General features: G+C 37.2%; 1 protein-coding gene across 1 annotated transcript; it reads right to left on the bottom strand.

Annotated features, from left to right (window-relative positions):
- Nucleotides 1-10524: 10524 nt before the first annotated feature.
- On the bottom strand, nucleotides 10525-58823 carry LOC112045253 (runt-related transcription factor 3). Its single transcript, XM_024081365.2, has 5 exons — nucleotides 57856-58823; nucleotides 24823-24936; nucleotides 15768-15884; nucleotides 13874-14056; nucleotides 10525-11270 (listed from the first exon to the last, which is right to left on the bottom strand). The coding sequence occupies exons 1-5, from the start codon at nucleotides 58271-58273 to the stop codon at nucleotides 10651-10653; spliced, it is 1452 nt and encodes a 483-aa protein (XP_023937133.2). The 5' UTR covers nucleotides 58274-58823; the 3' UTR covers nucleotides 10525-10650.
- Between the last annotated feature and the right edge of the window lie 2125 nt (nucleotides 58824-60948).

Below are 60948 nucleotides of genomic sequence, written 5' to 3'. Positions count from 1 at the left end.
TGACGAACTATTAGTATTATAAATCCTACTAATATAAAGAAAGTTTGTATGAATGTATGTTTGTTTGAATATTTGTTACTCTTTAACGCCGCTACTACTGAAGCGATTTGGCTGGATTTGGAATGGAAATAGATTTTACACTTACGCTACTTTTCATCCCGGAAAAGTCCATGGTTCCCAAGGGACTTATGACAAACTGAATTCCACGCGGATGAAGTCGCGGGCGTCCGTTTTCTATAATTAATTGATGAATAAACACTTACAAAGTCGCGGGCCTCTGCTACTTTCTATATTTCAGTGATAATAATTTTTCATTCATAATTGATAATTTAATATAAAATAATTTTTACGTTTATCTCATTATTTGAGCTAAATATTGAAACGTCTATTTGGACGTTAATAACGAGATTTAAAATTGCAAAGTAATTAATGAGGATTAGCGCGGTGCCGGCACTGATGGATGCAGGTACGCCGTGTTCAACATATTAATGCACTCCATTAAATAAACTAGTCAATATATTTAAATTTCAGCCGATATCGCGGGATGAGGTAAAATTTAAAGTAACTACTTTCCTACGCACTAATATTTATAGGTAGGTATATCTATTTTGAGTGGAGGGAAATTATAGTCATTGTAGCGCAGGGAACATATTAATTTATTCATTTCCATACAAACTTGAAAGCGAAGAGATCCCTGACATCCCAGTAAGAGAGCCGTGATAGCCCAGTGGATATGATGACCCCGTGGTGTCTTCTTCTTTCGGGCCCGTTAGGGCCCGTGTGGAGTCGCGACCAAGGCATAGCCTTCTGCGCGAGAGGTCGTTCGCCAGCCATGAAAATGGCTGCGTCTTTGGGTTGGCTCCGTTTTAGAGTAGAGCCGATAGGCTCTTGGAAAGAGGGGTCTTTCGACACCCCTGCCTTCGATTCGGAGGATTGTGCATTTTTAAGAAATTAAATATCACGTGTCACAAATGGTAAAGGAAAATCATCGTGAATAAAACTGCATTGTTTTTTGCTGTATGCTGTATTTTCTTAATTTTTTATGTGTGTGAAGTCTGCTTTTCGCATTGGGCCAGCATGGTGGATTATTAGCCTAACCCCTCTCAGTCTGAGAGAAGACTCGTGCTCAACACTGAGCCGAATATGGGTGTTGTTAATGGTAACGATGATTAATGTAATCGGAGAAAATTTGTTCGGTTATATAACAAGGCTTAGTTATATATAAGAACGGGTGTCTAGGGTTCTAGTGAAGAAAAAGTAGTAAAGAAGAATATTTGACGTGTTTGAGTATTTGACGTAGGACGTACCAAACGTCTTGGTCAGTGCCTTCTTCTGAATGCTTGACTGCTAATACGTACCTTACTTCATCATATCTCTATTTAATATAGTGAAGGTATACATGAAAGAACTAACATTGTATAGATAATTTTCGAGAATTCACTGCGTTTATCTAATAACCTAATTTTTCCACATCTCTAATGATTTTATAACAAAAACCATTCACAAACCATGCAATTAAACAGATACAAACAATCACCCATATGAATTACAATACACATAACGTAAAATTAGTCCGAAATTCAATGTAATTATACAAATAAGTCAACTGCACGCACGCTGTACAGTTTGATAGCTTGATCCAGAGTCCTGCAGTTAAATAGTTGAGCCGTTATGAGCCGCAACTTCAATAGGTATATCAGGCTTAATGAGCTCATTACTGAGCTCCGCCGTCGGGCGTAACATTTGCATATCACCTGACGTCACACACACGCACACACACAGACACACAAATCGAGGTGAATTGATATTTTGTCGAGCAAACGAAACCCTGGAATAAATATCCCACCCTCATTAATTTGCGCCAATGCGAAACGATGGACAGACGGACGCCTACACGAGGTTGACCACGCTGCAATCGCATATAACGAGATATTTGTCTAATCTATCACTTTTACCTGTGTTTGGTTGATGACCTCTTAGGCGCAGTTGGTAATGTTCTCTTTTGAGAGGTATTGGTCGTTCCCAGCTTAGGATTTTATATTTTCTTATTTGGTTCAGATGGTCTGTTCAGATGTTAGGCATCGTCTGTGGCTAGATTACAAGCAATTTAGCGGTATTCCGGTATGACGTCACTTAAAAACCATCAAAGGTATCGGTATAATAAACTTGTACCTCTTACAAGTACCATCTCATCGCTAGTATCTTATTATACGTTAGTCAATACAACAAGAACTAACTTGTAGTTGAATAAAAAAAGTCAATCTATACGGGAGCCCTAGGACTACAAGGACTCGATTGAATAAAAAAAAATAAACTATAAGCGAGCTAACCGTCACCGAGGAGTTTAAGCAAGAGCAAGTCCAAGGGTTTAAGATATGGGAACGATATTACGACACACTTTTCTAAAAACATCGCTTTGTTACTGCGTCCTGGTGGTGCGAGTATATTGAATCCACACTAATATCTTCGAAACAACATAATGCGAAAGTAAGTCTGCATGTCTGACTGTCACTTTACTGCTAAACAGCTGAATCAATTTGTATGAATTTTGTACAGATAAATTGTACTTTGAAGCAGAACAAGGGACATTTTTTACCGAAAAATTTATGGTTCCCGCGGGATTTATAAAAAAAACAAAGTTTTAAGCCTTATGAGTTGCACGTGTCCTGTAGTAAACACTAAAAGAGATGGTCACAAGAGCGTGTCACCTGATTACCTACGATAATATATGCGAGCCCACCCAGCATCTGTACTGCGCGAAAAATCGATGGCAGCCCGATTTGGACAATAATGAGATTTAAAATTGCAAAGTAGGCAGTTAATGAGGATTAGCGCATTTCTGACACTGATGGAGGGTGCGAGTTGCATTCAATATTTTGTATGCATCTAGTAGGTACCTACCTAGATGTAAGTATACGAGTACTAAGTAGTAATGGGAGTCTTTGTGATAGAGTTTGTTCGGAGACTATTATCGCGAAGCAGCAATGTGTTTTGATCTGAAAGGTCAGAAAACATATTTTTATTTCTACCGCCCAAACAGCATTATTGTGATAATCAAGGATGTGGTTAACTATGAAATTTATCATTATCACTACCACCACCCGTTCCCGAGGATTATATAGCTTCCCAACAGTGATTGAGTTTTCAAATCGGGTTAACGTCGCAACTCCAGCCTGCTACCATTAATTTTCTTTCTATGTCGACTCTTTTTTTTTTTAAGGGAAATCTTTTCTTATAACGAACAACAGGACTAACCAGTTATGTTTTGTGAAAGACCATGTCTTTATAATTCGTGTCAGCTACTACGCCTTTTAAGTATATCTACCTACTGCTTGGTTTCACAAGAATAAGCCTGAGAGCAAAGGTAGGTGAAGAAGGAAAAAATTCTTTAGATATACAGTCATCATCATCATTTACAGCGACGGACGTCCACTTCTGGACATAGACCTCTTGCATGGACTTCCAAACAACACGGTGCCGAGCTGCCAGCATCCAGCGGCTTCCTGCAACCCGCTTGATGTCCTCAATCCATCTAGTGGGGGTCAACCAACACTGCACTTTTCGGTGCGGGCCGCCATTCCAACACCTTGGGACCCAAACGTCAATCGGCTCTTCAAACTATGATCCCTATCCATTGCTCCTTCAGCTTCCGACTCGCTCGCTATGTCAGTCACTTTGGTTCTTCTGCGGATTTCCTCATCTCTGATTCACACAGAGAAACTCCAAGCATAGGTCGCTCCATCGTCCGCTGAGAGCCTTTATAAGATAATGAGGTATATTTCAAGCCTATGTACCGGTAATTTCAGTGTCTTGTCATCCGAGTGGTTAGCCTACGTAGGTTCACATCTCGAGTCCTGGGTTGAGCAATAAAAAATCGAGTTTTTTTGTCTTACCAGCAAGAACAAGTTGGTGGTGTCAGGCCCATATTTGCGGAGAGTTCTCTTATCCGTCGGTCCCAACATTATCATCAACATCAATTAATAGTGATCGATACAAGTGTCAAACATAAATACCACTAAATCATACAGGTATATTGGAGTATATGGTAAGCTTACTCAACCTCACGTAAACCTTCATAAAAGGAGGTTCTTAAAATAGGCTGATATTATAAAGAGGAAAGATTTAATTGTTTTTTTTTGCATTGAATAGTCTCCGAAACTATTAAGTAGGCTGATGACGATGATGCTTAACATATTATGTACCTACCTGATTTACGGGTTTGGTCAGTGATTGACCAATAAGAAAAAAAAGGTACCTTTAAGATTATGTTATTGTACTACTGTTGGCTCGATCCCGCGTTGTGTTGGTGAACCCCTCTTAAATTGGAGAAAATCAAAGGGGTTGCAAGAAGGTGCTGGATAACGTCAACTCTTGACATTTCGAAGTCTTTTGGTTCCTTACTTGTTGATGACTGCAACCCTCATAGCTTTAGCATAAAAAAATTATGATCGATTCAAACTAATCTTTTTTCGGAATAGAGTGAAAATTGCTTTGACTTTTTAATTTAGCGAATGGCTACTAAAAGACATACGAGTATGAGAAAAAATCCTTTTGAAAGATTAGCTACGAGTATAAATATCATCATTATCGACCCATAATCGACTTACTGCTCGAGCTCGAGTCTCCTCTCAGAATGAGAGGAGTTAGGCCAATAGTCCACCACGCTGGCCCAATGCGGATTGGCAGACTTTACACACGCAGAGAATTAAGCAAATTCTCTGATATTCAGGTTTCCTCACGATGTTTTCCTTCGCCGTTTGAGACACGTGATATTTAATTTCTTAAAATGCACACAAATGAAAAGTTGGAGGTGCATGCCCCGGACCGGATTCAAACCCACACCCTCCAGAATCAGAGACAGAGTTCATATCCATTGGGCTATCACGGCTCTTCTATAGTAAAGGAATATGAAACGATAATATAATCAAACAAATATGTTTACGTTCATTTGTAATTTATTTATACAAAGTGAATTCCGCTACGTACAGTCAACAAAACGTATAAGCTTTTCACAAATAAATTGCTACGCAAGTTTCACAATACAAAAACCATATTAATAAAAATCGTTATAAATATAATAATTTTAATAAAATTATAATAAAGTCCTAAAATTTAATAATTAAAACAATCTTATGTAAATTATACATTTTAATAGTTAAAAATAACTTTGGCATTTTATATTTTAGACAGATTTTTATTAATTTATAAGGTTTCACAACCATTTATTTATCTAATTTTGAAGTAAAATAATGCACCCGTGGTTGAACTGCCATACGGAGTCATTTCAAATTATATTGTAAATTAGGATAATTTTATTTTAAGTTGGTAATTTTTCATAAATACCAATATTTTTCTAATTTGGCACCGAATACAAGAAAGTATCTCCAGAAAAATAAATGCCAACCTTTATTTAGATGATTTGTAAAAAATAACAAAATTATACGAAAAAATATTATAACGAAGAAAATTCCAATGTTCAAATCCATAAATGTGTACAATAAAAACGCTTGTGCACTGTATCCGATCCGTTCGAGATTGCAATACGTAAATCGCAAATAGTAAAATATCAGGATTATGTCCATGTGGTATGTTTAGGAACATATTCCTCTTGTTTATGCAACTGACAATCAAATTGAAACTAAACCATTTTAAAACTGATATTTATAATCAATAATGACACTAATTTGGATATGGTAATTGTTTATTCAAAAACTGTGAACACAGAAATGTATGAACAATGTTTGGTTTCCTTTAAGACTCTTAATGAGTTCTCTTTTGTTGTCGACGTCCACCAGTCAACCCACTCGAAACGTTTTGCGTCGTCGAAATTCTTCGGACGCGTACTAAGCGATTTAGTTCCTCTTTCCTTATACGCACTGCAAAGATGTGGAATGCTCTCCCAGCTTCAGTTTTCCCCACCACCTACAATATGGGTATCTTCAAGTCAAGTGTGAATAGACATCTTCTAGGCAAGCGCGTTCCACCATAGGCTGTATCATCACTTACCATCAGGCGTGATTGCAACTAAGCGCTTGCTTATACAAAAAAAAACCTTCCTAATAAGAACTGCTAAAAAATATGAAATGCTCTTTCAGCGTCTGTGTAAACCCTGTACACGTACAATTTGTGTACCTTCAAGGCAAGTGTGAATAGGCATCTTCTAGGCAAGCGCGCTTCACCTTAAACCTCATCATTGCTTTCCATCAGGCTTGATTGTGGTCAAGCATAAAAAAAAACGCTTATCTGTAAAGTCAGTTTACTGACGATAGTTGGACGTGATAACGTCATAAAAAATACTGATGATATAGTTGCATTTTTTTAAAAAAAAGTTTAGTTTTTCTAAAATACTGTTTAATAAGTTTCATAGACCAGAATATACTTTATTTCTTGTAAAAAAAATTGGCAACACTAGATCGAGGGAACGACGCATGACGTCATCTTTTTTCGAGATTGCATCTGGTTTCATCGAATTATAAGACGTTGTCGCATCAAAAAAAAAACTTTCAAATTATCAAAATTAGATATGTTTTTCATGTCGATTTAAAAAATCTGCATCTCAACTAACCATTTTGACGGCCTCCGTGGCGCAGTGGTATGCACGGTGGATTTACTAGATGGAGGTACTGGGTCGGTCCCCGGCTGGGGCGATTGAGGTTTTCTTAATTGGTGCAGGTCTAGCTGGTGGGAGGCTTCAGTCGTGGCTAGTTACCACCCTAACGACAAAGAAGTAACGCCAAGCGATTTAGCGTTCCGGTACAATGTCGTGTAGAAACCGAAAGGGGTGTGGATTTTTATTCTCCTCCTAACAAGTTAGCCCGCTTCCATCTTAGATTGCATTATCACTGGTGAGATTGTAGTCAAGGGGCTAACTTGTAGAGAATAAAAAAAAACCAATCTCACTGACCAACGAAGCCAGTAACATTTTTTCGCTATATTTACTTAAATAGGTACACATATAAGTATTCATACTTAGTACATTAATAGAGTATTTTGTCGGATTCAGATCGAATGCAGTGCACTAGCAGTATCGGATCCTATTTTCCGAATACAATAAAAACTAGAAAGCGCTTTCACTCAAACTGTATGAACTGTATTGCAGGTATTGTGAAAAATAGAAATAAAGTCATAGATATTTATTCTATTTTTGATTGGTTTTGGTTGTAGTAGTATGTGTATTTGCATTCGTGTGTGAAACATAAGGTGAGCATTTTTAATTTGATTTACAGTGGTTGCTAAGCAACGGTTTTTAATAAAACCGGTTCCATCACCTGATAAGTGTAGTATATTCTAAAAGTGATATGTGTCACGTTCTTACTTTATAAAAAATTAGCGGACGCCCGCGACTTCGTCCGTGTGGAAGTCAGTTTTTCACAAATCCCACGGGAACCATGGATTTTTCCGGGATAAAAAGAAGCCTGTGTGTTAATCCAGAGTGAAATCTATTTCCATTCTAAATTTCAGCCAAATCGCTTCAGTAGTCGCAGCGTAAAGGAGGAACAAACACACACACACTTAGACACAAACTTTCGCCTTAATATTAGTGTGATACCTGTATGCGAATATATAGAAGAATAGAATAGAAGTATGCGAAGCCGAGGTCGCTATGTTTTTATATACAACGTTCACAGTTTTTCTGTAGTGTATTTAGTATCAGCATTGCACCCGTGCGAAGCCGGGGCGGGTCGCTAGTTATATATATAAACCATCTTCTTCAATCATTCTATCTATTAAAACCGTTTCGTAGTTTTAAAGATTTAAGCATACATAGGGATATTGGGACAGAAAAAGCGACTTTGTTTTAGACTATGTAGTGATGAAAAAGTCAAAACTTGTGAATAACGACGGCCTCCGTGGCGCAGTGGTATGCGCGGTGGATTTACAAGACGGAGGTCCTGGGTTCGATCCCCGGCTGGGCCGATTGAGGTTTTCTTAATTGGTCCAGGTCTGGCTTGTGGGAGGCTTCGGCCGTGGCTAGTTACTACCCTACCGACAAAGACGTACCGCCAAGCGATTTAGCGTTCCGGTACGATGTCGTGTTGAAACCGAAAGGGGTGTGGATTTTCATCCTCCTCCTAACAAGTTAGCCCGCTTCCATCTTAGACTGCATCATCACTTACTATCAGGTGTGACTGTAGTCAAGGGCTAACTTGTAAAGAATAAAAAAAAAGCTCTCCGACACTTCTCAGGTGGTGAAACCGGCTAGTAATACTATAACAATGCGTTTTTGGAGTTACCTTACTACTACATCCAAACATAAGCGTCTTCCTGAAATAGAATACTTCACGTACATGTTATTAAAAAGCAATATAAAAAATCTATAAAAACCCAACACAAATAAATAATGTTATTTTAAACGGAACCCTAAAAATCTATTATCTACTATGGACAGATTCACATAATCAACAAATAATTGTATCTTATACCTAACTTTTCTTTGTATACATCTACTCAACTTTATAATTGCACAACTATTGCACTTTACAAGATGCATTTACAACAAATTATTCACATTTTTATTTACAATTTGTTTTTCTAAAATACTTACTACAAATTATGATGATATTTTTAAACAAAAAGGGATTTTTTGTGGGGACAAAAGTATTAAGTAGGTACTAAACATAACGATTTTAATAACGCACTCAGCGTCAGTTCTTGTTTTGAAATCATAAACCAAGATTGCTTCCTCCTCTTTGTATACTCAGAGGCACAATTATCCGCCCACCTTAATGTACTCGCGTCAAAATAGAGGGCGGATAATTGTAACTAAAAAGGAGTTGTTACGACCTTCGAATCGTAGGTATGTTTTGTTTTTTAATAGTTTAAAAAAATCTGAATTATTTCAAACAAAACAATCATGTCTTACCGAAGTGCATTATTAAATTCTAAAATAATACGTTTTAAGATCAATTTAAAAATATTGAAAGACATAAATATTACATACGATTAAACTTTAACGAATCAGATTTCAATTTAGTGTCTCTTATGTTTTATAATATTAAATAAAAAAAATCAGTACATCAGAGACAAGTAAAAGACATATCTAAACATTAAAAAATTAAAAGATCAGTTATTAAAAAAAAACACAAGATTGTCATCTAACATTTTTGATACATATACAGGCTTGGGCTATGTTCACACGGCAATGTCCTGTATGTTTTTGCGGCATTCTTTCAAGCATTTAAACAGTGTTTATTTAAACAGTTTTTTGCAGTATATTTCTGTGCACAATGTATATGCGACTATTTATTTGTTAAGACCAGTAGCGTGCATAAGGTTTTTAACTAGGCTATGCACCATTAGTAAAAATTGGAAAATTCCTTGTCCAACTATGTAATCTGTGGTCCAACATCGGTTTGTATTGAGTCCTTAAGGCAGGCGTTGCTTTATTGCATTTATGAAGTGCACGTCACTGGTTAAGACGTAAACTAAAAATAAAACAACAAGACAATGCTGTGTGAATCTAGCTTTACGATTTCAATAAATACACAAAAGTGTATGGAGACACAAATTAAAACAATTGTTGTTGCTACAACATTGGTTCGTAAACGACTCGTATAATAAAGGACGGGAGCGATTTTATATCAATGATTCAATGTCAAATCTTTCGTAGATCCAACAATACTTTGAATAATTACGATATCTATTTCGTTGCAACAGACGAAATCGTATAGTTTGTCTAGTTAGTCTGTTTGGCTTTGTACGCAGTATGTACACAATCGTTTGATAGTATTGTACGATTAATTATTAATTCCAGTCAGTAAAATGACATTTCAGTGACAGTTGCTCTTGTCATTTTACTGACTAGAATTAATAATTGTACAATAGCCAGTTGAGAGCTCAGACAAATTACCATAGGACCTGCCTCGCTAGACGTTACCCCTCTGTCAAAAGTATATGATCACGATCTAACGTATTTATAGAAACTGTGTCTATATCGATAACATAATCGATGTTTCATTGTATTAAAATTACACGTGTGTGTATTACGATACAGAATATATTTATTTTTGTTAAATATTTTCGATGTGTGCGTTTACTTCGTCCCCCTTAAAAAAGCGACAGACAATTTTGTTGGTGAATTTGAGTGCGCTACAAGTCCAAAGGTAATTGGTCTGAGGTTTAGCGACATCGGTGTGTAAACTGAAGGCATAGACAGAGAAAAATGGAAAGGCGTTCTTTAACGAATCAATCTTTCAGATTATGAATATAAACGCGGTTGTTCTGTCATAAGCGTTAGCTTAAGACCTCATTTTCACGAGAGTTTTTATAATGGACGCTAAAAAGCGTGCAAATATGGTATAAAGTTAAATTAAGGTAAATTTCCAACGCCCAAAATTGAACACTGCTCGAAAAAAACGTCATATTTTAAAAACGCTGTTGTGTGTACATATACTTGGGAATGCATTTGTTGTATTGAACGCTTTTTAACGTCCGTTCTAAAAAAGCTTTCGTGCGAATGAGGGCTAAGCGTTTTCTATATGTTCAGAGGTAATTTCAACACGTCATGTAGTGTTGCCACAAAGCCTAACGGACTTCGGAATAGATTGACTATAGTAACAATAATTCGCAATTCGTAATGATCAAATCGTTACTCTTCCTTTTGTTTATGTAAGAGGTTTAGATATGTGGGAAGTTCCACGCAATACGTATTCAATACGGCCTCCATACAGTGTTACTGTCAGGTTGGGGGTTACCTCGTTGACCAAGACTATTTACTCTACCGTCTTCCCCTCTAGCAGCTGCAGCAGCACAAGAGTTGCCACCGCCTAGCAACAAATCTCCCTGCCCGTGACTCCCATGCTGTCTATGATTACTAGTCGTCGAAGATATCTGATCCATCATCGTTTGCAACTCGTTATGATGGTTCTGCGTCGAATGGATCGAATTTGAATGTAATGGATGGAAATTGTGCGTCTGATTCGCCGCCGTATACAGCTGGCTGTACAGCAAACTAGCCGGCAATACAGGATAAAGGGAATTGTTGCAATTACTGCTACCATAAGACGTGTTCTGTGAGCCCATTAGTGAAGGAAAGTTCGAGTTCGAATGGTTGTGGCCGATGTTTGTTGTTGTGTTCGAAGTCAGCAAGTCGTCTTGCACTGGTGACTCGGGTTGAGAACTGTTGTCGCTGAGTGACCTGGGCCCTGTTGATAGGCTGTAGTCCGTATTGTTGTTGTACCGGGGCAGGAGACTGCTGTGGTGGGATGGCGACGAGCCGACCAGCCCCGACAGCTGTTGATCCAGATCGACGCCTGTTGTATCCGGGAGAACTGTACAAACAAAAATAGATGTCAATCACTTGATAATAGTATTTATATCGTGATCAAGACGTCGTTAAATCTATTCATGTTTAAATAGAATGTAGTGATGTAAAGCATCTGTAGGAAACATTTTTACAATAAAATAAATCAATTTTATCTGCACTTATTTGATTGATTTGTTAAACGACGTTGTTACCTACCTAATTACTAAACGAATCAATTGCGTACAACACGTTTTAGCCTACCTAATTAATTAATTAAAAAGAGTAAAGTCTGTGTGTGATATCACATCACATCACACTTACAATTTGGTTTAAATTTGGAATGAAAATAGATTTTACTCTGGATTAACTTTTCATCCCGGAAAACATCATGGTTCTCGTGGGATTTACAGTCGGATGAAGTCGCGGGCATCCGTTAGTTTCTCATAATTTGATATTGGTTCTACTTCGTTCGTTATCAAACCATATTCGGTTTACTGCTAAGCTCGAGTCTCCTTTCAGAAGAAATGGGTTAGGCCTTAGTCCACCACGCTCGCCCAATACGCATTTGAAGACTTTACACAAGCAGATAATTAAGAAAATTTTTGTATGGTATGCAGGTTTCCTAACGATGTCCTTCACCGTCTGAGACAAGTGATATTTAATTCCTTAAAATGTACACAACTGAAAAGTTGGAGGTGCATGCCCCGGACCGAATTCGAACCCACGCCTTCCGGACTCATTGCATATTAATTGGTTAAAATAGAGCTTCACTTCTTTAATCGTGAAGCATGAGTTGCACATACAATAGCGATTTCTTGCGTAAGTTTCAGCTTTACATTATTATTATTAATTGGTCTCGCTTATCGGCGCTTATTGTTACTGATAATCGAGGATAGCTATCTATCCGTAATCTTGGGTAGGTTATTGAAAACGGCCGTTAGTCAACACGGCGATGACAGCGACATAAGACTAATCTAGTGCTCAAAATAGAGTGTATCTAAATCTATATGGCGACTATTTATTGGAGAGAATGTTTACATTGTTTTAATATGGCTATATTTTTCGTGCGGCTCGGGCACGCATCGGCAATAAATTCATCGCATGTATCGGACGTGTCCGTACCGCTGTAAATTATAATGAGAGCCGTTTTAATGTGCACCCATAGAACAGCACGTCGGAGAGAAGACATGGCGTCCTCACTCGATGGCTACAGTCTTCAGTTAGTTATATGGCGCTCTCGCTTGATAGCTAGGTATCTCTCAATAAAAACTGTGTCTATGGACTAATTGAACGTTGAGTTATAGAACAATATTACATAAGAACGAACAACCTGCCACCTACTTGCAGTTTTGACCACGATATTACTGAATTTCTTAAACTATGTATAAACTGTACTGTTGTACACCTATATGACCTGAGCAATTTTCATATCCTATATTGAAACCATTTCGCATCATTTTCTTGCTTAGTGGATAAATAACCTGATTACCGAACTGTAAATACTCAAACTTAACGCTTTAAAAGTATTTGTAAACTAAGCCTTTTACAACTAGGTATATAAAGAATTTGATTAGATTTACATTAAAAAAAAATATTTGCGAAAACAATCAAGAACCGATCAAAATCTCTCACAACAACTCAAAATAGATCTATGGTTGGTATGGCCAGACTCAAACCGAGTCTCAGGTCAGATTAACTCATCTGTTAATCGATTTACACCCATTAGAATTTTGTTGTACCTACTTGTAGCACAAGCTATTTGCTTATTTAGAGGTAAAACAAAAATTTTGGTCTCGTTTAAGGAAAGGATCGTGCCTGAGACTGGGCTAAGCTTATAATTCATTATACACAGTGAATTTTAACTAAGTAGCGCCCGTTTCTATTCATCAGGCCACTGAATCGTTTCCCCGTTGTGTGAAGCTCATGGTTCTCTGCGCCGGCGGGCAGTAGCGTCCACAGTACGGTTTTAAGGAGGATGTCAGTCGTAAACCATGTTGGTACATTTAATTTCACCATGCTGGTTTCATAGTTTATAACCTATCATACGACAAACATTGTTTCCATTCTTTCTATAGTAAATATTGATAAATAAATTTTCGTTAGAAATCAATAAAGATGTTTTCTAAATTAGAAAGTTAATTATATTTCTAACAATCAAATTATTTAATGATTTATATTAGTTATAATTTATTTACAAAAAAAACAATACTCAGATGTATACAAAAATACATGAGACTCAGTTAAAAATAATGAAACTGCTGTTACAATAATATGGCATAAAATATATAAATGAGAATGTCAGTGACAATATTGTAGTTCAGTCCCAACTGACTCATGTCTAGAATGACTAATAATGATGAACACCTACCTGTGTTATTGATAAAGTCCTGCTTGGAAGTGTTATCAGGTACGGTCCCGGTGAAGCCCAGTGAACTTGAACTAACTCGCTGCGGGCTCCGCTTAGCCCGAACCGACTCATGTCTAGAAAGGCTAATAATGGTGAACATCCACCTGTGTTATTGGTAAAGTCCTGCGTGGATGTGTTATCAGGCACGGTCCCCGCAAAGCCCAGTGCGGGTGGGTTGAACAGGCTCATGTCTAGAATGACTAATAATGATGACCACCCACCTGTGTTATTGGTAAAGTCCTGCGTGGATGTGTTATCAGGCACGGTCCCCGCAAAGCCCAGTGCGGGTGGGTTGAACTGGCTCGCTGCGGGCGCTGCACAGGAGGGTAGGTAGGCGGGGTATGCGCCTGCGCCGCCATAGCCCCAGTGAGAGTTGCTCGAGCTCAGCCCGAACTGACTCATATCTGGAAACGGAGCTATGTTAAAATTGCCTTTCTTAGCCTTACATTTATACATATAATTATAAATTAATTTTGTCCGTGTACTTCTCCGCGCAAACCTCTGGACCAGCTGAATTTTATGAGGCTTTCACCGGAAGATAGAGGTGGCTAAAGACTACTATCCTATAAAAAATCATAGTTCCTACGGCCTTAAAATATAGTTTTTAAATTTATTCGCAGTAATAGTTTTATTATTACGAATAAATTTATTAAACTACGAAATGATTTCTTTTCGCTTTTTTTTTTTTTTTTGTTTTGTTAAAGACCGCAAATTGTTACTAAATATCTTTCCTCTAACAGTAGTCATTAACAACATCGCATTACTACTTATAATTTAGCCAACAAAATCTCAAACGCTGAAGACAGGAAGCGATATTGTTAACTTAATGCTCGATATACACATCCGAGACTGACAAAACAAACAGTAGAATAAACCAAAAACGCAATAAACTGTCAAATGCTTTAAAAATGTATCTTAAAACGGCAAATCTCGATATTTATTCCATCGGGGCATTGGATAACACAAGAGCGGGCACTTATAAAGATATCGCGTCGGGAGGACACGTATACGCGCACGCTGCGTCCACTTTATTTTTTCCGGAGTATTACGGGCTTTTATTTTTCGGTATCACGGTTCCGTTTTTGGCCGGCGATCGGCGGACTCGGTTTTTATACGATACGCGCTCGCCGCGTCGATTTGTGAATGTTTTTTTCCCGTTTGAGCCCGGAGTTGTTTTGGGGCCGGTGGATTTCAGCGCTCGACGCACGCTTGTTCGATTGGGTTCGCAGTCAGCTTTCATCTGGAGCTTTTTTTTTTTGTCGGCGACTGATTGAATCCGCGCTTTAGTGAACGTAGTTTAGCGTACCGCCGCGGTTTTAGTGACTCATTCACTTTTGAGCTATCAAACGCGTTATGAGGTTTGTGCGGTTTCCAATTTAGATTGTCCGATCGCGTTGTCATTTGTTGGATTGTTGAGAACCAATTTATCTATCACTATTTATGCTATTCTCTGTATATGTTTTATGTATTCTGTTGTGAGAATGCACTGACTATGAATAGAATTAATCTTTAAATTAAGTAAAATGATGGGGTTTTTTTGACAAGATGTGATTATAAGACTAAAATACATATTATAAGATACTTTGACTAAAAGTGGTAATTGAAAGAGAGTGCATTGCCTTTGTCTAGATATAATCATAATATAATGAATTCACTTTTTACTTATCAGAACATGAGTAATATATACTTTGAATATAAGTGGCAATTTTAAGACAATGTCTACATTTTTATATATTTTGATTGAAATGTTGCATTTTTGGGATTAGCGTGCATTTGACATGTTTGACAAACCATAATAGGTATAACTGTGTTACAAAAAAAAATAATAAAAATATTAAAATATTTTTTGTTGCAAATAAAATGCACTGATATGTAAAAAAAATATTTAAAAATACTTAACACTGTCATACAATAATGATTGTATGACAGTGTTAAACTGCTACTTTTATTTAAAAACTATAATGAACATAATGAATGTTTATTCACTGTATTAGAAGTGATATATGTAACATAGTACTCACTTTGACAAGAAGTGATGGGCGGCATCCTGAATCCATATTATACTCACTTTGACAAGAAGTGATGGGCGGCATCCTGAACACATATAATACTCACTTTGACAAGAAGTGATGGACGGCATCCTGAACCCCCCGAGCGGGTCGGGCGGGAAGGGGAAGGGGCGCTGGCCGAACGCGAAGTGGAACTGCTGCTGCTGCCCTAGCAAAGACAACACTACATCAGTACGATACTAGCTGCTCTTCTCACCAAGCATTACTTCATTTATTCATACTTTAATATTATATATGCTTCTCACAAAAATTAAGGGAGCAGAAAAAAAATCCAAATTTTTGGAGGATTTTCAACAGGCTGTAACTTATACAAAAATGGTCGTACAGCAAAAAAAAAAGCAAATTGTAGCTCTAAGTGTTTAGTTTTTGGATCTGAGTTTAAAATTTTTTTTTCAAAATTCAATTGCCAATCCTTGTAGAGAATTTATTCAAGTTTTTAAAACCAACCTCAAAATTTCTGTGCGATCATTGGTTGCTGAGATATTGGTAATCAAAGACAAAATGATCTTTTTCCATTTAAACATCGATATCTCAGCGAGAAATGCTCGTATCGAGATTTAAAAAAAACGAAATTAAATCTGAATAAACAAGCTATCCGGTCCATATGGTCCATATTTTTTTCCACGTCCGTAGATTAAAAAAAAAACCAAAAAAATTTTTAAAAATTTTTTTTCGGTGGTTTTCTTATTATAAAGTATTAAAAGTATTTTCAAAAAAAAATTTTCAAACTCAGATCCAAAAACTAAACACTTAGAGCTACAATTTGATTTTTTTTTTTGCTGTACGACCATTTTTGTATAAGTCACAGCCCCAAAAATTTGGATTTTTTTTCTGCTCCCTTCATTTTTGTGAGAAGTTTATGTGAAAGTGTTTGTCTGTCTGTCCGGCAAAACGGAGCGACGAATTGATGTGATTTTTTAAATGGAGATAGTTGAAATGATGAAGAGTGACATAGGCTACTTTTGTTTCTTTCTCCCCACTTCCTTACAATGGGGGATGGTAATTTGTATGGAGCATCAGGCAATTTCCAAGTTAGAAAAGCTTTAAGTAAGCACCGGATGACATATTTACATAGATTCTTAATTTCGTACATAATATGTCAACTAGCATACGTCGCAGATAGTGAATATGCCTGCTGATGGCCCTAATAGCAAGAAATTATAGCCTATAAACAGAATAACACTTTGTAGGCCACGCAAGGTGCCACTATATAGTGCCACCCTGTGTCCATACATAAAATTTAAATGAATAAATAATACTTAGTCGAATTACGATCATTAATAAACCGAACCAATAGTATTTCTGTACAAAACAAACTAATTTTTTGTATTACTCTTAATCCTAGTAAGAGCTGGTCGATTATACCGTAAACAAGGAATTAATCGGCATCGATATGTGTACGACATTCCGTTCCCGCTTTTGATTCAACATTTCCGAATTACGTTGCAAACTAATCGACAATCCTAATCGAGGTCATACGTGTTGACAAACACGTTACGAGTATATACGTGATAGATACGTATACGATTGCTTCTACGGACATATATTTAGCTAGATCCCGTCAGTGACGTATAGTTCATAAGTTAAAAAATGCAATGCTTAACCGGTGCCTCTTTTTTTATTATTTACAAGTTACGACGTACTTTGACTACAATCTCACCTGATGGTAAATAATGAGAAGCCTAAGATGTACCGGAACGCTAAATCGCTTGGCGGTACGCCTCCCACCAGCCAGATCTGGACCAATTAAGAAAATCTCAATCTGCCCAGTCGGGCATCGAACACAGGACCTCCGTTTTGTAAATCCACCGCGCATACCACTGCGCCACGGAGGCCTTCAAAACTATTCATTCATTAATTATTTATCACCCGGCAGACGTTCACTTCTGGGTATAGACCTTTTGTGTGAACTTCCACACACTACGGAGTCGTACCGCTTGCATCCAATGGGTCCCAGTGTGGGTCCTTGATGTCGTCAATCCACTTAGTTGACCAACATTGTGCTCTCTGATGCGGGGTCGCCATTCAAGCACCTTAGAACTCTCTCGACTCTAACGCCCGTCGGGTCTTCGAACTGTGAGACTCGTAGAGATAGCTCTACGAGTCACATAGTTATCATAGGAGATTCGTAGAAAAACTAGTTATTAGCTATGATTTTGAACGTTCCGACACCCGCTAAGTGGCTCTGAGCGTTCTTACGAGGCCAAAGCTTCATTGGCCAAGGAATTTTCCATTTGGTACTATTTGTACGTATGTATAGTGCCTGACAATCCAAACGTATGCGAAATATATGCATTACCATTCATCTATTTATCTATTTTCTCTCTCATTCTGAATGGATACTCGTGCTCAAAAGCCGAATATGGGTTGTAAATGATGATGATTTATCTATTTGCCGCGTTCGAAGAAGCGATATAAGAGATTCGGACTTTATCAAAGAGATTGCATCCTATACAATGCTTATCTGTGAAGTTACCAGCACTTTTACTTCGAAGCACCTGTGTTCCGAATTGAAATCTAAAGGGTACCGTTGCCGGAAAAATTAGGCATTTAAAGCTTATGAGAGTTGAGGCTTTGCGGGCTTAAGACGTTCTAAGTTAGTGACGGTTTTCTGTTTTACATCAAGTGCTGCTGTATCTTAATTTTCTAGTAATAAAACTTTAAATTTAACATTTATATAATTTACTACAAACTATAAAAACTTTTCAATGTTTTTCCAAATATGAGTGAATAAATTAAGTTGTATAAGCTTTTTAATTATCTTTATAATTATAAGTACGGTTAGAGTGTGCTCAATTATTTTCAGGATTCTGTAGGCTCATCGTTAGGTGTCTATAGATGTGTCGTATCGAAGCTACCTTTACATTGTACAGTATCACCCATGTGTCGAGAGATCGGAATGCGAAAGGGTGACACCTAGGAGGTATCGACGCAATCATGTAGAATTTGTTTCCTAATAAAGGCGTACTGTAATATACCTACTACATAACACAGGGTTTTCGTAATCTCACTAATGTCAGCGTATATATAATAGAGCGATAGAGATACGTGAGCCAGTAGTAGCCAGAACTACGTAATTTTATATAAAAGTTTGTGATCTAATGCTTATTACTAATCCTACCATGTTTTCAAAAAAATAATTAAAATACATCTTTTAGAGCAACAAAAAATTTTAACTCATATTTTGCAATAAATTCAATAAATTTTCTTTATTAGTATTACCCCCCCCCCCCTCTCCATAATTTTATTATTTAATGATTATTTTTAGCGACGACGGAAACGTATTTCCGATTGGTCCGTGAGCTCACCCTGGTCATGCCTGAAAATCAGCACTACAGCTCTTAACTGTAGTATCGAGCAGAGGCAGCGAAACTTTGTAATTTAAGTAGGTGTAAACTCTGTTAATATTAGTTTGTAATTTCGCCTTGATTTTTAATTTGTTTTTTTTAACTGAATAAAAGATATGATTATTATTATTACCACTATATGTACGAGTCATACCATATCCCTTAACCAGACACATGCCTTCATGTTTTTCAAGACATCTAACACTACAAGATTCAACAAACAAAATATACGACTCTACTGAGCTACCACGACGTAATTAACACGCCGAACAAAAGTATTTACATATGTGATGACACAAAATTGACGGACGCACACATCGAAAACCAATTGAAAACCGATGCCCACACACACAGCCACATATGCACACACGTTCAGTTTTCCGCGTAAAATATTCAATGTATAAATCAACGGCGCAACAATTACACACTTTCATGGCAAGTTGGAATTAGAAACTGTCATTTGCACCGTTCGAGGGGTCCTGTGGGTGGGTAAGGGGGTATGTTATAGATGGGGGGGTAAAAATAGGGTGCCGGCAAGGGCTACTGTGGAACTGATTAAAGGATTACACAGGGGTGGCGTCCGGTCTAGTTAGATTTATTATTCCAAGTATTTTCAACTATACTAATAGCATTAACAACTGAGTCTTAGGGCCATAAATCATTTCTCTATATCTATCTCGCTTGCACTTATGGGTCTTATGGAGCCGTCTAGTGAAGGGTGTAACAATGAAAGACATATTATCGATAAGTAAAGTTTATTATCGTATCTTGTTCACAAAATTAAAAAAATTAACAATATTTGATTTAATATAATACATATTTCATATTATATAATTATTAACTAAATAAAATTAATCTTCATCTGAGTCTTCATCATCAGAATCTTCGTCTTCTGCCAAATTTATTATATATTAGTATCCATAGTGCGCAACGAGTAACACATGAATGTATTTATTTAATTGCAGTAAACACATTTATAGCAAAAAAAATACGCAATGCAATTACATTAGAAACCGACCAATCAGAATCGTCCAAATCATTATTGACTCATCATTAGCACGTGCGCAGGTAGCCGTTTATCGATAATTAGGGTGCGCAGGTAGGCGCGCTGCACATTCCTATCTTTTTTGACTTTTATGACCGGACGACTCAGATGATAATGCGCATACTATAGTTAGTCTTGCTTTAGAATAAGTTCACTCACTTGTCCAGTCTACTGGATTTAATAAGATTAGTTGCATACGTTAGAATCGCTTTTTTGTGACGCGGCAAATTGCAAAGAGGTGAGGGTCGAATCCGAATGGCTATCATAATTTTACTGCTACATATTCCATATAAGGAGATTCGTTCGTTACTGAAGAGGTGATATAGAGCTCAGACTCACCACTGTCCACTGTCACTATTAGAGAGAGAGAGGGCTATACTCAATTTTATTTTCATTTTCATATCGGGTTTAAGGTACGGTTTTATAATATTGTCGTGAAAAATGAACCATTAAAGATTTCTTTCTAAAATACTTTTATTCGTCGTCATCAACCCATATTCGGCTCACTGCTGAGCTCGAGTTTCCTCTCAGAATGAGAGGGGTGAGGCCAATAGTCCACCACGCTGGCCCAATGCGGATTGGCAGACTTCACACACGCAGAGAATAAAGATAATTCTCTGGTATGCAGGTTTCCTCACGATGTTTTCCTTCACCGATTGAGACATGTGACATATAATTTCATAAAATGCACACAACTGCATGCCCCGGACCGGATTGGAACTCACCCTCCGGAATCGGAGGCAGAGGTCATATCCACTGGGCTATCACGGCTCTAAAATACGGAGAATACTTTTATTACTTATACTAATTTACACTTTAATGAAAATACATGTATAAAAGAAGTAGGAATCAAAAAGTGGCCTAATCGCTTAACCCGGGGAAGAAATACCACAAATGTAAGAAAAACACTTATAGTAGGAGAGCCGAAGAGGGGATTTTTGCACTAACTCGATTACTCTATATCCCCTAGCATTGGGCAATTAAAATAGGCTGATAATGATGAAAACAATAGCAACATTACACCTCACATTATAACACACACACGTGTGAGGTAAACAGTAGTTAGCATAAACCGTGAGCGCGGGTGGTCCAGCGCGGGCGCGTCCAAAATAGCTGCCTTAAGAAAAACAACAGTTAATAGTCCGCCCGATTATTAAATTGTAGGCGGCTACTGGGCTGTAAACCGAGCCACCCACGGCTCGGTAAAAATAGGGAAGGGATGTGCATTGTCGTGCGTTTACTGTTTCGGATCTGGTTTTCTATGTGACGATGCAGTCCGTTTATTGTCTGGATAATGGATTTACAAAGAAGTATATTAAATATACGAAGAATACATAGAAAACGTAACACAGAGATAAGAAAAACAACAAAGATTATTGATGCTTTGGAACATTCTCAAAAACAAAAATGGAAATGGGTCATATAGCACGTATGGACAATGAGAAATGGGTAATGAGAGTGACTACATGGCAAGGACCAACATTCAAAAGAAAAAGAGGTAGTCCAAGGGGAAATGGGTCGATGAAGTTATAAAAATTGGTGAAAATTGGATCACCAAAGCGAAAGACAGACAGATATGGGGGAAATGGAGGAGGACTTCACCCGTAGAGGGGTCCATAATGATTAAGAAAGAAAGAAAGAAATGATTAAGATAGAAAAAAAAGAAAGAAAATTGTACTTTTGGTAATTCATTTATTATTTTATGCATGCACATCATCTGTTACATACTTTATGGAAATAAAAAGACTATTATTATTATTATCTCTATAAATTTTACTCTCACGCCCGGTACAAAATAAATATATATAAGGCCAAAAGGAAAATACATAAATTTATTATTATTATTATTATTATAATGCATTTACGCATATATTTCGTAAATACGGCGTAAGTGGATAAATAGAGGATATTTTGGAAATAATATCTGGAACTGACTAATTGTGCCGGGATACCTAATTAAATCAAGAAGATACTACTAAGTCATCTGGATGTCACAAGATCGTTTGGACATATCACTGTAACATCACGATTACGCGCCTATCTAGTCAATCTATCCACTAGTTTACGGCACATATAGATGCCTTCTATACCTCTCATTCCTCTAATTGAAGGGAGTATCAGGATTTCCTTTCATGGCTCTTTTTAGCTTCTTTAAGACCGTCTAAAACCTTCACCGTCACCACGAGCATACTCGTACTGCTCGCTTTACTGAGGACCGGAGAATTAACTATGAAGGGAACAGTACCGGCATTGTACTAAATCAGTAGATAAATTTGTTTTTGAATATAAGCTAGCCGCGGTGTATGTATTTCATTGTTACGAGAAGGAAATCTTCTGTAGAGATACTTAGGTACTTCTCAGAGAGAAGTCGGGTTATGTATTTCTACACTTACCCTTTGGCAGTACCAATTTGGCACCCATTTTCAGTTTATTTTGTTAAAGTTCCCGGGATGTCGCCCCTCCAGTGCCTAGTTAACGCGGTTTACGAATATAACTTAGAAAGTATATTGTTAAAATCGTTTATGAAGACGACAAACCAATATTACCTACACAAATAAGACAATACCTGTACTGTATATACAAACAGAACACCCAAAACAGAGCCTCCTTCACGGACCATTTGAAGGAATCTTTCGAGTCATTAATATCCCCACACGTTCGCATAGATGTGAGCCTTCGGAACTTAGAATTAAATAATTTATCGCGCGGAGGCTGGCATAATAAATCAATATGCAGGGCATGCATACACGAGCGTAGGGGGAGAGGGGGGTTAACCCGAGCCCTTTCTTGACTAATTAATTAAACAACCGATTCATTACAGCCTTCCTTTGTGCCCTCACATTCGTCTGAAAGGGTACAAGATCCTTTATATTTTTCATCGACGGAATAGTTCGGATGGTAGACAGGCTTGATTTAGATAGGATTAACTTTGGACTAATTCGACGAGCATTTAACTATTAGGGTTAGCGCCTTTTACAAGTAAGTACAAGTTAATACTAAACGAATCTGTACAAATCGAATTTCAGGCTTATTTTTATCATTATTTCATTATCTTCATTATCTCATTATCTATTGCAGTAAAGACGATCTGTATATATTATTTCTCTTCAATATAATGTATTTATATTATATATTTTGATATGTATTTTATTCATTATTGTAAGTATTTGTGTAATATTGATTATGTATTAGGATGTAAATTATTTTCAATACATATACGTATTACTAATACTATGGTTATTTTTGTTTTACGCCACCTGCTGATGTCCTTAAGTTTTCCTAAACCGAAGGTTGTCTGGAAGAAATCGCTACTTAGCGATAAGGTTGCCTTTTGTATGCTGATCTCTTCCTTATTTGTTTTTATTTCACTTGTTTTTGTCTTTGTGGTGTGAAAATAAAGTATATCTATCTATTTTTACCCTATTGTCGAATGAGGCTTTTGTTATTCCAGTGTGGTAGACAGGTAGGTAGTATTAGTTGGACTAATTCGACGAGAAGTTGACTATTTGGTAGAGTTAGCGCCTTTTACAAGCACGAGTTACATGAGTAAATCTGTCAAATTCCTTAAAAAGAACTGCAGAAGGACTTCAGAAGGTACAATTAATAGTAAACACCTCAGCTGAAGCTGAGTGAAGCAATCTAAATAGTTGGTAGCTTGGTGACGGGAACAAATGAGCGGCAAGGGACGCCGCTAAGCCTGCCCGATCAATGGCATTAAAATGATTATCGTGCTCGTTCAGGGAGCAACCTTTTGCACACACTTGCACAGTGAAAAAGATCTAATAGTATTTTCAAATTCATATAGGCTCTTACACAAGCACTTTTAAAAAGTCGAATCTTCTAGAAAGAGAAATCTGTAGCTATAACTAATAGCATTTTCAAATTCAAATAAGTTTTTACGCAAACACTTTTAATTCTTTAACAAAGTGTTCAAGCTTGTCAGATTAAGATGTCTATCTGATGTCTTTTACCGTCGGCAATTATTAGATATCTACCAAAAATGGAGAGTGATGACTAAAAGTTATTTTAACTTTTATGCTTCTCTTGCCATACTGCATTTTGTCTGGTAATAAGCATCGGCCGTGGCTAGTTACAACCCTACCTACAAAGACGTACCGCCACGCGATTTAGCGTTCCGGTACGATGCCGCATATAAATAGTCAGAGGTATCGGTAGAATAATCTTGTACCTCGTCCAAGTTTCATCTTATACTGCGTCGTCACCTAACATCAAGTGAGATCGCAGTGAAGGGCTAACTTGTCATTGAATAAAAAACCCAACTTTCACTAGGTACTAAATACTTCCGTACTGTACCATACCGTAATTTACTCGGCCGTAAGTGTTGGCACTATTAATTAATGTTCAAGCATTTTAACCAATAACAGGAGAACATAATTTTTTTTTTAGCTTAAATTAACTTACATTACTTACTTCGCCTCAATGCATTAGTTTAGTCGTAATTTAAACTGATGTAGATTACTTATTATGTAATGCTAGTTTAGTTTTAAATGCATTGAGTGAGTTTACATTTTTAATCAGTGTCGGTATTTTATTATAAAATTTAGCTCCTTCATAAGTAGGTCTTTTGACCATAAGTTTTCTGGTTACAGGTAAACTGGCTCGAAGGGTTTTATTGTTCCTTTTGGTAAAAATTATATTAGTGTGAATCGTCTTGTTTATGTGTAAATTAAAAAAGATAATATACTAACTGGTTTTGGAGCGAGGTTCCCGCGGCCCATCCACGGTGACTTTGATCGCTTTGTTGTACGTCGTCACTTGTGGCGGAGACGTCGACACTGTTATCGTCAGCGTGAAGGACTTGCCTGCAACAATACGAGACAATACATTAAATCTATATACAAACCCTAACTGTGGGTCCATTGGCATAGCTATGCGGGGGCAAGGGGGGCAAGTGCCCCGGGTGGCATACGAAAGGGGTCGGAAAATTTCGTTACAAAAATCCAAATGTGCACACCTCTTTAGACACTAAACTATGCCTCTTTGAATCCTACAGTATCGCTGGGCTCGGTCGGTTGGCTATTTCTTCTCAAAGATGTGTAATTCTTTCGGAGCAGAACGACCAGGTACCGACTCCCCAATCGACTTAAAACCTTATTTTGAATGTTACAGACACTACTTTAGCATGAACTAGTTTATTGAGTTACAATCTTTGTTAAGGATTTCCAGAGGATTTGAATGAAGAACACGGTCAATCTTGTTCATTATTTTAGTTCAATTACGTCATTCGTATAATAGTGATTTATCGCAGTGTCAGTATTTGTGTAACGTCTTTTTTGCAAACTGTGGTAATTGAGTGGTTAATTTTCAAAAAGCTGTGCGATATAAAATACAATTGGAAATCATTAGATAGAAGTTTAGGACGGTTTCTACGCGGCATTATACCGTAAAAAGGCTAAATCGCTGGGCGTCTTTGTTGGTAGGGTAGCGGTACGCCCGATGTCTTTCACTAGACCTGTCTAAAGGCTAGTAAGAAAAAAAATTCGAACCCAGTTCTCCATTGAAAATCACTGCATTTCCAAGTTTACTAGAGCTTGACAAACCAGGCAGTTAGGAGTTATTATAGATTAAATGTTGTGATACTATGAGAGGAAGAAACAAAGGAAAACTTACCTACACTCTTTTTTTAATAACTACCACCAAAATGATTTCCCATTGAGATGTACTGTAATTGAACTATGAATTCCATCAAGGGATAAAATATTTGCACAAACTTTTCACTCGCAATGAGCGGACGCAATAAATTCAATCTGCGGTCACTACTCTTTTCGCCAGCGTCCACTTTTTGTAGTTCGATTTTGATCACTTGTTCGGAAAAGTTAAAAATTTATTGCGGGTTTGTTTTCAATTATTTTCGCGAGCGGAATAAAAAATCGAGTCGCGTTAGCTCCTCTATACGACAAACATCAGACAGAGTAATAAATTAAATTATGGTAATGGCTATCAGCACTGCAATAACTGAACTATCAAAATACCGGACAAATAAGCACTTGACGCGAAATGACGCGTCAAAGTGGAGAGCATAAAAGAGCAACTCATCCCCAACATATCAGAGCGCGTCACAAACAACAGGCCGACCACTTCATCACAGCATAACGCCGGCAATAAAAAAAACATTTCCATCTGCGGAAAAACCACAGTTAATATTAAATGACCGTCCGTCAAAGCTGTATTGTAGAGCGCTTTGGCCGCTCGCGGCGGGATGCAGCCAATACCGATTTTCTGATTTTTCCGCCCCGTGCGGCGGGGTGGGGCACGGGGGGAGAGTGACATGTAAGCTTTAATGGGGCCTGAAGCGGCACGCCGCTGGCTACACGCGAAAAAACTGAAAAAAGCCTCATTCATACGTCATTTCATGTGTAGGCTACTTTCTGCGGGGACGGTGTGTGCTCGTTAAAAATGGAGGTCGTACACGAGCCGGCTTGTTGCGGCCTATCGGAGTTTATTAACGCTTGAGAGGCGCCGTTCACACTTGCGCGGACTCATGTTCTGTGCGGGGTTTTTGTGTGCGGGTATCTACGGGTTGTGATGATGAGCTTTGATGATACATAAAGATGGAGGTCATACACAAACCGGCTTGTTGCGGCCTATCGGAGTTTATTAACGCTTCAGAGGCGCCGTTCAAACTTGCGCGGACTCAAGTTCTGTGCGGGGTATTTGTGTGCGGGTATCTACGAGTTGTGATGATGAACCTTAATGAAATATAAAGATGGAGGTCGAACACGAGCCGGTGGTTGCGGCCCATCGCAGTTTATTAACGCTTGAGAGGCGCCGTTCATACTTGCGGGGACTCGTGTTCTGTGCGGGGTATTTGTGTGCGGGTATCTATGGGTTGTGATGATATGAGCATTGATACGAGTAACTCGTTGCCTTGCTTGTTCAGCAGTTTATAGTCTACACCGGGGATTAGTTCCCCGAAAAAAGTTTCTGGGAACCTTAGTTTATTATAGCTATTTATATGAATACAGAAACATACCATATTATTTTCATTTTCATATTAGGCTAACCTAATTTAAAGCTTCATATTATTGTAAACTTTATTTCACTAATATTGAGCTTTGGGATTTTTATCACAAAAACGCGAATTAGACACGTGCAACGTTCCTTGCAAGGATTCCGTACAAACTTGTAATTTATTATTGCGATGTACGTTTTAGGATTTTACCTTCTGAAAAACTTCTTCATATGGGTCCCGACACTTAAAATACACACCTTACAACCCTTGTAAAACAGACATGCTGTTCCTTGTGAGTTACGGAACCCTAAAAAACCACGCTAATAAACAGTCGTCCGCAAAACTATGCCAATTCTTTTCCTTCTAAGTTACCGAACCCTAAAAAACACGACAAACGCTCGTCCGCAATTAAGTACACATCGCTTATTAAACCATCGAATGAAACGAGTCACAAAGCGAGGCGCCTGTAGTAGGCAGTACCAGTCGCGGCGCGCCACTGTAGCTTGCGCCTAAATAAATAACCCCACATAATGTACTAACTCACGGCACGGTACTCGGTTTATGACATAGACATCCTTATAACATGGGAATAGAAATGGCATTATACTACAATCTAAAATAACAATCAAAATTTGGCTAGTGTTATTCACAATTGCGATGACTTCATCTTTCAGGATATCACAGTTGATGAAGTTAAAAAAGCAATCCGCAACATCTCCACAAAAGCCGTTGGGTGTGATGGCATAAGCCGAGACATGCTTAGCCTCATCAGTGAGGCTATAGCACCAATTATCAGCCATGTGCTAAATTTTTCCCTGACCTCTAAATGTTTTCCTACCGCGTGGAAGCTAGCCCATGTTATCCCTTTACCTAAAATATCTAACCCTTCCTCTTTCTCGGACTATCGACCTATTTCTATATTGCCCATTATCTCAAAAATCTTAGAAAATGCCGTTTTTAGACAACTCTCCTTCTTCCTTTGTCACAATAATCTTTTGAGTTCATACCAGTCTGGTTTTCGTCCAATGCACAGCACCACCACCGCACTTCTCAAGGTCACCGAGGACATTCGCATTGCTATGGACAACAAGAATCTGACTGTACTCATACTTCTTGATTTTAGCAATGCGTTTAACTCGGTGGATTTTGATGTTCTCCTCGGCATTCTCCACTCTTTAAACCTTTCACCGCCTGTAATTGAATGGTTCAGGTCGTATCTTTTTGGCCGACGGCAGAGAGTCAGCTTTGATGAAACTCTTTCTGAGTGGGCAGACATCTCGGCTGGCGTACCCCAAGGTGGAGTCCTGTCTCCTCTCTTATTCTCCATTTTTATAAATCAAATCACCAAAGTAATATCCTCTCACTATCACCTCTATGCAGACGACTTGCAACTATATAGGCATGCTTCTGTCACGGATCTTGTTTCGGCAGTGGATATTGTTAATGTGGATTTGGAAAATGTCAAGAAATGGGCTGATGCACATGGCCTACTTGTAAATCCTGGAAAGTCGCAGGCCATGATTGTAGGAGGTCGACAATTACGGAGTCGTATTCATTTTAAAAATTTATCTCCTATAGTATATGACGGCACACCAATACCCTTGTCAAATACAGCAAAAAATCTTGGGCTGAAAATTGACTGTAACTTATCGTGGTCTGGCCACATAAATGAGGTTAGTAGGCGGATCCATTTTTCGCTTCATTCCCTTAAGCGTTTCCAAAATTTTCTTCCTTTACGTACTAAAATCTTACTTGCCCAATCCCTTCTCCTTCCTATTCTTGACTACGCTGACGTTTGTTATTTAGATGCGACAGAGGAGCTACTCGACAAACTCGATCGACTTCAGAATTTGTGCATCCGATTTATATACGGATTGCGCAAATTCGACCGTATTTCTTATTTTCGTAATAAACTGAAGTGGCTCCCTATTCGTCATCGCCGGAATATCCATATACTCACGACGCTGTTCAAAATCTTAAATACCTCTTCTCCTTCCTACTTGCGGGAGCTCTTCCACGAATCCCCACGCCGTCTCAGACCGGTGCGTTCGTGTGTAAAATTAAAATCTCTATCTGTGCCTCCCTATAACACTGTTTTTTGTGCTAAATCTTTTTCAGTTATCGCAGCGCGTCTGTGGAACTCACTACCAGATACCATTTTCAAAAAAAACCCATCTGTTGATACCTTCAAACATCGACTTCGTGAACACTATCTTTCTTTATCATCATAGATATATTATATGTATGTATGTATATATGTATTTATTTAGTTATTATTTTTATATAGTATTGATATGTACTGTTATAATTTATATATTTATTTCAATTTATTTATTAGTGTTATTTTTAATGTATTTAATATTATTTACTTTTATTATTTATGTATTAAGTATAATATGTTTTCTCACTTTTTTTCTGTTGTACCTATCCATTTATTTTGTTTAAAATCTCTCCCACTGCCAAGGGTCACTGGCAGAGATCTCTTATAGAGATAAGTGTTTCCTTGTTCACTGTTTTTCTTTTTTACTTTTGTGTGTTACTATTATTGGTACAAAATAAATAAAAAAAAAAAAAATAAAATAAAATAAAATAATAGAGAGCGAGAGCGATTTCACCAATTTCAATATCGTAATGTATCTCATTACGCACATGTGCCGTAATGTAAAGTAAAATGCACATGTGTCGTTATATAAAACCTTTATCATCAGTCTTAAAACGTACGGTACTGTTTTAAATTTTTGCAAAGAGTTTTAATTTCAGAAAAGTGTTCAACATTTTATGAATAAAATTCACTTTCTGAGATAAAATAAATAAAAAAACGTTTAATTCTTTAATTTTAATCATTTTGACAATAATTGTCAACCTTTCATCTGTCTTAGAAACACAAAAATATTAATTTACTTTATTAGTAATACTGGCTGTTTTTGGTGCATTTACCTAAAAAAAATGCAAAAATGAAATGAGCGTAAAAATGTAAGGAAACAGGCAAAGATTTTCAGATAGTGTGTTCAAAGTGTGTTTCCTCGCAAATTTTCCTGCTTCCTTACTATGACTTTCGCCTTTGGCTCGAGCTGCAATATCGCCTCGGCTGTAATTTTCTACTTACCGCACTTATATGATGTATATTATATTCATGATGAACTTCCGCAAAGTAACGCCTGCTTCTATCCAATATTTAAGAGAGCGTAAGCACTACAGACATGCATTACTTTTATACACACACAATCCAGATGTTATTAAAAGCAAGATGTATGAGTAAATTTTCGTTCCTGGACTGGGCAGTAAAAATATTAAGATTTTCTTTCTCTGAAAAACTTAGTAGGAAAGGAAATATTAGAAGGGAGTGTACTATGTGTGAGTGGGAGGCTGGTCATTATCAATGACATTTAAAGTAAGAATGAAATATTGACCAGCCCGTCAATCCGCATCCGCATTCACTATCGACAGTACCACTTGATCACTTGTCGTTAGTTTTCGAAGCGTTAGCGTTTGTAGAAAGAGAATCGACGTGCCACATGGTCACAGGCCCACATGTTATCGATCAATATTGTAATTTTCATTTACATTGATTTATAATGTTAATGAAAATTACAATATTTACAATGACAACAGTTTTTTTGAATTTCGAAGGTATGTACATGTAATCTGCACTGCTACAAATACAAGCCATTTCTATAGCATTGTTATTAAGAGATCTATGGTTCACAACTTCCATGCCCTGTCTTATGACACTCGCATGTTCAGTGAGGGACGTTTACGTTTTTTCACGATTGATTTATGGGCTGTTTGATTCAGGTCGTTTATTGCGTAGGTCCTGGTGTGAAATGATAAATAAGTTACTAGGACACATTTTTGTGGAATTGGTTTGGTGTTGCTGCGAGAGACTGCGATGACCAGACCTTTGCAATTTTATAAAACTTGAAAAATCAGCTCTTATGTTCCGTGATACTGAATATGACCTCTGTCTTAGATTCGGAGGGCGTAGGTTCAAATCCGGTTCGGGGCTAACCTGAAACTTTTCAGTTACGTACATTTTAAGAAATGAAATATCACTTGTCTTAAACGTGGAAAACAAGGAAAAACATCGTGAGAACACCTGCACACCTACCTGAAAATTTTCTTAATTCTCTACGTGTGTGAAGCCTGCTAATCTGCATTGGGCCAGCGTGGACTAAAGCCTAAACCCTCTTATACTGAGAAGAGACTCGTGCTCTACAGTGAGCCGAAAATGGGTTGCTAATGATGACTGAAAATTTGTTAGTACTCATAGTAAAGGTAAAAAAGGCATCATGGAGTTTGGAATAATGTAGTTTTAGTAGTAACCAACGTATACATAAAATACTTCACTCTTCAATATACTTTATTAATGTCAATTACGTTAAGTAGATAAGTTTTGTTCAAATCCGCGCGACCGAACTATAGTCAAGTTAGGTACGGACTGCTATAGGCGACGGTTCAGAAAATGCTGATCCCGCCTTCTGTATATTATGTTGTATTACGCATGTGTGTGTCCCTACAAGTGAAGGTAATTTCTAATACCGATCTTAAATTATAATCAAAACACGCCTATTGAAAGAGTTTCAACAGTCGCTTCAAAAATGACAGTACATACAGTGGCGTTGACTATACACACACCCTTAATAAATGTTGCTCTATACGGCACAGTTTATGGCCTTTATTATTTATAATTTTTAAGTAGGTCGATAGTTTTTTTGCGGAAAGAAGATACAAATTGCTTTTGGGAAAATAATTTTCAGAATTTTTGGAACCCGCATTAATAAGATAAAAAAAATTTTCGTTTCGCTCCCTTGTCTACAAATTAAACATAGATAATACAGTAAATATAGTCGAGTTGGGTTAGGTTGATATAGGAGAAGTTCTGAAAATGCTGATCCCGCATACTGTATATTATGTGCATGCATGTGTGTGTCCCTACAGGTGAAGATCATTTCTAATGCGGATCTTAGATTATAATCAAAACACGCCTATTGAAAGAGTTGCAACAGTCGCTTCAAAAATGACAGTACAGTGGCGCTGCCTAAACACACACCCTCAAAAAATATTGCTTTATACGGCACAGTTTATGACCTTACTTTCGCCACTTTCACCACTCACCCCCGTCTTGTACAATCGTGCGCTAAATTATGGAAGCCTTGTTTAATATTGTTTTACGAGTGTGTATTCTATTTTTATTAAAAAACTGGCCAAGTGCGTGCTGGGCCACGCGCATTGTAAAGTTCTGTAGATTAAACTAGCACTTTAATTCTTTATGTAATGCACAAAATAATCGATATCCCACACTATGAAATAAACGAGTAAAAAAATCTTTCCCACTTATATGTAGAGGAGGTACTCTAAAAAAAAATTATTTTCAAGATTATATTTATAGCTAAATTACAACTTTCTAGTAGTAGAAGTTTCTGTGCTAAGCCGCGTACAGATAAACGGACGGACGGATAGACAGACATACGGACATGGCGAAACTAGCCATTCAACTCTTGAGCTTTAATGTATTCGAAGTTCTATAATCTATAGAGCTTGGCACCTACTTGGATATCATTTCTATTGTCGGCAAAATCGATAACGACATACACTTGTAATATTGAATTTAAAGCCATTTTCACATTCTTATTTTGATAGAATTGCTATTTTTTACATGATATACAATTTTGAAATCCAAAACATGAGCTCTTTAATTTGATACTCATATTGTAGTATTCGAAAATATTTTTTTTTATCTCGAGTCTATAGCGTCTCACAGTCGTCGTGATGTTTTTTTTTTATCCTCACCTATCTAAGAATTGGGATATGAAAACAAAGCTAACGACATATTAAGTAAATCCGTTTTGGAAGATATGAGGTAATAAAAAATATTACATATTTTAGAATTTAAACTATCGTGAGGACAATAATATGCCAAAGAAATAACAATACGACCATTGAAAGAGTTACAATAGTCGTGTCAAAAGTGAGGATACGCGGACGATCCCGTACCAGTCGCGGTGCCTAAACACACACCCTCGCTAAATGTTCGCGCGCACGGCACGTTCCCCACTCACCCCGTCTTGTGACACTTGCACGCTAATGACGTATATTAATTTAGAGATTGAATAACACTACTTACTTTACGATCTTATTATGATAATACTTAGCAAAATCGCTTCAATTAATATTCTAAAGTTAAAAAAGCGAAAGGTCTTGTCACGTCACGAAATCTTGATAACCGCTTAACGTACAAAGATGAAATTTAGCAGGGAGTTAATTCATAGTTAGTAGACGTCCGTTAGGAACGGATTTCACGAGAGGGGCAGATTATGGAGGTCTAAGGGTGGACGAAGTCGCGGGCGTCCGATAGTAAACTAATAAAGGCGAGGCTATGATTATAATTTAAAAACATATTTCATAAATCACATTACCTATTTCTGTAAGTCTATCATAGTTACAACTGTAATAAGAATACTATTTATTAAAGAAAGGACAATAATATGCCAAAGAAATAATAACACGACCATTGAAAGAGTTACAATAGTCGTGTCAAAAGTGAGGATACGCGGACGATCCCGTACTAGTCGCGGTGCCTAAACACACACCCTCGCTAAATGCGCACGGCACGGTTTACGAGTTCACAATTTCCCCACTCACACGCTAATGACCTATGTTAAATTTGAGATTGATAAACAAGTATTTATTTTACGATCTTATAATAATATTTAGCAAAATTGCAACCTGCAAGTTACCTTATAAAGGCGACGCTATGTTTATAAATTAAATTAATAAAATAAGAATCACATTACTTTTTTCTATCTAATCAATCAAAAATTCATTTATTTCAAGTCTGTGTCTATCATCGTCACAACTGTAATAAGAATACTATTTATTAAAGAGAGGACAATAATATGCCAAAGAAATAATAACACGATCATTGAAAGAGTTACAATAGTCGTGTCAAAAGTGAGGATACGCGGACGATCCCGTACCAGTCGCGGTGCCTAAACACACACCCTCGCTAAATGTTCCCGCGCACGGCACGGTTTACGAGCTCACAATTTCCCCACTCACCCCGTCTTGTGACACTTACATGCTAATGACGTATATTAATTTAGAGATTGAATAACAATACTTACTTTACGATCTTGTTATGATAATACTTAGCGAAATCGCTTAAATTAATATTCTAAAGTTAAAAAAGCAAAGGTCTTGTCATTTCACGAAATCTTAATAACCGCTTAACGTACAAAAATGAAATTTTGCGGGGAGTTAATTCATAGTTAGTAGACATTAAGGAACGGATTTCACGAGAGGGGCAGATTATGGAGGTCTAAGAGTGGACAAAGTCGCGGGCGTCCGTTAGTAAACTACTAAAGGCGAGGCTATGGTTATAATTTAAAAACATATTTCATAAATCACATTACTTTTCTGTATGTCTATCATAGCCACAACTGTAATAAGAATACTATTTATTAAAGAGAGGATAATAATATGCCAAAGAAATAACAACACGACCATTGAAAGAGTTACAATAGTCGTGTCAAAAGTGAGGATACGCGGACGATCCCGTACCAGTCGCGGTGCCTAAACACACACCCTCGCTAAATACGCACGGCACGGTTTACGAGTTCACAATTTCCCCACTCACACGCTAATGGCCTATGTTAAATTTGAGATTGATTAACAAGTATTTATTCTATCTTATAATTATATTTAGCGAAATTGCAACCTGCAAGTTACCTTATAAAGGCGACGCTTTGTTTATTTAAATTAATAAAATAAGAATTACATTACCTTTTTCTATCTGTGTCTATCATCGCCATAAATGTATTATGAAGACTTTTTATAGAAGAGAGGACAATAATATGCCAAAGAAATAATAACACGACCATTGAAAGAGTTACAATAGTCGTGTCAAAAGTGAGGATACGCGAACGATCCCGTACCAGTCGCGGTGCCTAAACACACACCCTCGCTAAATGTTCCCGCGCACGGCACGGTTTACGAGCTCACAATTTCCCCACTCACCCTGTCTTGTGACACTTGCACGCTAAATGACGGACGTTTTGTTTGAGATTGATTTATGTACGACATGATTTTATTACGCGTTTCGGGCGCCTACGGTAACTTTCGGGGACACCTGTTTAGCGATTTATGGGGTTGTATATATTTATTTTAGGGGCTATACCTACTGTAAAAAAAAATCTTACTGTATTTTATTATTTATTACTAGCGGACGCCCGCTAATCCGGCTGCGTGGAATTCAGTTTTTCACAAATCCCGCGGCAACCATGGATTTTTCCGGGATGAAAAGTAGCCTATGTGGTAATAAGTAAAATTTATTTCCATTCTAAATTTCAGTCAAATCGCTTCAGTAGCTGCAGCGTAAAAGATAAACAAACATACTTACACACTTACACACAACTTTCGCCTTTATAATATTAGTGTAATTTATTTAGTAAATTATTATTAAGTGATGATGTTTTCCAGTGATAATTGAAACTGCAAGCACTTGAGGATTAAAATGTACGTCTCAGATAGAAGAATGTATTCCGTTTCTATAAAATATATTTCGTAAACAATACAATAAATATTTCTCTATAGATTAGATATAAGAAAATCTACAAATACTCATGGATTTTTTTAATATTTGCGCATGCTTCCTTCAACTGCATTTCCAGCTAATGGCGCAATCAATTTAGATTGTCCAACTCCCCATACATATATATGTATTTAACCATTTACCCAGAACACAACTGGCCGTTCCGTTTTTATTTGATCTTTTGATCTATCAATTATTTTGGGAGAAAGTGAAGACTTGTGATCAAATAATTGTCATAAACTTAATTATCAAATCCAATATTATAATTGTTTATGCTTTTTATCTATAAAAGCTTAACATATTTTAGTTTAAGTTATTTTTTAATCAATAAAATTCTCTTTGTCAATAAATAATTAATTTAGGTAGTTTATTCTCTACATCCATGCAACGTTGTCGCCTAAAAGCGTTTAGGTAGTAACCAGCACATAATACGACGCAATTAGTAACTAAAGTGTACGAACAGCGCTTAACGCCACTTGTTACCTACTAGCAATTTACTCGCATCGACATCGTTAGCAGGATACGCGACTGAATACAAACTAAGTATAAGAATATATTCTTGTAAATAATAAATATATTTTCAAAACAATCCAGTATTTTCATCATTAACAACCCATATTCGGCTCACTGTTGAGCACAAGCCCTCTCACCGTGGAGGATTAGTAGACCACGCAAATATGGATTGGCAGACTTCACACACGTAATTATGAAAATTCTCAGATATGCAGGTTTCCACACAGTGTTTTTCCTTTACAGTTTGAGACACGTGACATTTAATTTCTTGATATGCACTCGGTGGTACTCGGTAACAAAGTTTCCACAAGTTTGCTGAAGAAGTTTTGTTTAATGTCTTTCAGTAAAGACGAGAGATGTAGAAAACTCCCCACGCAACTGAATGTAACTGAAACAATTACACTTTTATAGTGATACACGCGAAAGCCCACGACTTCATTTGCGATAAATTCTGCTTTTCACAAATCCGTGGAACAATGTTGATCCAGGGTATTTTTTTATTCAGAATAGACTTGCGCTTGACTACAAGCATGTCTGGTGGAAAGCAATGCCTAAAAGATGCCTATTCACTCTTGCCTTTAAAGTGCACATATTGTAAGTGTTAGAGAACACAGAAGCTGAAAGGGCAGTCTACACAGAACAGAAAACGCTAAAAACTAACGCTATAGGTTATTATTATAATCGTCGATGCAAAACGTTTTTTTTTTCAATCTGTCTCCATTCTGAGTTTCAGTAGTTTAAGAGGAGTAACATACACACACAAAATTTTGATCTGTTAGATATATGCTCAGGAACTCAGAGCCTACTAAAGATACCTAGATACAAAGACAAGGATTTAATGAGAATGTTTAGTATATTCTTTGGTGTTAATGCCAGGTCATTGTTTAACTATTTAATTGTTTTTATGAATTAGTTGGTGATATTTAATGTGATCACGTTTTGTATAGGTATTTATTTATTATAATACCACTTCTGTATTGTAATATCAGAAGTGGGATAATATGCGTTCGTCCTAATATTAGTGTAATTTTAGAAGTCTACAAAATTGTATAGGATCGTATCCACACGAATCTAACGCTCTTCAGCGACGCAGACGACATTTCCTAATAGCTGGATGCAATCCAATTTGACAGCTGTCAAATACACGCCTTAGCGTGTCAGTCGCGCCGATTACGACATCCGATGTAACGATGTGCTAATGCTTGCGTATACGCTAATTGACTGAATTAATATGCCGCTGTCGCTTAGAGAATAAGGTGACATCGCAAGGCATTGTTAATAATACAATGACATATTCAACAACACTTAACATCGAAGAGTAGGAGGTATAAAGCTATTCAAACATTTTTAACCCTCGACGCAAAAAGAGGGGTGTTATAAGTTTGACGTGTCTATCTGTTAGCCTGTTTGTGGAACCTCCCGAACGGATGAAGCGATTACAATTTAGTTTATTTTGTATTAAAGGTGACCTAAGCGCGAGTGGTGTGTTGTGTTGAGCCGTTTAAATGTTATACCGGGTGAAAGTTGGGAAGAATAACCGAATGTCTGCAAATATACTCGAGTGGGGTCTCAAATGAAAGCGTACTGAATGATACTTGATCGAGAGTGTAATTAGTAGTTTCGTGACATTCAGGGGTTTTTGAAAATTTCCAATTTTATGTTCTATGGCACTGCCAAAAATTGCGTATATTGTGTGAGGTTACACATAACATTCACACAGTTACCCATCACCTCAAATTTTTAAAATCTTACAGAATTTAAATTTTTTACATTATAAATTTAAATATTTCCGCGTGACTGAAATATTTAATTTTTTTACAAAAAGTTTCGAGGGTTCTACAAATTATGTATTTTAAGCAATATAGTAAGAATTCTTACTTGTCTGGACTTCTATTCTTTTATAATCTGAGATGTCAGGACTCTCGAAATAACAGTAATAATGAGTCCCGAAAGTAGATACGGCACTTTTATGACAGGCTCTAAATCTAAATCAGATGTATTGCAGATGGAAATTAAGATAATGAACTCAATTACTCATTTTCGAAGTATAAATAAATTAATACAATCAGTATCTTTCTTAAGCCGACGCTTCTGACTTTAGCTTCCAACTGGAAGCTAAAGTCAGAAGTCAGCTATCTACCTACCCCCCTGTCAGATACCTAACCCCCCCGATCATTTCTCCTCGTTCCAATGCTGTGATTATAGCCAGTGGCCGGTGGACGCAATTAATTTGCCGATGTCAAGCAAGTTGCTGCGCTGATCTGTAAACTCATTTACGGCTTAGCTCGTGACGATATTAATCGCTTGTTGTATGTTACGTCGCATATCATGATATCAACTCGCATTACATATAGCTCATTGTCTGTTCTAGTCTATAACTAAGCAGCACCTTAGGCTTTCTTTAATTATTGTGGTTTTCTTTAATTTTCAAATTCGTTATGTTCTTTTTCAAGACCAATAATATTTATAAAATACTACTTATTAAAATTTATGTATTGGTTGTCTTTTTTAGAAAAATGAACCAAATAAAAATATATTTTTGAAAAAACTATACTGATTTTTGCGACAGAATTGTTTGTAGTCAGTAGAAAGTAGCGTGACCGAACTTACTTATGGTATAAAAACATTGACTAACTTACTATCGACCTTTCACCTTCCTAAGATGAGGTATGTTTTAAATTCTTATACTGTAGTATAAAATCTTAGGGTATGTCGGACTATCGCAGTTTCTCTGTTTCGGTGATATGTCTTATTCTTTCTACAATCAAAAGTTTCTACAATCTCTCTACATCCATCCATTTATAACAGGACATTGGCCCCAACTCTTTGAGAGCTTAGGTAAGATTTTGCAAATAAAAGTAATAAAAGTAAATATATTACTTTTTTTTAAAGTAATAAAAGTAAATATATTACTTTTATTACTTTAAGTTAATATATTACTTTGTTATACATCTGTTGCGTCTGGGATCTTTATCATTGTTTCTTTCAATACAATTCACATTTATTTTTATAATAGTACAATACAAAGTATACAAGCGGCTAGTTCAGGCATGACTCTATGGTATAACTCCTATATGCATTGCTCTACCAATGTAAAAGAATCCTATATATTTACATTTAATTATAGAAAGTTATTTTATATTTATATATTATCACATACTTATAATAATCCAGCGGTCCGACAGAAACGCTATAAATATATATTTTATTCTGCTGGGTACTTCATTAGAAGGAAAGATGGTTAATACAAAATACTTCAAAGTTGGGCTTTTTAATGCCGGCTCACTAGGAACGCGGCAAGAAGAGTTTATTGCGGCAATGAGTGACATGTCTGTAGATATCATGGCAATAAATGAAACTTGGATCCGCGAAGGAGAAGATAACATTGCACCTATAGTACCGGGATTCAGGCTGCGGCACAAACCTCGTCCAGTCAATGTGAAAGACGGCCGCGGTGGAGGGGTAGGTTTTTACATCAGAAAAGGACTAAGAATTAAAATTTGCGATCATCCTGATCTTAACACGGTAGAGCAAATGTGGTTAGAAATCAAGATAAGTGGTAAGCGTCTTATTATTGGTGTTGCATACAGACCTCCTTGGCAGGACGTAAATGTGTTCTTAGATGCTCTCACTCAGTCAGTCACAGCTTTCTCAGGCTATGATCATACAGTGCTTCTAGGAGACTTCAATATAAATCTTCTCAATATTGCAGACTCTAAAACTATCCTATTTAAGGATTTTATATGTAGCGTAAACCTAACTCAACTAATTGCAGAGCCTACGCATTTTACTGAACACAGCGAGACTCTTATTGACCTTGTTTCTACTGACGCTAAAATCCGCGGGACCTCTGTTAGTCATATTCCAGACCTTGGAAACCATGCCATTGTATCTGTTACTCTCGATTTAAAAAAAGAAAAAATTCCCCCTCGTTGGATAGTGAGCAGGCCCTTAAATGACATCAACATAACCAATTTCAATCAGGATCTAAGTAATATAGACTGGAAAAGTATAACCGTTTTAAATGATTTAAATTGTATGGTATCAGATTTTACTTCTGCTATATTAAAAAAAATTAACATCCACGCCCCGACTAAGAAAACTTTAATTAAAGATGGATATTGCCCGTGGATAACATTTACGATAAAATGTATGATTAAATTAAGAAACGAAAGTCATAAAAGATGTAAAGTGACTAAAAAAGATTCACATAAAACTTATTACAAGGATTTTAAAAAACTTGTCATTGAAGCTATGGAGGCTGAAAAACGTGCATACTATAAATATTTTATAAATCGCCACATTAAAGTTCCAAAGCTGATGTGGAAGAATTTTAAGAAACTTTTAGTAATTAATAAGAAAAAGGACGACGAAATTCCACCCGCATTATGTGATCCGGAAATCATAAACAGACATTTTCTTGACATCCCTTTTAAAAGTTCTGCCACAATTTCCACCTATACTTATTTTGAATTCAATAGATTTGGACAAAACACGTTTAATCTGAGAACGGCCACTGAGACAGAAATTATGAAAATTATTCAAGGATTAAAGTCAAACGCGCTAGGGTCTGACCACATCTCGTTAGATATGTTAAAGTTAACACTTCCGCAGAGCCTAAGGTCTATAACAGAAATTATAAACGCATCAATTACATCCTCAACCTTTCCCGACTCTTGGAAAACCGCAATCGTCAGGCCTCTACCTAAAGTTAATACGCCTACTTCCTTGAAAGACCTAAGGCCCATTAGCATACTCCCCTGCCTATCCAAAATCTTGGAAAAAGTGGTGTGTAAGCAAGTAACTGAATACTTGGAGAAAAACAATATCTTACCGGCGATGCAGTCTGGCTTTCGTAAAAATCACAGCACGACTACAGCTATTATAGATGTAATTAATAACATTCTTACAGCTCAAGATCAAGGCATGGCTACAATACTGGTGCTGCTTGATTTTTCGAGAGCTTTCGACTCTATTAATACATCGCTACTCCTATCTAAGTTGTCGTATTATGGGTTTTCTTATAATACCGTGAAATGGTTCGATAGCTATTTTGCAAGTCGGAGTCAACTAGTCCAAATTAATCACACTGATGGGAGACATTTAATCTCTACAACTCTACCCGTTCTCAGGGGCGTTCCACAAGGCTCAATACTCAGTCCAATCCTTTTTGCTCTATTTTCAGCAGATATGGTCAAAAGCATTGAGAACTGCAAGTACCATTGTTACGCTGATGACGTCCAGCTCTACTACTCTTTCCGGCCTCAAGATACACCCGGGGCAGTAGCCAACGTATATCATGATCTAGAGAATATAGCCAAGTGGTCAGACATAAACTCACTTAATCTTAACCCTAAAAAATCTAAATTTATGGTATTAGGCACTAAGCACAAAATAAGGCAAGCTGAAGTCTTTAAACCCAGTTTACATATTAGAGGTGACGCCGTAGAAAGAGTGTATGAGGCACGGAATCTCGGCGTAATATTCGATGATCATTTACATTTCGAAAGCCATGTCAGAAATATAGTAAAACATTGTTTTTATAGGCTAAAACTGCTCTATAAAATGCGCCCCTACCTGAGTGTTGAAGTGCGTATACATTTATGTGAGACATTAGTGTTGTCTAACCTAAACTATGCAGATGCCGCGTATGGACCATGTTTGCTTGCTAGATCAGCCAAGCTTATTCAAAGGGTCCAAAACGCTTGTGCTAGATTCTGCTTTCCAGTGCCTCCCCGTTCCCATGTTAGCCCGTTTTTAAACAACGCTAACATACTGAAGATGGAGGCGCGGAGAAAACTACATTTAGCCACTCTACTATTTGAAGTCATCTCCACTGGTAAACCATTATATCTGTGTTCACAAATAAAATGGGCCGGAGCGGGTAATATGTGTAGGACAAGAGGAGCACCCCGTATTTCATGTCCATTTCATAGGTCTGCCTCGTTTAAGGGGACTTTTAATTATGCAGCCTGCAAAATTTGGAATGATTTACCACCGCCAGTTCGATTATCCAAAACGCTATATGTTTTCAAAAAATTAATTAAAGTATATCTTTTAGAGCTACAAAAAAATTAAACCAATATTCTGCAATACATTTTTTTTTTTCTTTATTAGTAATTTTTAAAATTAATAATTTTATTATTTTATAATTATTGTTAGCGACGCCGCAAAAGTATGTCCGATCGGTCCGTGAGCTCACCCTGGGGTCATGCCTGAAAATCAGCACTACAGCTCTCAACTGTAGTATCGAGCTGAGGCAGCGCCCCTTTCAGCTGAATTTCTTTATTATATTATTATACTAAGTACAGACAGAGGAACTTTGTAATTTAAGTAGGTATCTTTAAGTAGTTTGTAAGCTCTGTTAGTATTAGTTTGTAATTTCTTCTTTTTTAATTTGTGTTTTTTAGCTGAATAAAGGATTTTATTATTATTATTATTATTATTATTAAATATTAATGACAAGCGTCCACAGATCCGCGTGTACGTATCGGACGCATCGCATTATGAAAAGATTTTTACTATAAATAAAATACGTTCGATGCGATCCGTACGATGAAGATCAGTGGACGCACTTGTATAACTTTCTATGCAAAGAATACTAAAATCCGTTCGATGCGACGCGTCCGATAAGTACGACGCGGATCTACGTACGCGTGCCATAAAACAAGCTCATCCATTTCTCACCTGCCTGCAGACATTCCAAACAACCTACCTGAATATTTATGTTACCTATTATAAGTAATGGAGGATCCGAACAAAAAAAAAGAAGATAAAACGAGCCAATCCAGAAACCGCAAGGCAACTTCCGCGCGGTGTTTTAATCCGGCAATATTTCAGAGTTGTGCAAATGAAAAGTTGGTCTCGAAGAAGAAGACAAGGCCCGCCTTCCTCCCGCCGTCCAATAGAAAATGTCGGAAAAGCAGCGTCTTCCGTGGAGGCGGAGCTACACTGCGGTCGCAGAGCCATTTGAATAAAATTTTTCCTTTGAAGAAATTCTTTATACGAATATATTGTGGCTTCGACCTCGCTTTCATTACTATTGCATCCCAGTTTTATGACTACGTATGTTACATATAACGTTAACCAACGGATCGTCTCGTACGCCATTTTTAATAACGTTCTTCTACAAAGTAATGTGGAAAATATTTTTACGTAGCACTTACATACGTAGTAAATACATTCACATACTGAGCTTGTGTGAAACGAACTTAAAAGTGACTTAAAACGTTGTCTTGCATTCATTCATATACAATATCATTATTTAATGGTCAACTAGATTAAAAGCCTTCCTCCATATAGCACGGGAAATGTAGAGTTCACTTCTCACTTTACTCCAATGTACACATCATCTCTTTCATACTCCACTCGGGGATAATTACAAATATTCAATTATTGGACGACTCCTCCACGTTCACCCTCCATATCTATTAAACAGCTGAAAAAACCTACTTTTAAATAATAAAAATCGCATCCAAACTCTTCACCCGTTTCAGTACTACGGTACCATAGACAGATACAACCATAGAACAGACATCGCTAAAAGCTGACGCTTTACTGCTGTGGATATACCAGATACAAATAGCGATCAAACTTACAACACCAGTTAGCAGGAATTACAAAAAAATCGTAACACGCGGCTTTCAAAAGTGAAGAGTAAAGTTCGGGCACGACGTACATGCAAACATCGTGTAGGCGGCACGCACGCGGTCGCCTCTGTAACAGGCCCTTGTCAACCATAACGCGGCCACAGCCGGCCACAGTGGGCCGGGTTAACCCGGTACCCGCGCCCGGTTAACCCGGTACCCGGCCGGTTAGCCGCGGAAAACTACCATTTCATTTATGGTTGCCTCTCGGTTTTGGGGTAGTTGTGCTAACTAAGCGCGGCCCGCAAGTTACGTAACTATGCATTGTGGTGTCGCGTCGGCTCGCACTCGCCATTATGATTTAGATACGCCGGTTTAATAGTTACGGTTACAAATCATTTGTGTGTGTATTTTTTGTTTTGTTGTACCATGTATTTCCGAGCCGTGATAGCCCAGTGGATATGACCTCTGCCTCCGATTCCGGAGGGTGTGGGTTCGAATTCGGTCCGGGGCATGCTCCTCCACCTTTTCAGTTGTGTGCATTTTAAGAAATTAAATATCACGTGTCTCAATCGGTGAAGGAAAACATCGTGAGGAAACCTGCATACCAGAGAATTATCTTAATTCTCTACGTGTGTGAAGTCTGCCAATCCGCATTGGGCCAGCGTGGTGGACTATTGGCCTTATCCCTCTCATTCTAAGAGGAGACTCGAGCTCAGCAGTGAGTCGTATATGGGTTGATGACAACGACGACCATATATTTCATTGAACTCAACTCTCTAAGATTTTTTTTTATTTTTGTAATTTACGACTAGCCTGCCAGAGTCTGTAACAGTTCGATTCTTTATCTACAAACGCTTTGAAAATAAAAAAATGTATGAAAATGACATTCGCTATCGACAGTTCACGTGATAAAGTTGTCGTTCGGATCTGTCATTCCAATACGTTGTTAGTTTTCTCTTAAAAATTAATGAACTATAAACATAAATGCACAAATAACAAAGATATTAGTAATTTTGTTTGAACGCCCATACAAACCTAACGATCAGCGAGCCAACGACATCACTAAATCGTGCCATTTTGTATGGAGCGTTTTTCAGGGATCCGCGGCAGCGCCGCAAATCTGACCCTTTAAATCCATGTAGCTCCGAAAGTAATGATCGCAGATACCCTGTTACTTTTACAAAATTGCTTTGCTATTAGTATACTCTTAATTTATATACAATTTAAAAAACTGTCATCATCCCTATTCAGTAAGCTAATTCACCAATTTTGACATAATATGTCAGTTAGAATGTACGAAATTGATTTTCTATGTAGCAAATGGCATTCGGTCCCTAATAACAACCCTTCGTTTATATCATACAGTAGGTAGATGACATTTTTCAATTGAGTTGATGTTTAAGACCAAATTAGTGAATATGCCTGCAGCAGGCTAACTCACTAACTTTGACGTTTGTTAGTTGGCATATAAGAAATTTATATTCTATGTAACAAATGTCATCCGGTCCCTAATGACAAACCTTCTTGGATATCATACAGTAGGTAGGTACACATTTCTCAATTGATTTGATGTTTATTTTAATAGATTTTTATTAATAGAGACCAAATTAGTGAATATTCCAGCTGGTACTATTTGAAATAAACGAATTTCTCATTTTTTGCGCAACCAGCCTGGCTGTCCAACGCGGAAATGGAGACAGTATTCTTGCCACCATTCCACGTGGGTATGATTTGTATAGTTATTAGGATAATTAAGGAAAATGTACATAAAAAATCTTGGTCGAGAATTTGAAGTTAAGCTTATTTATGCTCATATCCAAAATTCAGCTTTCTCGGTTAATTGACATTCCACAACTGGACTAATACAAAATCTAGGCAACAACATAGTTGGGCCATCTTGAGAGTAAACAGAATTGAAAACGCATAGATTGCCCTATTCGTTTTCAGTTCTGTTTCTTTTACTTAATGAACGATTTTTTAAATAACATCTGAGGGAAGTTGACCAAAAATTTTCAGTTACAAATTTAATATTTTTTTATTGTTTGGCCACAATTTAACTAAGCAACCTATGTGCAATGAGTCAAGTTGAATATTGTCTATGTGTCTAATCACAATTAAATAACAGATGAGGGTTTATATTTCTAATAACGGATCTCGTACCAAAGGGTTTGGTTTTTGACTTACAACATACGGAACGCTAACTAACACCTACAAAGTGACTGTCAAATGATATATAGTTAACAGATGAGAGTGAATATTCTATCCGATTTAACACAGTTATGTGGGCAGGTAATATCTGCACAGATAAAGCCAGCAGCCGTCATGGGGTGTCATGTTCACCCCTTAATGGACTAAATATAAGTTATTCATTCGGACTAGGTCCAGTTATCGCGGTCGAGCTTAAACCGATTACATATTAACAACTAAATTTGCGTACTATCATGAAAAACTTTGCCTGGTGATACCACTATCACTTTTTCATTGCAACGGATACAATAATTATTGAAACTGTCGTTTAGAAATCGAAAAGGCTGTAGATTTTCATCCCACTCCTAAAAGCCCGCTTACATCTTAGATTCCATCATCACTTTTTTTTTTATTCTCTACAAGTTAGCCCTTGACTAAAGTCTCATCTGATGGTAAGTGATGATGCAATCTAATATGGAAGCGGGCTAGCTTGTTAGGAGGAGGATTATTATAATTTAATATCTTAATAATCTATTTAAGGGATATAATATTTATTATTTATAACTAGCAACATCTAACATAATATCTATCTATTACTAATGTTTATTTAATCTGTAATTTTGTATCTGTGTAACAATGTGTGTCAAAGACAAATAAATTTTTAGTTCTCTTCCGGTGCAACATAAGTCGTTTTATTATAGGTTATGGGCCCAGTGAAAATAAATTATTAAAATGGCTTCGAATTATGTTGTGAGTGTGCCCAAACTAAAAGGAAGAGAGAACTACCAGGAATGGGCTTTCGCCGCGGAGAATTTTCTCATTTTGGAAGGGACTTCGGAGTGCATCAAAGTCACGAAGTCGGATCCTGAAGAAGCCGCAGTTGATGCGAAAACGAAAGCGAAGCTTATATTAACAATTGATTCGTCACTCTACGCACATATCAAAGCAGTGAACAATACAAAGGAGCTATGGACAAAACTTAAACAGTTGTTCGATGATTCTGGATTCACGAGAAGAATCAGCTTGTTAAGAACCTTAATTTCGATACGTCTCGAAAGTTCCAGTTCGATGACGGCATATGTGACGCAAATTATTGAAACGAGTCAAAAATTAAGTGGTTCGGGCTTCAACATTAATGATGAGTGGGTCGGATCGTTGCTTTTGGCTGGATTATCTGAAAAATATTCACCAATGATAATGGCCATCGAGCATTCAGGTATCAAAATTACAGCCGACGCCATTAAAACAAAATTGATGGATTTAGAGGAAGACAGTGGCGACGTCAGCGGAGCGTTTGCGAGTTTTAGAAAAAATAAAGGCGGGAACTACAGTGGAACCAGAGATAATTTTGCATCTTCAAACATGGCAAAAATGGCGAAATCGAAAAACAAAGTCATTAAGTGCTACAAGTGTAAAAATATAGGCCATTACCGGAATCAGTGCCCGTATCTAGATCAAGAAGCGTCGAAAAGGAAGTCTAGTGAATGTAAACAAACGAATGCATTCAGTGCTGTGTTCCTAAATGGTAATTTTTCGAAGAATGACTGGTATGTTGACTCAGGAGCGAGTGCTCACTTAACCGCAAACGAAAAATGGTTAAAAAATGTGTCAATGGAGCATCATGTGAAAGAAATTGTTGTAGCAAACACAGAAAGAGTATCTGTTAAGTGCTCTGGTGATGTGCAAATCACAACTTTGACAGATGAATGCAAGTACAATGTTGTTGTCGAAGGAGTTTTATGTGTTCCCAGTTTGACCACTAATCTGCTATCAGTGAGTCAATTGATTGCAAAAGGTAACAGAGTGTTGTTCACATGTGATGGCTGTCAAATTTTCAATAAGGCAAATGAGTTGGTTGCTACAGCTTGCTTGATGAATGGTGTTCATAAGTTGAGAATGCCCGAAGGGTTGCTGGCCGCAGTGATGACCTCAAGTGAAATTTGGCATCGCAGACTTGGCCACATCAACAGTAATTATCTAAATAGAATGCAGAAGGCCGTGGAAGGTTTCACACTTGACAGTAAGGCAGATATATCCAAGTCGTCATGTATAGTGTGCTGCGAAGGGAAACAGAATCGTTTACCTTTTCCACAGAATGGCAATAGGAGCGATGAGCTTTTGCAGGTTATACATAGTGATGTGTGTGGTCCGTTTAGCAATATTTCAATTGGTGGATCAAAATATTTTATATTATTTATCGACGATTACAGCCGCATGACTTACATTTATTTCTTAAAAAATAAAAGTGAAGCTTTTGGTGCGTTTCAACGCTACAAAGCAGAAGTAGAAAATCAACTGAACAGGAAAATAAAAATACTGCGAAGTGACAATGGAAAAGAGTTTGTCAATAATGAATTTGATAATTATTTGAGCAGATCAGGAATAATTCATCAGAGGAGCAATCCATACACTCCAGAACAGAATGGTTTATCTGAGCGTTTCAATAGAACAGTAGTAGAAAAAGCTAGATGCTTGTTATTTGATGCTGAGCTAGAGAAGAGTTTTTGGGCTGAAGCAGCTAATACGGCTGTATATCTACAAAATAGAACGGTAGCATCAGCATTAAATGGAAAAACACCCATTGAGATGTGGACAGGGATAAAACCAGACATAAGTCACTTGAGAGTTTTTGGAAGTGTAGTAATGATGCATATACCTAAAGAAAAGAGGCTCAAATGGGACAAAAAGGCAGAGAAAGGAATCCTAGTTGGTTATTCAGACAATGTCAAAGGCTACAGAATCTACAATCCAGTTACAAAAGATATCACAACAAGCCGTGATGTGATCATATTAGAAAAATCTAAACCAGTGGAAAGTGAAGTCCAGATACAGGAAACTACACAGTCACAGGATAAATCCACTGAGGATTCAGTGGGGGACACAACATACGAGTCAGGAGATGAGTACCATGATGGTGATGAGACTTATTGTCCAGCTGAAGATTCGTCTGTTAGTAGTGTTGAAAGTGTTATTAGTGTTGGCAGAAAGTGTGGTACCGGGCGGATAAAAAGACAGCCGGACAGGTATGGATTTTCTAATATTTGTGTAGGAACTGTCGGAGATGTTTGTGATCTATCAATTCATGAGGCTCTGAAAGGGCCAGAACGTGAACAGTGGTTAGAGGCAGTGCGAGATGAGTTGAAGTGTTTCAATGAAAACAATGCATGGGAACTTAGTGAAGTGCCTAAAGACAGTACTATAGTTCAATGTAGATGGGTATTGCGTAAGAAGTATGACAGTGAAAACAATGTAAGGTACCGTGCCAGGCTCGTAGCCAAAGGTTTTTCACAAAAACAAGGTGTAGATTACACAGAGACTTTTTCTCCTGTGGTTAGACACACAACTCTGCGGTTATTGTTTTCACTATCAGTACAGTTGGGTTTTGATGTTACTCATTTAGACGTTAAAACTGCATTTCTGAACGGTGACCTAGAAGAGACCTTGTATATGCAAAAACCTGAGTGTTTTGATTCCCCAGACAGTTGTAATAAAGTCTTAAAACTTAAAAAGGCCATTTATGGCTTAAAACAGGCATCAAGGGCCTGGAATACAAAGGTGGATATTTGTTTACTTGAAAATGGCTATGTTAAATCAAAATTGGAACCTTGTATGTATACTAAAACTGTTCAAAATTTAAAAACCATTGTAACAGTATATGTAGATGACTTTTTTATATTTTCAAATGATGTTAAGGAGAGTAAGCATTTAAAGCTAGTGTTGTCAAGTAAGTTTCAAATTAAAGATTTAGGACAGGTTAAACAGTGTCTAGGGATGAATGTTAAATTTAATTTATTGGAGGGTTCTGTCACCTTAAGTCAAGAAAATTATATTGATATTTTGTTACAGAGATTTAATATGACAGACTGTAAAACTTTTGATACTCCAATGGAGACTAAGTTGAGTGTAAACATAGGTCAAAATGTAAAGAGTCAATTTCCTTATCAACAGCTTATAGGTAGCTTGATGTACTTATCTGTTTTAACCAGACCAGATATTACTTACTCTGTAAACTACTTAAGTCAATTTAACAATTGTTATACAGATGAGCATTGGCATTATGCCAAGAGAGTATTAAAGTATTTGAAAAAGACTAAATCTTTTGGTATAAGATATTATAAAAGTGGAAATTCAGAAATAAAGGGGTTCGTAGATGCTGATTGGGCAAATAATTCAATTGACAGATGCTCTTACTCTGGGTTTTGCTTCCTGCTATATAACGGTGTCATATCCTGGGAGTGTAGTAAGCAGAAAACTGTTGCCCTATCTAGCTGCGAAGCAGAGTATATGAGTATATCAGAAGCTTGTAAAGAAGCGATATACTTAAGAGCTTTACAGTTTGAAATAACAAATAAAATGTATACTTTGAGCTTGTATAATGACAACCAGAGTGCACAAAAATTGTCAGTTAACCCTGTATTTCATAAGAAATCCAAACACATAGATGTAAAATATCATTTTACTAGAGAATGTGTATCTAATAAATTAGTGAAGTTATATTATTTGTCAACAGCTGATATGCCAGCAGACCTGCTGACAAAAAGTTTATGTATTAAGAAGCATTATGATTTTATGAAGCTGTTAGGTGTTGTTAAATGTTGAGATTATTAGATATAGTGGGGGTATTATAATTTAATATCTTAATAATCTATTTAAGGGATATAATATTTATTATTTATAACTAGCAACATCTAACATAATATCTATCTATTACTAATGTTTATTTAATCTGTAATTTTGTATCTGTGTAACAATGTGTGTCAAAGACAAATAAATTTTTAGTTCTCTTCCGGTGCAACATAAGTCGTTTTATTATAAGGATGAAAATCCGCACACATTTCGGTTTCTACACGACATCGTACCAGAACGCTGAATCGCTTGGCGGTACGTTTTTGCCCGTAGGATGGTAACTAGCCACAACCGAAGCCTCCCACCAGCCAGACCTGGACCAATTCAGAAAACCACATCGGCTCAGCCGGGGATCGAACCCAGGACCTCCGTCTTGTAAATCCACCATGCACACCACTGCGTCACGGAGGTCGTCAAACTTAGGTACCATCAGGTGAGATTGTAGTCAAGTGCTTGTAGACAGTAAAAAAAACTCATACAATAAATTCATACCCTGGAAATCGGTGACCTAATAGTAACTCAATATTCCTGATGCTTTAATTTTCCCATGAATTGTTTTAAGAAAACATGGAGAGATGCATTGAGTGATAGATAACTTCATTGAGTAATAAAAATAGCAAAGCTTTTATGGAAAAGCATTTAAGATCAAACAAAAATAAAGAGGGAAATATTTTGGAATTTGTATTGTTATAGCTTCTATTACACTCAGCGTTGCACTGGCTTAACTAAAGTATATTAACCTGGGTCTGTAGCCATGTCGCACGTCGAGTCTGTTTCTACAAACTCTAACGCTTCGAAAACTAAAAAATGTATGGGAATGACAGATCCGATTGATAACTAGATCACGTGACCTGTCGATAGCGAATGTCAAATCTATACATTTTTTTATTTTTGAAGCGCTTACAATAGAAAGAGAATCTACTTGCCACATGGTGTAGCCATGTTTGCCTCGAGTATAATTGTGCTGGTGATTTGGTGGTGGTGGTGGTCAATGACCGACGTGACTTGCTCTTACGGGTCTTGGATGTGTAAGAACGTTCATGCTGGTGCTGGTGAACATACACAGTACACAGTTACAAATAAACTCACATTACAAAACATAACTGTATATGTAACACTATAGCAGCTATAGTGATTGTCCTCCTTGCCCAACGAAATTTGGATTTTGGATACTCGTTCTAATATAGAACTTTTCAACTTGTTGTAAAAAGAGTTTCAAGTCAGCTCTGTTGTAATTGTTTATGGAATTGAAGCCTTGAATCGAATTCTCTGGCACGCTCATCTTTAGGGAGTGACGCAACTACTACATTCTGGGACTTCAACAGACCATACGTTTCGGTAACTTAGGTGATTGTAGAGTTTTGATGGCTTAATGGCGAATAAAGTTAAGGGCTCAGCCGAGTGCGACAAACCTAAAAGGCTAAGTTAGACGTGAAGTAAGCCAATAGTTATCGTTAATACAACCTTTTTTAATATTGGCTGTTTTTTGTTGAAGTCATTTTTAAGAAGTTTGCGATACCTCTAAGGATGGAGTTCGTCCTTTAATAAGATAAGAAATGTTTATTTGAAATAGAACTGTTCTGATATATTTGAACTGACTTATCCTTGACATCATCGCTTACCTACCACAAGATGTGAGTGCAGTCAATTGCATAATAAAACAAAACAATATGCCACAAACAGTAAGAATTAGGTACGCGTTTCTGTTAACAGTTTGAATGCGTCGATATATTTCAAATTATAATTTGTTAAAATAAAAATCATAATTTTTTATTCATCACAATTGACTTTGCTTCGAGATATTGCAATTATCAGTTTTATAATAAAAATTGTAGTTATATAAATGAAAATTTCGTCGTCGTCGTCATCAACCCATATTCGGCTCACTGCTGAGTCTAGTAGTATGCAGGTTTCCTCACGATGTTTTCCTTCACCGATTGAGACACGTGATATTTAATTTCTTAAAATGCACACAACTCAAAAGTTGGAGGTACATGCCCCGGACCGGATTCGAACCCACACCCTCCGGAATCGGAGGCAGAGGTCATATCCACTGGGCTATCACGGCTCTACTGGGCTATCATGGCTAATAAAAATTTGGTTAGTTAAATATTTTGTGTTTGTTTTTCGACAATACCTTTAAGACGATTGCGATTATTATCCGCTTCGTTGTTGTTATTCCAACTTCTGTTTAATTCGAAGACATCAAAACTTACGGTAGAAGGCGTGTTGTTATGGCTGACTTGAAACTGTTTTTACACGCAAAAGTCTCACTTCAGTACCTTGCACGCGAGAATTCTGGTAAAAGTTACATTTTCGAAAACTTTTCAAATATTTTACAAGCATTGTTACATGGGTTTGAGCTCGTATCAACAATGCTTAACGATTTGTTATGCGAATACTAAATTTATTTATTTTTATGTACTCTCTACATAATAATAAAACAGAGTTCTTCGTCATGTTTGTGTGTTTGCAATAAACACAAAACTATTGAACGGAATTTCATACGATTTACACTAGTTGATAGAATGTCTCATGTGGAAGATTTTAATATTAAATCTATCAAGGTTTTTGTGACAAAGTAACGGGGACGGTCGCCAGGCATATTTCATGGAAAACGCATGGTGGAATAAACAAAACGCTCCATGCTGGCGACGGTGTGGCTATCTGATATGAATATAAACATTTATTATTCATTAAATATAACCAATAATTATTACGTTAATTATTAATTACTTGATAGCCTAGTGCAGGGTAGGCGAACCAATGGCACGCGTGCCATTGATGGCACGCGACACAATATTTTGGGCACGTTGCCGATCATAAAACATGTGTAAAGTAGGTATTTGACATAAATTATTTGTCATCTAACCTGCAGCAACAGAAGTCACACTAATTTTACAATAATTTAATTTATGCGTGTAATAAAAACATTCCAAAATGTACCTCTTTTGTTTACTTTCTAGACCTACAACAGTAGGAAATCCCGGGCAATATGTACACTCACACATTGCCCGGGTTTTTGTGTTTTTCGTCAAGTGGTTCTTCCCTTACCCTTCAATCGTAAATGAACAGCCCCTGGCTAGCCTAGCCAAGCCAAGTGGCTCGTCGATTCTCTTTCTAAGATCGCAAACGCTTCGAAAACTAGAAAAATTTATGGGAATGACACATCTTGATTGGTGATTTGATTCTATCGATTCATGTTTGAAATAGAGACAAAAAATATACGGTATGAAGAAAAGTATTCCAGCTATACGACCGTAATGATAACTAATTTGTTATTCTATAGCTTAATTTTTAAGTAATCGTATGTTTATTTTGGTCAATGATTCTGTCAACTTTACCCGGTGGGGCTGGGCATAGCGGATCGCGGTGCATATACCAATATGATTAAAAAATTCAAAAAATATAGCGTTAATTTTGTTGATTATATTGAAACTAAAATACATTTTGTTAAATATACAATAACAGTTTCATTTATATGTTAAATAATTTTCTTTCTATTAGCTGTCAAACGTTAAAGTATCTTTTTTGCCCGGACTTCCCCTATACTAGAATTACTAGATTATGATATAGATTTGATCGAGATGTTTTTAGCTGGGTATTAAATTAAATGATAAAAATCCTTTATACGCCAGTGATATTGGCTTTTTACCCGACTGTATCAGAAGGAGGGTAATATTTTTCGAGCGTATGTATGTGTGTATGTATTTCCATTATTTAAAACGCTCTACGGCCGACGGTTTTTCATATTTGAGGTGTCATTGATATCGTCAGAATCGTGGTACTGACATAGGCTTAAAAAAAGCTAGTGAAAGATTTAAAGTTATATTATAAAATTCAATTAAAAAATTTTCAAAATACTTGGAACTTGCCCTCGAGATTATTTATTTATTTATTAATTTATTTATTTACGTACACTTGCAATATACATATAGAGACATACACAAATAATTTATAACTAGCTCACATTGACTATGTACATATATGACAAGTGCACACAACATTCACTAAAAAAAACATGTAAACAATCAAATATCACACAAGGAACTAAAGAACAGGTATTACAAGACAACAAATACAGATTATTGAATGGAATGGAATATTGTGTGAACCGTTATTGTTCCTATAGTCGTTTCAGTCAATAATGTTATATCGAAAAGCTTCGACCTTATGAAGCTTACGCTTGATTGTTGAATCAAGGGTTGGATATAGAATGCAGTGATCCTTGAGACGGCGCATATTGTGAGGAGTTTCCACACTCTAGATCCCTGAGGTTACTTAAACACTAAAGCCTCGTTACGGAATTGATAGGTAAGCATTGTTCGAAATTAAAAAAAAAGTGAAAATAATATATGGAGAGTAATTATTTAAAATATGTACCTATCTATAAAAAATACAAAACAAAGTTATCACACGCACATGAGTTCTTAAGGTTACGGTAATGTTTACAATACCGTAAGGTTAAGAATTCTTCGTTTCATTCATCTCGTTTCTTAAGAAAGGGCGGGCAGTGAAGGGAGGTTCCGGACATTCCGCCCTATTTGACATTGAAAACTTTTTAAGCACCACGCAAAAAGTTTTGATCTCTTCTCGATCGTATGCTTTCAGAAACTTCGCGTGAAACATTTGAATGAATGACATTTAGGGAGGGAAATGACTTTGAATATCTTGTTTACATTTAAGTATTCTTTGTTAACTTTGTGGAAAGGTTGTTTTTTGGTTAGTTTAAACTTGTAATGACAGTATTTTTTAAGTAAAACATACAACTTTAAATTATATGTTATGGTATTGTATTATACGAGTAGATTAGTAAGAGCCTATTTCTTTTTATTAATTGTAATGCTTTATTGTTCGATTAGTATATAATACGTGAAAGTTTATTTATAAACTCTTGAATTTAAATGAAAATATGTAAAAAAAAAACTAATTGTTTATTAGTTTGCGTGCTTTTATATATGGTGGACCATATATAACCAGCGTACTGGTTATATAATATGGTCAATATAACCAGTACGCTGGCGCTGAAACCCCTTTGGATGGCAAGGCTTAAACTTTGGGCCAAATAAGCGCCAGCTTGCCTGACGCATGGATCAATTTTTTAGACATATTAGCAAACTTTTTAATAAAAATTATTTTATTTCATTAAATAGTAAGGTAGGGTATGTTTTGCTATTTAACCCTTAAATAAAATATTTATATATAATAACCTACAGAAGATTTACTTAGTTTATTGACAAGTTCATTTGAAATAGAAAAAAAAATCAAGTCAGTGTTATGGTCGTACCTCAGAATACAGAAAACCACCAGAAGGAGTGATAGCGCAAAGAAGTGAAGCCATTTAAACTACAGATTTTACGATTACTCACTCTGTGTTTGTCGTGTTGTTTGACGTGCTATACAGGTGACAAATTTAATAAAATTAAGCCGTCTTGTGCTATTCCTTCGTGTAAAAATGCCGTTGGTAAAAAAAAGAAACTGAATAGGATCACATTTCACGTGTAAGTAGCACAAATAAATATTCTTATGTTAAAATAATGAATAATTTTTACGTGAATTTAGTTGTCATAGAAACCGATGACTTCATTTTGTAAGTGTTGCCAATGTAATTGTTTTGATTTTTCCTACTTTTAATTTCAATTCAAGGATTTATTATTTATGTAAAATATTAATCAACTAAATAGGTAGGCATAGATTCCGGCAATTAAGTTGAAATAAAATTGTGGTAATCAGCGCAGATAAAGAACGTGTAAAATAATCTTAAAGCTTTAAAATTTTACAAATAACAATGGCGTTATAATAAGTTCGTTCGTTCTTGTCTGTTTGTGTGTTTGTTTGCACATTTGTTTGTTTTCGTGTGCTTGTTTGGTCTTTTGTTTGTTTGTGTACCTACTTGTTTGCTTGTTTGTTTGAGCAAGAGGATTAAATAAAATATTTTTATCTTCAAAACACATTCTTAAAAGATATTAAACCAATTAAATGGCCTTATTTATACTTGAATTTTAAGAGACATAAAAATTAGAGAAATAAGACAAGATAATAATAACTGTGCACACGATTGAAATACATATTTATAATAATAATATAATATAATTATATGGAATATATAAAATTATTATTGTAAATATGTATTTCTTTAGTTTGTTAGTTGATAAGTTTTATAATAACCGTCTTATTATATCTATTATTTATTTGTCCTTGTCTTAAATTTTTTAGAGTTCATTTTCTTGCTGACTCTTAGCAATCACTAGAAAACCGGTCCCACTGTTTTTATTATTTACTATACAAGTTAACATTTAATGTGATGAACTGTACACTTATTGTTTTCCTTTTAACATTATAAATTTTTACCACAAAATAGGGAAAAATATAACAACCTCATGTACTAGCAACATTACGCGGGTGAGAATTGCGACGAGTGCAGGCTGTTGTGTACAATTTTTGAACACACTGCGCACTATAGAATGACATCTAAACGTGGCTTCTGGTGGTTTTCTGTATTCTGAGGGTCGTACGTCTCCGAAACGACTCGATCGAATTTAATGAATTGTTTTTGTATATTTGGTAGGAATGAAATGAAAATATAGTAAAGAGAAAGTTAAATATGAATTTCCATTATCCAATCTATATAGATAATTGTTTGTGTTTTCCTTCATCGAAATATTAATATTTCCATTGTCAATTAATCTTTCTTATGGTTCTATTATTCTCGCTTTAAAATTTAAAAAGCTAAATGGGAAAAAAATTGTAAGTGTCTTTGGTCACATTGGCGAGTACATATTAGTAAATGATTTATTATTGGATACTTATTTCATTAAAATCGACTCAATTTCTGGCGCGGAAAGTGGAAAATACGCTAATATTTACATTGACACAAATTAAATTCATCATATCATTTGCCTTTGTTTTGGATGTATTATTTAATTTATTCATACTGTTAAGTATATTTAAATCAATTATTTTTTTAATTAATTATATCAATGTTTTTGTAGTGAACATAACACATGAATAATAACAACATACAGATGAACTTTGCATCTACAAATATTCTACGGAACTTTTCGAAACATTGAAAAATTTCCACCAATTCGGTAGAGCTTTGAAAATTTCAAATGAGACATTTTGAAGTAGTTATGTATTTTGTGTTTGAAGTTTTCTCAATCGTTTTTTATTTAGATCCCTAGTTTGATTACAGTTATGTATTAGTTTTCTATCGGTGTAAAGATACTCATTGTGTAACAATAACTGCACCTTCAGCACTCACCGCGACCACTACGGCCGACGAACCGCAGGTCGTTGAACTTCGCCACCTGGTTCTTCATGACCGCGGAGCTGTTCCGCAGCTCGGCGCAGCAGTTCTCGTCGTTGCCCGCGCGCACCGTGACCAGGGTGCCGTCGCCGACGTCGCCCAGCGCGACCACTTTGAAGGCGACCGGTAGAGTCTTGTTCGACCGCCAGTGCGGCGGCAGCACGGTGCAGACAAAGTGCGGGCTGCCCGTCCGCACCAGCTCGCCCGGGTGCTCCGACAGGAAGTCCCCCAGCGTCCTCTCCGCGAGGATGTCCGACGTCATCTTGGTGTAGGTCTCGTGGAGCAGCGAGGAGCTGGTGTCGGGCGACACGGCTCCGCTGGACGCGCCCGGGAGGTGCATCCTCGCCGCCCGCGCGCGCTGCGTGCTGCACATGTCGTGCGCGCCCGCTACATCGCCCGCACTCCACACTCGTCACATCCGCACCGCACCCTCACTCGGCACCATCTCGCGGCACGCCGTCTCCCGAGGCGCTGTCGGGATGCGACCCGTCGCTAGGGAATGAACGCGTGGCTACTAGATGTGACGTCACGCGGCCTTGCCACACTTTTTTCCCGGTGAATGAAAGGTTCGGCGGGCGGGGACGCGAGGGGCCGATTTTTTCCGGCACGGAGGGGTGTCTCCCCCGCGCGGTGAAAAAACTTTTCACTAGTTTCAATGACGGCACTTTTTGCGCTCCGTATTTACGATACGCACGTGGCTCTCGCTTTCGAAAACTTTTTTTTTTGTTATTTGTGCGGTTCGCTTTTCGGGTTTCGTTCGCGGCGTGCGCGTATACACGTGCGTCCGTCAACGCGGTCGAGATGCGACTCGTCGTCCGCGTACGGGTCGTGGGACCGCTCGCTTGCGGTGTCCGCTCGCGGCTATTAATACGCGGATACGTCCGCGCCCGTCGACTTCGTAGCAAGTTTCGCGGGCGAGTCGGTAGTCGGTAGTCGGTACCGCGGTGGCGGCTGGCGGCGAGCGAGAGACGGCGACGGCGCGGGCGCGGCGGGCGGCGGAGCGCACTTTGCGGTCGGGGTGGGTTGGGTTTAAAGCCGCCGAAGGATAAAACATACAAATAAACACGTGTTCGCGCCGGCGCGAGCGAGAGGTGCGCGGTTGCCGCCGGTGCGAGCGGGACGCAGCACAGCTCTTTGCGGCATTTAGCGGCCGAACTGCTTGCCGGCACCCGCCTGCCGCCCTCCGCAGCCGCCGCTGCTGCCGTCATCGCCGATCTTGTACAGACTTCCACTGTGTATGGTACAAAAAAAGTGTAACTAGTGTGTGATATATTTTACAAACATTGACAATTACTTATAAGAGACCTAATTATAAAAAATTTGTTCTATTCTAGCAAAGTTCAAAATTCTTACCCGAAAGTCCGTCTTGCCTAACAAACTTTACTAAGCGAGACGGTGTAAAATGTTTATTGTAAATAAAATAACTTAGCCAGCCAGATAGGCTCGACTGGTTGTGCTGAAGTGCGAAAACATTATGTACGAGAAAATTTTCAACTTAAAACTGGCATTAGAATACCAGAAAGATTCGATTGCCAAAAAAAACATCAAGTACTACTGCTATATAATACTAGTGGACGCCCGCGACATCGTCCGCGTAAAATTTAATTTTTTCACAAATCCTGCGGGAACCATGGATTTTTCCGGGATGAAAAGTAGCCCATGTGTTAATCCAAAATAAAATCTATGCCCAATCCAAATTTCAAAAAAAACGCTTCAGTAGCCGCAGCGCAAAGGAACTACAACACACACACACACACACACAAACTTTCACCTTATTGCCTTCTTTACGTTTAAATCATACCCCTGAAATTAAAGGCACATGCAGGCATAATAGCTGTGATAGCCCGGTGGATATCTCTGCCTCTCCCAGAAGGTGTGGGTTTGAATCCGGTCCGGTGTATGCACCTCCAACTTTTCAGTTGTGTGCATTTTAAGAAATGAAATACCACGTGTCTCAAACGGTGAAGGAAAAACATCGTGAGGAAACCTAGCATACCAGAGAATTTTCCTAATTCTTTCCATGTGTAAAGTCTGCCAATTAGGCCTTTATCGGCCTAACCCCTCTCATTCTAAAAGGAGACTCGAGCTCAGAAGTGAGCCGAATATAAGTTGATAATGATGATGATGATGCAGGCATAATTACATTGCAATATATGGAAGGAAGTGTATAGGGCAGCGCTATATATAACAAGTTACAAGCGACGAGGAAGACGCTAATATTTTATGAGCAACAGTTTTCCACTTTACATTGGGAAGGTAGGCTACCTGTTAAATGCGTCATGAACATAAGTATAAAAAAATCGGAAAACCTTTTTTCTGGGACCCAAGCCTCGAGCTAGGAAGGTTCCTGACGAAGGCTTTGTAGTCATTACAAATAGAGACGACAGTTTCAAAATGGCGTGTAATCTGAGACTAGGTTGACTAGGACTTGAAGTAAGCGAATATTTAATTTGAACCCCTTCCGATACGAGTCTAAATTACATAGACAGTAAGTCTGAACATTGGTATGCAATTCTTAGATGAAAAAAATGCCTGATTACTACGAACTCATTATTGGAGAAGGAATTTTCCATTTAGTATAATTTGTAGATGCGTAGCTTTGTGGTCATTACAAAAATAGAGACGACAGTTTCAAAATGGATTATAATCTGAACCTACTTGAATTGGAACCCTTTCCGAAACTGAGTAAGTCTAAACTTGACGGCCTCCGTGGCGCAGTAGTATGCGCGGTGGATTTACAAAATGGTGGTCCTGGGTTATCTCCAGCTGGGCCGATTGAGATTTTCTTGATTGGTCCAGGTCTGGCTGGTGGGAGGCTTCGGCTGTAGCTAGTTACCATCCTACCGACAAAGACGTACCGCCAAGCAATTTAGCGTTTCAAAATGAATTATAATCTGAACACTTGAAATATGCAAATTCGATTAAATTTACTTTGAACCCTTTCTGAAACTGAATAAGTCTAACCTAAATAGACAGTAAGTCTGACCAAAGGATATGAACTTTAGATGAAAAAAAAATGCCTGAGTACTACGAACTCATTGTTGGAGA

The sequence above is a fragment of the Bicyclus anynana genome, chromosome 19 (genome assembly GCF_947172395.1).
Source record: "Bicyclus anynana chromosome 19, ilBicAnyn1.1, whole genome shotgun sequence".
NCBI classification, from domain to species: Eukaryota; Metazoa; Arthropoda; class Insecta; order Lepidoptera; family Nymphalidae; genus Bicyclus; species Bicyclus anynana.
Note: the sequence above shows the minus strand (reverse complement) of the source record. Positions and strands in the feature narration are given on the sequence as shown.

What these genes read in the sequence shown, in the direction of transcription:
- LOC112045253 (XM_024081365.2), bottom strand. Translation starts at nt 58,273, where the DNA reads ATGTGCAGCACGCAGCGCGCGCGGGCGGCGAGGATGCACCTCCCGGGC. An exon ending in CGTCGGCCGTAGTGGTCGCG is followed by an intron (nt 24,937 to 57,855) that starts GTGAGTGCTGAA and finishes GTATTGTTGCAG; the next exon opens with GCAAGTCCTTCACGCTGACG. An exon ending in GGAACCTCGCTCCAAAACCA is followed by an intron (nt 15,885 to 24,822) that starts GTTAGTATATTA and finishes GTACTGATGTAG; the next exon opens with TGTTGTCTTTGCTAGGGCAG.